General features: G+C 31.4%; 1 protein-coding gene and 1 long non-coding RNA gene across 2 annotated transcripts; both read left to right on the top strand.

The window, feature by feature from the left end:
- The first annotated feature begins 9,803 nt into the window (after positions 1-9,803).
- LOC123661147 lies at positions 9,804-10,841 on the top strand. Its single transcript, XR_006744310.1, has 2 exons — positions 9,804-9,959; positions 10,044-10,841. It is a non-coding gene; the product is annotated as an uncharacterized LOC123661147 (long non-coding RNA).
- Positions 10,842-58,725: 47,884 nt separating this feature from the next.
- LOC123660796 (mitochondrial genome maintenance exonuclease 1-like) lies at positions 58,726-69,822 on the top strand. The gene is made up of 5 exons (XM_045595833.1): positions 58,726-59,078; positions 59,436-59,900; positions 68,435-68,648; positions 68,997-69,342; positions 69,635-69,822. The coding sequence occupies exons 1-4, from the start codon at positions 58,886-58,888 to the stop codon at positions 69,331-69,333; spliced, it is 1,209 nt and encodes a 402-aa protein (XP_045451789.1). The 5' UTR covers positions 58,726-58,885; the 3' UTR covers positions 69,334-69,342; positions 69,635-69,822.
- The last annotated feature ends 2,267 nt before the right edge of the window (positions 69,823-72,089 follow it).

The raw sequence follows: 72,089 nt of genomic DNA, 5'->3' as shown, positions 1-72,089 counted from the left end.
ATCCCACTACTGGGCATAGGCCTCTTTCCCCATGTAGGAGAAGGATCAGAGCTTAATCCACCACGCTGCTCCAATGCGGGTTGGCGGATATATTTCCTACTACGAGTAACAATCGCTATCCAGTGTACATGATAACAACCGGGACCGACGGCTTAACGTGCTCTCCGAGGCACGGTGGGGAAACCCACAAGGACTGCACAAACACCCAGATCACGGCATATAATAATATATGATAAGCAATAGGAAATACGAAATTGAATATAAGCTATTTGCAATATAGGAATATGTGGAGAAAAATTAAGACATAGAAATAAACATTAAACATGTTTATGTCATAACGTTGTGTATATGTTATTTGAATATAAATGACGATGACAATATGTTAAAGCTGATATTTCATGGACAGTATTGCAAAAGATCGTTGAAATAAATCTAATTTGATTTATAATATTTGAATAGATATAAAACTGTTTAAAATATTTAAGACTTGAATTTAAAATGAACGTCGCAAAAATGTGCCTAAACTTGATTTCGCCCACTCTCGCTGACTAGTTCCCCTATCTCAAACAACGAGTTTCAAAGGAGGATCAAGAATAATTAATTCAAAGATAAAATAGATTTGATTTATCAAAAACCACAATTTATTATTTTTCCACTTTATTTAATTAAATGAATTATTTGGTTACCCTTTTTTTAAATATCAGGAATCCTACGAGCAATTTTGTTTGATTTGACTACAGACTGACAGTTCTTTAACCGATCAACCTATTTAAAAGTAAGTCATTTTGAAAACTTACCATTTTTTTTTTGTTTTCGTATACATTTTCACCAAATTTATCTCAAGTAGAAATTATATTATTATATCCGTTACAAGCACTCGATTTCGTCTCAATAGATAAATTCACAAAAGAAATTGCAGCTTGCTTTGCTGACATTTTCAGTATAGCAGCAACGGCGCTCATTTTAGTGTATTCCAAAATCGTTGAATTTGTTAAATAAGAATCCTATTCCACGGTAATAGAATTGACTATCATACAATTAACATGCATTTAGTAAATATATGAGCGCGCATTTTAGTTCTCAAAACGGCAGCGGGTTTTCAACTAACTTCAACTTGACACAAAATTTAGTAGCGGTTTTTATAACTTGAAATTTGTTCAAATTTTAGTTTGAATTTTATTTTTGCCTTTTCACCTTGTCCATCATCCAACCAGTCCAACCATCTACAATCCAAATTCATTTTAATATTATTCTAAAGAGTTTTTCGTAGGTAAACCAACTTTACTGCTTTTTTAGCGTTCTTTTAATACGTTTACAACAAATTCTTTACGTTCTCTTACAATTTTAAGTTACTTAAGTTACTTCATTTTTTATTGTAAAAGACTAGACGATTCGCGTCGTTTTTAATCATCATTATCATCATTACAGCCTATACAGTCCACTGCTGGACATAGGCCTCCACAAGCTTACGCCAAAAATAACGTGAACTCATGCTGTGCTTTGCCCATAGTCACCACGCTGGGCAGGCGGGTTGGTGACCGCAGTACTGGCTTTGTCAGATATCACAATCAGATCAGATAAATACAATTTTAAAATGTGGTCATAAATATAAATAACAATTTCTACGAATATTTTTATGGACACAAACCGTTCGAAAGTAATGTTTGTTATTTCTATTGAATAAATATAATTTAAAACTTAACAAATTAACAACCCACAAACGACATGTAAACAACTAAATTGTTGTGTTACCAGCGTAAACATTTAATTTACTCTTGAAGGAAATGGAGAACAACTTCATTACAGTTAACTAATGCTTTCTCCGTGGGAACGGGTAAAGTCGTGTGATAAAACAATTAAGGGTTGACATAGGATAATTAATACAGGGCAATATTAACATAGACGGACAGAGACCTATCCCATTAGGCAGGAAGATATTAACTATAGAAAACCCTTAGCGTTCAAATGTAGATCAAAATGATTCAGACATAGTCTAAGTATGAAATATGCCCAACTACGTAGAATTGAGTGAAGGCGTTTCCTTCAGTTAACACTTGAAGAACGGCAATAATTATAAAAATCAATTAACCTTTACTAACAGAAATAGTTATGCTAGATTTCGCATAGAATCTCTCTCCCTCTTTCTCTCTGGAAGTATACTCGTATACTAGATAGGTAGAGTAGGTAGTTTTTAAAATAATTTTTAAATTTTTTAATTGCTTACAGGTAGTGTGACTTTATCTGTGGTGTTTTATCATATCCTTTCTCAAAAAACAGGCTTCCTAAGAATAGAAATGGCCACGGAAACAATTTTTTTTTTCTAAACTATTGCGACATGTGTTCGATCTTAACAATGACGTGGAATAGATGAAACGGTGGTTCGGAATGCTTAGTAAGTGAATTTGACTAACACTCAGCTACTTTTTAGAGCCTGTAATGGAGACGGGGTTTTAACTCACTTCACTAGTACTCGAAATTTTGTAGAGGCTTTTATAATTGGAGATTTTCACGAACCACGAGTTTCAACTAGTGGACGCCCAGAGATCGAAATTCGACCATATCTAAAAATTTAAATTATAGAAAACCAAAAAACTATGAAAATAAAGAACCTTTTTTAAATATTTCAATTTGACTACAGACTTTGACAATCAACAAAAGAGAATAATATGCGTGTGTGTGTCAAATACATGGTAGTGTGTGTGATGCTTTTTTATTGATCTAATATGTTTTTATGCATAATTTAAAAAAAAATGCGGAATGCTCTCTTTCTCTATATAAAATATAAGTGTGCGAAATTTCATACTCCTATGTCCACGCAATTTTCGTAAAAAGGGGTACAAAGTTGTATAGATTTCATTCTTAGCCGTGTACCTTTTACTTTGGTATTCACTGTATGTATGGAATATTTACTAATAACTATTATTGAGTACACATTGATTCGACAAAATTATTCACACATACAAAATATTAGTTTAGTGTAGAGCAAACGACACCTTTTTTAAAAGTGATATTGGAGATGGCCTTGTGTAATTTAATTTAAATTATTCTTCAAGTTAATAATTACTTTTTATGAAAAAGTAATTTTGTATGGGATTAAAAAAATCTTAAACGGTAAAGTAAAGAATCTCATAAATTTTATAATATTAATAGTCTTTTTAATCTCACGTTGAGGCTTAACTGTTATACGTCAAGCTTAAAAATTTAATTAATATTAATTACAAATGAGGCACACCCTTTTGTTCAGATTGAGTTTTCAATTCAATCATAATAAATTACGCTTCAAGTCTTTAAGTCCTTCATTTCTACAATTTTTGAAATGAATAGATTATTTTCTAATTTTTTTTACCAAACTGACAAATAAACTGCATACTCTATTTCAATTTTTTTTTTCCATTTGAGATAAAATACAAAAAGACGTGGTTCATGGAAGAACCGTCTACTATATTAGTAAAAGCACTCTCAAGCCATTTTAAAATTCCCACGTCTTCTTTTTTCTTTAGCCGTGACACTAGAGTGACGTATGAGAATCCGATCTTGGTATTTTATATATTATTTCATAAAACTTCTAATTAAACAACAGCTGGTGAAGCTGTCTACGTAACGCACGTAAGCCTAAGGAAATTACTTGGTAAAGAGCTTCCTTTTTAAAACATATTTAAGCACCCTAAAACAACGCAGAAGGTTATAAATTCTTAATTTTTAAAAATAAAATCATCAGGTTTACGATGTAAAGTAGGCGTTGTATACAAAATTATCTTTCAGGTCAATGCCTCGTTCATACAGTAAACAATAAAACTTTAAAAGTATACAAAACGTCAATAAATCATGAAAAATTCGACTAGCATTTGTTTCATATTCGTCACACAGAGATATTTCTTTTGTATATCACACAAAACATCTGGATTTCGAAGGCGTTGAAAATTTAGCTTTACGTAACATTAAAGTCGCTTTATATGTTTGATTCATGTCATTAAATGTATTATTAAAATTTTAAATGATAATGGCCAATAAAGAACTTTTCTTTCTTCTTTTTTTCTTTCATGGAACGAACAAATGATAGATATTCGATGTAGGTTAATTGTATTTAGTTTAAGAAGATCAATAATTGGGTCGTAATCCTGATAATTCGCAAAAGGTGCGACATTATTAATCTACAGCGATATGCACAATATATATATAATAGCTAGGTGACTTCCATAGCGCCTCACAACGGTTCGGTCTTAAGATGAATAAAGACAAGACGAAGATTAAATCTAAAATGCCCACCCATACCTGTCGTTGTTGACGGCGCTACTCTCGAAATTTTCGACGAGTCATCTACCTGGGACAACCGATTTGTATGGGTAAGTCCAACATCGAGAAAGAGGTAACTCGTAGAATCTAACTTGGTTGAGCAGCCGACATAGCTCTCAAAAATTGCAAGCAAAAGTGGCAATGGGCAGGCCATATTGTTAAAGGAACCGACAACTGACGGGGAAGAAAGATTCTTTTATGGCGACCACGTCTCGGTAAAAGAAGCAGAGGCCGCACTCCAACCAGGTAGACTGACGACCTAAAGAACAGCGCGAAGCTGCTGGATTCTGATTACACAGGACCGGACGGAGTGGCGAACATTAGAAGAGGCCCACGTGCCTTAGCAGTGGACTTTTAAGGGCGGATGAATGAATGGATGGGACATATAATTTTACTACAATAGTCGCGACTTTTATTCTAAGTATAAAGTTTATTTTTCTCTAACACTAATGTGGCAAACAAACGTACGATTCGCTTGATTGTAACCATTTTTCTTAGTCTATAGACGCCTGCAACACCAGGAACATTATAAACTCCAACCTACACCCGCTATAAGGGCAGCACAATAACTTTGGGTACTTTACTCACCTTTACTCAGCACAATACTACATGAGAGCAATATTATTTCACTATAGTTTTCAGTAAGGTAAGCTGCAGTTCAGCTGCTACAGCTATTCTGCTGTGTACTATATACCTGGTTTTTTTTTTCGAAACAATACTTACTAGTGAGATTCGTTCGTAACAATAAGTACAGTAAAGGCCTTGTTTTTTCATATAAAATATATATTGAATACATAGTTTTTCTTTTTCGAAATTTAAATAATTCAAAATGTATCACCGTAAATGTAGAAGAAGAAACCCTTGTCTATGCCCAGCATTGGGATTACAGGCTGAATCGTGATACCGTAAATGAAAGCTACATATTTACAAGAACAAGTGCGCCAAGATGAGTAGACTATGTTATACGTGTTGACCTATGCTGCTCTGACTAAATCAATACTTTTGTCGCCTGTTCAGTTGTTTTTCTACCTGTCTGTTCGTAAATTTTTATGCTCATATGTTTACCTGTTTGCTTGTTTCTGACGCATATATTCCATAAAAGTATTTAACTGTCTAATCGATTCTGATAAAAGTCTGTATAGTAAAAAACCTTGCACCTAATATGATCATAAAGAATAGCTACTCGTATAAAAGTTATCCAAAACACACATGTATGAGTGTTCATAACCATCAGACTTACACATACATCTGTAAGGTCCATACAAACATTTATCAAGCGCGGGGTCACTTTCATTTCTATTGCGTCATTCCATTACAATACATTTTATTGTGATATAATACGAGGGATTAATTGAAAGTCAACACGGGTAAAATCACGAGAGTCAACTTTTTATAGGGCAATAAACTTTATTTTCATATCAATTACAAAAAATGAGTGAAATGCAAATACGTATACAAATTACTCAATTGCTTAATTGTATGTACATTAGTGATAGCAAATTTACTTTTCCCCAATTGACAATCGGCGATACGATTGGCATACAAAAGCTTTTTGTTCAGTTGAAATTATATTTATTCACATATATCTATATACTCGTAAATAAAAATAAATGTTGCTAAGCGCATAACACGAAAATGGCTCGACCAATTCGGTTAATATATTTTTAGTCTGTTCCTTAAAGCCCACAGAAGGTTTTCATACTTAAAAAAAATTTAAAAAAAAAAGTTTTTACTATTAACTTTATATATATTCTTTATTGCACTTAAAATTTTTGTACAGATATTAATATACAAATTTTGTTAGCAACGGTGGACTTATCTCTAAAAGAGATCTCTTCCAGCCAACCTGTGATAGTGAGAACTAATGTTATATAGCAGGCCAAGAAAGTGCAGTAATGTAGATATATACAGATTCTTAAAAATAAAAATAAAAAGCTAATTAAATAATATTCTAACAGCATACAATATATGTATATATATTATTTATATATACGCTACATTTACATACTATATACATATACACACTACTACTTATAAAGATCATACACATAAATATTACATATACATCTACATAAAATACACATATAATATACATATTATACAATACACAATAAAAGTAAACATTAATGAAAAGATATTTATGGATTCATTTGAGCGAGGAAGTATTGTTTTAGCTTCTTTTTGAAGGTATAGATAGAAGGACTAAGCTGGATATATTTAGGAAGTTTGTTCCAGAGCGATGCACCATATACCGAAAAAGAATGCAAGCGAAATTTTGTGTTGCTTTTCGGTATGTCGAGCATTGTAGTGATGCAAGACCGCCTAGAACGTGTGGGAGAAGGGAGAATTTGGAAACGAGAACGCAGGTATGCAGGAGAATTAGGATCGTGGAGTATTCTGTAGAGGAACGTCATGATGTGCATATCACGGCGAAGGCGGATTGGGAGCCATTTAAGTTGAGCACGAAAGTTAGATATGTGGTCATACTTACGTAAGCCAAAAATAAAGCGAATAGCAAGGTTTTGAAGACGCTCTAGTTTGTTCAGTTGCTCCGCAGTCGCATCTAAGTAGCACACGTCAGCGTAGTCAAGTATAGGGAGAAGAAGCGATTGCGCAAGCATAACTTTGGTTGAAAAGGGGAGAAAGAATTGAAGGCGTTTGAGAGAGTGGAAAGCGTGATGCATACGTTTGCTGACTTCATTGATATGAGCCACCCAGGTCATGTTACAATCCATTATTAGACCCAAATTTTTCACTTTATTAGTATAAGGGATTGTAACACTAGATAGCTGAACCTTAGGTATTGAATTCCAGTCAATTTTGCATGTCAGTCTGCTACTGCCAAAAATTATACATTGAGATTTGAGAGGATTGATGATAAGGCCGAAAGTATTAGCCCACGACTGAATTTCAACTAGGTCCGAATTTAGAGCACCAATAGCTTCATGCAACTCAGTCAGCTCAAAGTGTCGATATAACTGTAAATCATCCGCATACAGATGGTAGGGAGAAGAAATTACTTTGGATATATTATTAATGAAGATTGAGAAAAGTAGAGGGGAAAGTACGCCGCCTTGGGGTACACCAGCAGTGAGATCAATCCAATCCGATGATGTATCGTTGGTTTTCACGCACTGCTGGCGTCCGAAAAGGTAAGAATGAAACCAGTCTAAAACAGTAGGAGAAATGTTGACCGCTCGGAGAGTTCCAATTAGTATATCTGGGTCAACAGAGTTGAAAGCACTGCTAAAGTCAAGAAGGACCATTGCAGTGAGCTTGGTGTTATCCATTGCACCACGAATATCCTCCGCGACACTCAGCAGCGCTCCAACTGTGCTGTGTGAGGAACGGAAGCCAGACTGATAGGGGCATAGCAGATTATTACTAGTTAAATAGGAGTATAGTTGTTGGTGTACCAATGATTCTATGACTTTTGATAGTATAGGAAGGATCGATATAGGGCGATATTGGGAAAGACTATTAGGATTAGAGGTTTTTGGCAGTGGAATGACAAATGCTTTCTTCCATAACAACGGGAAGACACTGCTCCTAAGTGAGAAATTTATTATGTGAGTGATCACAGGAGCAATGTCATCCAGTATGGGAAGAAGCATGTCAAGACTGAGGTGATCACTCCCAATGGCTTTCGTGGAAATCGAGCGGACACATTTCTTTATATCATCTACAGCGACTGATTTGAAGACGAATGGAGGTAGGTTAGGGGTAGCAAGATTTAATAAGAATGAAAGAGTAGCAGATTTTATGTTAGAATCTAAAGTTATGGGTGGAGTGGTAAAATGAGAATTTAAAGCATTAAGATCCACAGAACTTTGACAAGCTTCTGTGGCCTTGCCCACACCCAGTAACCGGAGGAATCTCCAAACTTGCGTTTGATTGAGATCCTGAATCGAGGAGTGAATATAGCGACGTTTGGCATCCCTACACATTCTGTTGCAGACGTTACGTAATTTTTTATACGCATCAAGGTTTTTGGCCGTTGGTTCCCTTTTGTTCCTAGATTTGGCCTTATCCCGTTTGACCATGACCCTTTTGATCTCAGGTGAAAGCCATGGAGCGGGACCATGTTTCATGCGCACCGGCCTAGCGGGAGCGTGCTTGTCGTACAATCTAATCAGTTCAGCAGTTAAGGAGTTTACCATGCTATCGATGTTATTTAACATCAATATTGCTGTCCAATCGATGTTTTTAACATCTTCTCTCAAACGTTCCAGGTCCATATGCTTGAAATTGCGTTGAAGCAAGACCTTGCCTCTAACCTTTGGAGGACGCACTTTGTAAGCGAGGTAAATTAGGTCATGATACGAGAAGGGTGCAGTCATTTGACCATACGAAACAGAAAGAGCAGGTTGAGAGACAGAGATCAAGTCAATAAGAGAAGGCCGACTGTTAGGAAAGTAGTGAGTAGGTAATTGCATGGGAAGAATATGCATGTTCACTGAAGATGTCAAATTATTTAACGCTTGTGTTCTGGAGTCATTTTTTAATAGACATGTATTTAGGTCACCCATACAAATTATATCACTGTATTTAGGAGCCAGACTCATTAGAATATCTTCCAACTCCGAGAAATAATTGACTTTGTCGCTAGGGCAGTACAAAACCCCAAGAAGTACCCTTTTATGGCGTATAACTAATTCCAGAAAAAGGTATTCAAGGGTACCGGATGTAATTGAGTTGGAATAGGAGACAACACTGGCCTGAATGTTGCTGCGAAGGTAAATACCCACGCCACCTCCACCCTGACCAATGCGATCGTTACGAAAAAGTTGAAATCCGGGCAGTGAGCAGCTAGTCGAAGGGAGGGAAGGTTTAAGCCAGGTTTCAGATATAAGTATACAGTCGACCACGCCGGTGCCAAAAGATGCGAGAAAGTCTGAGTAATGAGCATGAATGCTCTGCGCGTTAATATGCACTACGCTGAGAAGGTTAGAATTTTTTGGAAAAACCTTAAAAAGTTTACCCTCAAGAGTATCTTGGTCCGAAAGTGAATAGTTTAAGCTATTACCAGTACTTTCAAAGTCATCCGAAGAGGAACAAGGAAAGTATTCATCATAATCCATAACACTATAATTATCTCAAATATATAATAATATAACCTATAAATAAATATATAATAATGAAATGTAACAATAAAATATAATAGCAAGATATAACAAAAAATAAATTATACTAAATCAATACTAAAATAATAATAATAAATAAAAATAACAGCAATAATAAGAAATTGCACTATTTAAACAAAAATATATACATCATTCCCATGCACAAATTGACTGCAAAAGAAAACCAGTTACATTTTTTAAAATACAAAGAAAAAAAGGATAAGAATTATTAAATCATTAAAAGAACACAGATTACCAGTTGATATGTACGCAGGGTAGTAAATAAAATAATGGTCTTAACATAGGTCAATAAGCAGAGTATAACATCGCTATATATGTTAAATATTTTATAAGCACAAGTTGAATCTGTGCATAGAAAGCATTGACATTACCTCAATGACAGTAGTAATCAAAACACTAACTTTTTGACAATTGACATTTGACACAATATTAAATTAAGTTTATGAAAAAAGAGAAACAACTGATTATAAGTACAGAATCAAATGAAAAAGTTATAATTTAGTTTGAAGCTACCCTGCAAACGTAATTATTATTCGATACGTATACACTATAAACCGATCAAATCAAAAAGATGTAAACAAAGATAAATATGATAGTTTTAATCAGTTTTAGCGAATTGTGTCATCAGCTGTTTGAGTTCCGACTGCGAAGTTACCTTAGCTCGGGACTTATTTGGGAGAAGAATGATCACGACACCGTCTGCAGACCAGCATTTCCTCATTCCAAAGTGACTACGAGCAGCAGTGAATAGATCTTGTCGGGACTTTGTCAAAAATTCCGTTATAGTTATTTTGGTGCCCTTTAAGAAAGTCTTTGCCCTCCACACCATGGAGCGTGCTTGCATATTCGTGAATCGCACAAGAATAGGCCTGGCAGATTCTCTCTTTACACCCAATCTGTGACAGGTCTCAATTGTGTCAGGATTTAAATCTGATAGCGTCATTTGTTTAGTTAAGACCTGTACAATCTTCTCGGAGATATTTTCATCCTTCTCCTCCTTGATGCCATGAAAGAGAAGAATCTTCCTACGGGAATAAGTCTCCAATCGGTCCACTCCACTCGCAACCAGCTCCAATTGAGACTTCAACAAACCAAGTGACTTCCAAATAAAAGTCTTGAATGTGTAGAACTCCGCAGCTAAAGCCTTTACAGTTGGATTAGGAGCACTTGAACTAGAAGGAAGGAGGTTTTTTTCAAACTCAGCCATTCTGGCATCAAACATAGAGGACATCTCTTCAAAGTTCTTCGCTAGTTGTTCAACTGAGGAATCCATAATGTGTTAAGAAAATATTGTTTGTGAGTAAGTACACAGTCAACTTAAGCACTGGATAAGTAAACCTTAGTACATCTGAGGCATAAATATTTTAAAATTTAATAAAAACCGAGGAGCTACTTAAACACGTCTGTACGCTTTTATGTCTACCCGCCGAAAAAAAACTTTTGACAGAACGAAGCCTGTCCGGGCAGCTAGTTACAAAATACAGATTACTCAGGTAAATAACAAACATCATATAACACACTATATAAAATAAGATCAACTTCAACGAAAAAAATAGCTTTTATAATTAATTTTATCTGGAATATTTTATTTGTTAAATTAAGTTACTAGCACAAATTGTTATTTATGTGACAAAAGCCACAAAAACAAACTTTTCTATAACGTGTAATTGTATAACTTTTTAGTGGTAATTTATCGTAAGCTGTAATACATGTACAATAAATTAAAAAGGATGCATAAGTGTTTTCAAAACGTTTTTGATTTTAAAAAAGAAATGAAATGTATCTGTAGACAAGAATATCCCGACTGACAAACTCAGCAAGGAAACGAAGCGACAGCAGATAAAATGAAAACAAAAGTATAAAAATATTCATCTTTTTACAGCGACTACCGATGTCACCTCTTAATTTACAATTGTAAACTAAAATTTATGCAACACTTCTATTAAAAATGGAAACAGCTGCATTTTTACTTACAATATATACGAATTGATGAAGGCGAGGCAAAATATTTCCGCCATAATTTCTATTACTGGGAGACGCGAATTTCCAATGCAAAATATTTTCTTTTTAAAGTGATATTAAAAAGTGAATTCCTATTTTCGATGATACTTTTTTAAATAATTTGACTGTATTTTACTGACTTTGACTATATTTTTCTATTCTAAAATACAACAAAAATAAAAAAATAAAAACAAATGTGCTTTAGATAAAAGGTGCTTTAGACCACACGACTGAAGTAAAACATACGAAACGCAACTCTCTCTTCTATTATCTTCACTAACTTATATTTACTTCTCATCTTCCGTTCACCTCGCCCGATCACACTTTCGTAACGCTCTCGTCACGCATTCACCAGCTTACTCCCCAAGTCAAGCGTGTTAATATTAACACAATAATATTTTATATATTAAACACATATGTGTAAAGTAGAAATATTCGTGTCTGAAACATTAAAAAATTTCATTTTACCTACTTCCATCCTTTGTATCTACTCGTAATATATTATTACGTAGATGTTGTCGTGAAAGCGTTTTCAAGCCCCGGCTTTATGAAAGTCCGAAATACAGAGAATTTATAGCCCACCGGCGACTCGGCAAAGCACTGGATATTAGGTAACCTAAGTCATAACATCTTACGTACAGCGAAAATTTATAAAATATGTTATGGAATAAGTTAATTCAAAATTTACTATCTAGATGCTTTATTATTTTATTATTGCATTGTATTCTTTAATATTAATAGAGATATTGGTTATAACAACATTAATATATTCGTATGGAAAATGTCACGTTTGTGGTTTTAATTGTACACAAATAAAAAAATGTCCGTTATTCTCGTCTTATAATAATTATGGTTTATGTCTTTATTATTAATATTTTTTGATTTCACTACATTTACTTCTATTGCTGTTTAATAATAAAAATCGATCGATTAATTTACCTTAATATTACGGCTTTAGATTTAAGACGAGTTTGATCTACTAATATGTACTTAAATGTTACTTAATGACAAACAACCAAAAAAAAATATCATCACATCAAAATTAGAACTTAATACAAATTGAACCTCAACTCCATAATCTTAAAGTCACCAACTAAACAATCCTGTTCGTATATTAATGCAAATATGAACATTTCATTTAGAATGAGTAATTGCTCAAGTCAATGGGTCCCCTAATATAATGGAAGTGTTTATTGACTGTTAAAATAATATACTATCAATTGACTCATATTAAAACGACACTCTCTTTATTACTTTTAATATAAACGGTTCGCTTAGTTCGATAACGAAACGTAAAAATTATTAATTAGATTTCTTTGTATGCTGATAGTTATCTAACAGTCTAAATCACACATTTAATTATCACATGCAACGAAATAAATTTTCTTAAAGGTAGAAAGTATTATATCTCAAAGGAAATTTCAAGACAGGAAATCTTTACAATTAGGTATGACGCAGTGATATTCTGAATGTTAGTGACAACAATGGTGAGATCCTCGTTTTATGATGTAATGATTGTAGTGTGTATATATAGGTATAAAAAATTATACTTATATTTTATATCATGATTTAGCCTGTAACACCCCACTACTGGGCTTAGGCCTCTTTCTCCATGTAGCAGACGGATTGGAGTTTAATCCACCACGCTGCTCCACTGCGGGTTAGCGGATATGATATTTAATTATGAAAAAAATATGTAACTATTTAATGTAAATAATACTTTAATGTACCTAATAAAACGATTCCTCCCTGCCTTAATAATTCGTGCCCCTGTGGGGTCTATAATTATCTTTTGTTTTTTTTTCATAAGTTGTGTGTGAATTATGGTTGTGAACTAAATAATTAATACGGACATTGATAATAATACATCATACCACGATGAATAAATTATAAGATTAAATGACCACTTATATAAACTACAATTGTATTAAACTATCATATGGCCCCTTTAAAATCAAAAAACCCCTACAAATAAATAAAATAAAGTAAATAGATAACATAATACTAATTATAACTTTTAAAATACGAAATTTGTTATTTTTACTTCGTTACGATTTATTTCTGTAAAAATAAATACTTAAAATGAAGTTATCAAAGACTTTTAGGACAAACACAAGTTAAAATAAAAACCATGAAATAAATTTTACTTAATCAAAACTCATAAATATCTTCAATAAACTCTCCAGTCATAATCATTTTTAGAACTGTATCACTTCAACAGAACCCCTAGTGGGGTCGACATCCTGCTGATAACGTTTCGACAGTCATATATTTATCTGAAGGGGTATTGTTTTATTTTAAAACATCGGAGCCTGGTCTTTGAGTATTATCTCAAACACACCGCGGGAAGTTCTCAATGCACTTACACAACAATCTTCTTATAGACATAGCTTTAAAGCTTTAAAAGGAACTGAAATTACGTTATAGAAAGAATACTTTGAGTTAATCTTAAGAGTTCCTACGCTTTAGAGTATTTATTTATTAAATTCGTTAATGTTCTGTTGAAATAATACCACTTTAGATAACATAAATTAATTTGTAACTAGCACTAAATTTACAAACTTACAATTTACACAGACGCAACAATTTTAATCCGTTTTAAATGGTAATTGAAACGTGCTTAGCTATAAATCTACTATGCAGATCTAGTGGTTGCTTTTGCACACCTACCCTCAAATTCGAAATGACTTTCTAATTACAGTTTATTAAACAGTGGCTTAATATTAACGTATGACCTTAATCCCATTTCATCTGAAACTACTTCCAAATAAAGGTGCAATACCGTTGGAGAATTTTGATTCTTACCGTTACGCGATAGTGTCTATATTTGGATGACCTGAAACTGTATATCGGTCCGCTGCATGTGTCATAAGTCATAAAATACGTGAATAATCCTATGGTCGTAGCGCAATGCGGCTTGATTTCTAATTTCGTGTCCCATGACATCATGGCTATTCAACCAGACTGTTGGACGCGGAGGAAATAATATTTGAGTCATCTCTATGTATCATTTCAATAAACATTCTGTAGGTCAAGAATTTGAAGAACCTAGTAAGGTATTCAGTACTTATTATTAAAACGTTAGAATTACATAAGCGCCGTCTTTTGTCTCTGTTGGCTTAAATACTGCAAGTCTAGTCCGTGACTCGGCTGTTCTCAACTAACACAATTCTGCATAAATTACCTAATTGTTTAAGACAAAGTGTCTGTAACATTTTTAATACAAACACTTCACACATTTTGATTTTCTAAAAACTTTTGCCTTTAAATATGACGTATTCAAGTGTACTTTAGATATACAAATGTACCAATGTAAATTTCTATGTTGCCAATTCGTTGACCATAAAAACTTAATAATATTTATGGAAAGACAGATGAGCATAGCAGATGGTGCTCCAATGCTTAGTGTTCTTTGTAAAATTTCAAACAAATTATATATTTATCTATTATAATGAAATGGTATAAAATTTAATCTTAGAAATAAATGAAAATTGTGTATTACAATATTTTTTTTCGTTATAATATCATAAAAATATAAATATATAGTTATGAAAAAAAAAACAATTGCAATGAGCTTTGTTATATATTCCACTGAATAAAGCAATGTTGCTTATCTTTATTTTTATTAAAAATAAGATGACGACAGTAAGAAAAAAAAATACGCAATTTCTTGTAGTACCATTAAACACATTTAAAAGAGCCACTTAGGCGAAGAAAAGCGTGCTTAAATGTTTTTACAAAGATCAGCAGTTATGTATCTTTGAAAATTTTATTTCCTTAAAGAACAGACAATTCTTATTTCATCATTTTAATTTAATTACGCTGCATTTATTTTATATCTGAATTTTATATGGCTGCAATATTTGAACGAATATATAATTGTAAAATCAAAACAATAACATGTTTAAACGATTGCAATTTATCAATGAACACAGAAAATAGAAGAATATACTGTTTATCTATTTACAGTGAATTGAACGATGCGTCAAAATTTTAATATTTTACGTAACACGAATTACGTATTATACAAATGCAGGTAATGTTGGCTTAGATCCAGTTATTGCATAAATGAAATAGTTTTGAATGGATGCACATATTGACGAGATAGTACAATTGGTATAGAACAAGATATATTCATCTCTTATTTAGTTCTTTTTTTCTATCATAAGTGCCTCTTCTGTATAAAGGGTTATAGCTTAATCTAGCGCTTTTGATAACTACCGAGATTGAGGGCTTTACCAGCTCTCTGAAAACTGGGGAGACCCACAAGGACATGCACATATACACGGAGCAAATATTTGTACCAATAAAAACTCAACAGCACCACGCAGTGAAAATCAAACACAATGATGATAACGAGATGTCTTTGTTGATTCGTTTAGTTTTAATTTTTCCAAAATACCACTGTTCGTCTAATGATACAAAAGATAACAATTACAGAATGTATACACATAATTAGCTGCATGTACTAAAAACGTTTAACAATATTTCACCCGAGTTGTAGACTTCTAAATTCGTCGCAATGAGATCACCAAAAACTTTAGTCGCGCCATCAATAAACGACAATAATGAGCGGTCTTTACGCTGAATCGGTAACAAATCTACTGAAAATTTTAGACTTAAATTCTCCCACGGTAATGATTTTATTGCTGGATTGCTTGTTCGCTAAGAAATGTGACTTTTATGATTATTCATTCTATTGTTCGATAAAATTTTATTCTTCTTATAAGCTTTATATCCCATAAAAATATCAAGAGGTTATAACCCTTTTATAATCGAATGCATAAGTACAACAGTGAACGCTTATAACTTACTAGTGAGGGTTTTATCAGAGCAACACGCAGTTGATTTAGGTACTTTAGTTTTAACGATGGCAATAATTACGTCGGCTGTTCTATTTTCTCATTTAGTACATAAAAGCTAAATGTTGTCTCGTCAACAAAACCTTCATTTTAAAACAGAGCGCTAGAACAGTTTCATTTATTACCGTAAAGCCAGTAAATCTCACTTGATTTTTTCCTTAAACGAAATTTTCAACGTCTACATTCAGCATTTCTGTTTAACAAAATCTTATTTGTAATATATGCAAGCTTACCTCTAAGCTTCATTTATTATCGTTTACGTTTTTAAGGTCAGAACAAAAACTACCCGACACAACTAAAAGAAACTTCTAACTTTATATTTGTATTATAATGAAACAACTTTTTTGCATTTTATCGCGGTTTATAGGTTTTTTTTTAGATGTCTGACGTTTTGGATACTTTACCGCAACCAAACGAGAGGATATTTGTAACAATAACATACCATTGTTACTCGATAATTGAATTAAATAGTATAACTAAATTCAAATTCAAAAGTTATTGGAGTTATTGTTTTTCTAACCGAAATAAATAGTTTTATGCACTTATTATTTTCGTTACATTGATTTGTAAGTGACTATAGAACCAGCGCGGTTTCAGCTGCACGTGTGGTGTCTATTCTTCTCGTATGACTTGTAATATTTTGTTTTATAAAGCACTATGTACGTAGAAAAGCTTACTAATAATGAAACAATTTTGAAAATCGATAAGTTAAATGTCACTATTACAAGAAATATAAATTATTAATTTTAATATACCTATTCCTAAATCTGTTAGTTATAATAGTTCTATATTAGTTATTACATTATATATTCAGTTTCCTATAAACTATCAATGTTGGTGGTCGATATCGCTTAGAATGACAAACGCGCAACTTGCTATGACAGCTCGCTTCTGCCTGTATTAATTGACATTTGCATTCCCGATACAAATCCAAACCGTGACATTATATGCATTTTATATCCGGGGATATACCAATAATGGATTTCATTTTGTTGTCATGAATATATCAAACAGAATAACATTAAATTATAATGAATAGCGTATACTTTAAATGTTTGTGTTATGTTAGTAGGCTAAGTTAGGATTGAACAAAATACGTACTATTTTTACGATCTTCAAAATATTATTGAGGTTGTAACATCAAAAGCGCCAATTAATCTCCTTCGTGTCCTCTGCACTTTAACAGACATTGGAAAATTATCTGTCCTATCTTGGCACTAGTGGAAGCTATTTTTCAAATTAATACTTACAATTATGTTTTTATTTTGAAGTGCTAAAGATTGTGTAGTTATAACATAAATATATATATATATATATATATATATATATATATATATATATATATATATAGTATAACTATAAAGTTGACTTTTATATCGAACATGAGACATACTCGTAAGTGAGTAATTTTACCTTAAAAAATGTTTGCTCCATTTTTCTTATGATTCTTAAAAGTTCAAGGTTAAGTACTATGAAACTCAGATAGACTAATTTTATGAGTTTATTTAGCATCCGAATAAACACCAAACATTATACATAATAATATGCTGATTTCGCAAGAGCACAAATAACGTTTTATCCTGAAATGTCTAAATTTTTCACTAAGCCCTCTTTTTCGTATTATAGGACTCGTGATGAAAGTAAATAAATATTTAATTAAAATTTCACCTTTCATCGTCTTTATTAAAATATTTCGCATCACCAATATGTTTAGCGACAAAATAATTTAAAATACAAAATTGAAGTTATTTACTATTATATCATATGAATTCAGTCACAGTTTACACATATAATATATTATATATGTACAGAGAAAAGTCTGAAGCAAAATTGACAAGCAAATTGTAGTAGAAATATAATATTAAGACATTTATGTTTGGTTTCCTTAAAAACGTTAGGTAAAGGAAGGCGTTAGATTTCTTAGAAGTGTTTATATAATCTTTAACAAAGGCAATTTTACCAATAAGCCGCTTAATATACTTATCTGGTCAAGGAACATTATCTACCAGTCACATGGTCAATATTACATCAGCCTTTATTTACTGACTCAAAGGACAAATGTTCGTTCATAATTATATTTACTTCAATTCGCTGTTTTGTTCTTGCGTTCAATTCATTTATTTTGCCATGAATCACCGGCAACTTGATGCATATTTATATTTATAACAGTTATTGTAATGCATTATGTCATAACGCTGAACGAATTATCTGAGACATGTGGTTGGCTTAAATGTAGTATTAGTTTTTTTGACCTATTTGTTCCTTTCGATCTCTTAATATTCAATACAGAACTCTCTTAGTAAATGCATATATATAGTATGTAAGTATGTACATAGAAATATACACTCATATAATGTACGAATGAACAATAAAAATTATTGTACGTGCCTTTAGCTATAGTTTTCAAATCTACATGTGTATTCGCAATCATTTTTGATTTAATACTATTTCGTATAACCTATACGTTTGTGTATCAAAATTTTAGTTGAAATGTTCCAGTCGAGTTTGAATTGAGCAATAGTTTGCTTTAGGAACATCTATAACGTATTGTTGGTATGGTTATCGTACATTTTTGACATCCAAATTTTTTTATGAATAGCTTTATCTTTTAATTTTTAAACTTTATTTATTTTATTTTTAAACAATCTGCTAAATAGCATCATCTTTATTATTACGAAGACAAAAATGATATCTGAGCAAAAATCTACCAACAATATTACGTTAAGGTAACTTGCAAAGCTTATCATAAAGTGTAAATTAACAAATATGAAACATATATTTAACTTACGATGGGAAATTATTAAAAGTACCTTTAAAAAGTTAAAGGGAACGTTTAGCCTAAATATTGCAATCAAGGTTTCATTGAAAAATACATTATTATTAATTAAAAATACTTTATTTCAATTCTATAGTATAAAAGTGTATGTGAAAAATAATAACATATCTGTTAATAGTACAATTATTATATGCGACGATATTAATAATTGACGAGTTAGTTCAGGAGGAATGACTGAATCATCTCCTGGACTAAGTTGGCTATCACGGCTGGCCATCGCGTCAATTGTCGTTAGTTTATGATGATATGATTAGTACAAAATCTAGTTTGTTTTGTATGTTTCAGTGCCTACACGGGATTTTATCTTACTAGGATCCATTGAATGTTGTTATAATAATTATTTATATATGCAAAACGCGTATTGCAGTACGTACTTCGCTAACAGTAACATATGTTTAGTTACTGGCAACAAAAGGAAGACATTAAAATAGCGTTTTGTAGGTCAGTTCAAAGCTATAGATATGAAATTGTATGCTATTTATCACGTAGTTGAGGTTACGATGAGTTCTCGAAACAGTTTATTTTCATATTTTATTATTCTCTTCCAGTATAATTTAGAGTAACGAAGCATCAGAAACGGTAATTTAATCATCTTTTTAAACTAAAGTTGTGTACAAAAGGAAAAGAATTTGATTATGCTATTAGGGATGCCACACGATGCAGAGAACTAAAAAATGTCGATGTTTCCGATTTCAGTAATTTTCACATATTTATACATATATATTATGACCTCAATCTATATGTGTAATATTATTATAAGTAGTATATTGATTAATTAACGAGTTATTAGTCATTTAACTATCGAGTAACCAGCAGGAACGCCTTACTGTAAGTGATAATATTAGGTATTTAAAAGTTATTTTAAAATAAACAAGATAGAAAATTGTTTACTTTTTGAAATGAGATTTTATACTTTTTTAGAAAAAATGCATTTAAATTTATAATTTTTTATTCTTCAAACTTATAACAAACAAAATATTTTAATATTGTTCGCCTTATTTTTCTTAAAAAATTAAAACGGTTTTGATAATGTCACAAAAATAAATTTATCGACAAATTTTTAGAATTTTTTAAGTATCACTGTTACTATTTGCGCTTCATCCTAATACCCGAAATCGTTTACCATCAGGTGAGCCTTACGCTTGTTTGCCGATACCGACCTAGTTGTACAAAAAAACTAACATTTTTATTGTGAGATCATCAAAAGGACTGTTGATTGTCAACAAAAATATATTCCATCCTCGTGTCAATAACGAACTCTTTCATACTACATTACAGAGCACTGTTACAGAATACATTGTTAAAAGCGGTGGATATCAAAGAAGGGATTAAAGAAATATGATACTGGTTTTTAAGTGAATGTAAACAAATAGTAAAAAAATAATACGTAACAATCCTATTCAATCAATAAAAACATATGATATTTTTACTAAATAGGAAAGAGGACCTTGACCAATATTTCTTTCATCTCTGCCTTTCAGATCGAAGAGAAGCTTTCATAATAAAAATACATCGACGAAAAATAATACAATTTATGTGATAGGATAAGAGTTGCGCTTTTCTTGCGCTTGAAACAACATCGCAGTTTATTATATGAATTTGCCATACTTCAGATTACTTTAAATAGATGTTTCTATTATTGTATCAAAGAAAAAAAAAATCAAAGGAGAGAAATGACAAACTCTTTAGATTTCTATTTTAAGGATGCCTAATATATTTTTTTCATACGACTAGGGTGAGAGCCCACCTGATTGCTCTACCCTTGACACGCCCCAGGAGCCACCTTACTCGTCACAGGAATACAATAGTACTTAAGAGCAGTAATGTTTAGTTATGATCTTCTGCAATGTTGAGGTACTTCCCTATTTTTGAAATTTGCTCCAAATTTTGAACAGATTATTATTTCCTGCTTTGCTCTTACTTAATGATTTTTTTTTATTTTTAAAGGTGAATCACACACGTACATATACGAGTGTATTTCAGACTACAATTGCACATATGAATAAGCTTGGTTAAGTTATTTTATTTACACAAAAATGCAACATTATCTTCTGTTGTTTTTTTATTGTTTAAACAACGTGTTGTGCACATTTAAAAATACGAAAATTCGCGGAATTGCGGAACTTGAGCAGCTTACATCATATATATATGTACACGGCGTACTTAAAATAAAAATGATCAACATTATTGAAATAATCCTTTTTAAACTGTATCACACGAAATTTTCTTCTTTGTATAGAACATACATATAATATTTACACGAGCTATCTTGTATTCTATAAAAGAATAAAATTCATTAATTCTTAGAAACTATTGCTGACATTCTGCAGGTGGATTTCTGACTCAAAACGACTTAACGCGTCCGTATTCGTGGATATGTTCTACGTAGAATTTAATTTAAAACTTTCCTATTTTTATACGAAGGATATCGGATAACTTGGGAATAACGTTGAGCATGTATGGGACGAATAAAATTACGCCCCGACTCTAGATTTTCGGAATGGAATCTCTTCGGGAATATTAGAGTTCACGAGGTTTGCACGAATTGAAATCTGTCGAGGCATTAGCGTATATTGACAGTTCGACTAATATTAACTAGCGAGTTATATTCAATTCACGCTTATAGAACTGACTGTGGAGATATTTGATATACAAACTACTTCCTTAAATATAAAAAAGTGCAATAAAGAAGTAAACAAAATAAATGAATTACTAAAATCTGTATACGCACATAGCGTCCGAACGACTACACAAAATTGGATCGTTCCTTTTTGTGTTCGTTATCGTCACAACAAGGTTTATACTATACCAAAGAAAAATTCTACAATTGTGTTTGCTAGCAAACGAAAAAAAACCGAGTTCAATTACATCGACACGTAATACAACGAAAGTAGACGAAAAAAATTAACAAAGCCACGAGTCGTCACTACGATTTTCGAGAGATCCTCTCGATTTCTCTAGGATCCCATCATCAGATCCTAGTTTCCTTATCATGGCACAACTCTTGGGATATCTCCTTTCCAACAAAAAAAAAATAATTATCAAAATTGGTTCATGAATGATGAAGTTATCCCCGAACATACATAAAAAAATATATTTATACGGTCGAATTCAGTAATCTCCTCCTTTTTTGAAGTCGGTAAAAATATCGATATATTAGCGAATTAAAATATTACGGTACGAAGTTTTCTTTCAATGGGTTTAAATATATATCTTTAAATTAACGAAAGCAAAAAGTGATTCATCGTTAGAAAGATGTGAAAAATACGTGGGCGGCTATGTGTACAGTGAAATCTAAACAGTTTTACGCTTTTAGCCACTATTACTCCGAGGTCAATAAATCTTTTGTGACGCATCTTTGTTTTTAAAAGTAGAATACTGACTTATCAACATAAACAGATTTGGATAGTTGAGAAGTGAGAACTTTAATATAGATAATTTATAGATGGCAGAAGGGAAAAGGCGTTTATTAGCCTGACACATTTTCTTTTGTCAGTTACTTGTCGACTTCTTTTCAATAAGAATTATTAAAAACACTTTTATTGGAACGAAGTTCCTTACGGCAGGCTTGACATTTAGCTGGGTGACCGAACTGAAAAAAAAGTGATATTAAAACCGTAAGAAAAATATATAACGGAAGCGACGTAATATCAGTCACACGACTGTATAATATGACGTTTGTAAAACTAAAATATTACTAGTAAACTTTTTTAAAATTATAATTTTATATTTATGTAATTTTATACTGTCGACAAAAATAAATAAAGACACATGTTTTTTTATTTCACTTAATAATTTGAATTATTATTATTATTATTATTTTGTTTGATTTATTTTATTTTACGGTATCTGTTATTTTCTATAATACTAAATTTCCTAAATTACTTTTTAAAACTGAATTAACAAAATAAAAAAAAAAAAAACAAGAACTAGAAAATATATATAAAATTCAATATTTTTTTTTTAATTGTATTGCTTCTATAATATCCGAAGGAACTTCGTTCCTACCTGGTGTCCGATGACACCACATCATTACATAATACCGGATTGTTTTTTTTTTTTATTTTTTTTTTAATTGGCTACCTACCGGCTTACCTACTTTTGTTGTTGTATACAACTTCAAACATCAGCTACTAAATTACAACTTTAGCATCAGTAAAAGTGAAACAAAAAGATAAACGTACAATTTTTCCTATAAAGTACCAAGTCATGATTCACACGCATTTATAAAATAATAGTTATTTCGTCATCACAGGGCACTTAAAGATTATTTTCAATTCCAAAAATAAAATATTGTATTGTAATATATAAAATATGTAATCACATGACTGAAATGTTAAAAGAACAATATTTCATTTATTACTCAACAGAGGCATTTTTTGCTAAATGAATTTTGTAAATCGTAAAATACACTTTTTACAAAAGGACAACTTTCCTTTAAAATACGTTCATTTTAATTTGTTAATTCTTGCTGATGAAATACATTTTTCTTTCTGTTTGCGGTAAAACATGTCCTTCGTTATTTAAATGACATCTACTGAATTGAAAAAAAAGGATTAATTGCATATGGAATAGTATTCTGGCCTTTCCAACATCTGGAGAGGCAAGGATGCTATACAGATTAGTATTAATAGGAATAGACGTCGATATTTGTAGATTACTTTATAAATTAATTGTATAGTAGCTCACATAGGGGTGACATGATCACTTCGTGATCAAACTCCTTAAAAAATAAAGATTAAAAAAAAGGATTAATTGTTTTACCAATTTATTGTACTTTCAAATTTACAACTACACAACCATGCGACATCGTTACGTAAGCTTTAAGTTGAAAGCCCTGACAGACAATCACACTTTCATGTGAATGAATTTTAAAACTTAAATGAAAAACTTGTGTTAACCGCTTTGTCCGTTACTGCAATGCTTTTAAGTCGCATTCCGCATTAAAAATACTTTCTACCGGCAAAACAAATTTAGCAATCGGACGACTAAATCTTAAATGTACCGCGTTTTTAAAAGAAAAATATTTTACAGTACATAAATTTTAACTTAGTTTTTACAAATCTCACAGTAGATTAGTAGCCTTTTCTCAGGGGCTAAGCCTTTAGCTTCATTTTGTTAAAACCCCGCACAGCGGAGAATATTTAATCATCGTGGACCTAAGCATTTCTTGACGGAACAGTCCTTTAGATCTAATTTTAGATACTGTCACTTTCAAATTTAATATACCCTATGTGTATTATGGATTCATACTTTTTTACTATTAATAATCAACTTAAAAATTCCCACAAAACTACAAGAAAATAATTTCGTAAAGGTAACGCGAAATAGTAGATAGAACTGTGATAAATATTAATGTAACGTATAAAGCATGTAGTGTGTTTAAATAAAAATGGATAGAGCATGTAGAATGAAAAAAAACCATAGTCGTTAATACTTATCTGTATCTATAGGTATATATGTATATCTTTCACGGTCAGTTTTGGACTCACTATCGAATTAGAGACAATAGGCTTTAGTTCGTAATTTGAAGCATGTAGTGTTGAAAATAATACGCCTCAACGTTTTCACAATAAAAATGTAAATAAAAAAGGCATGGGCACTTAAGAGCCCATGGATGTTCAAATATTAAAAAAAAAAAGTAGATAAAACTACTCATAGAGGATCTTAACAAAAAGATCAACGTTAATATAATAATGATTTTGCTGATTAAGGAATTTTCATTTCAAGATTTCATTACTACGGTAAGCTAAAACGTTCGATGGAACCGGTTGGAAAAATGTTTGTTTTTCGAGTAACTTCGAAGCTCTTGTGTTTCTGATAATATACAGTTAAGCAATGTATTATTAAATGCTACTTATTAGACTTTATATAATAGTACTGTTTATACAATTTACAAATACTCGGAGTGTAATAGAAGTCTTCAATTACTTAAATTTTTCAAGACTTAAATGTTACGCTTGAAAGTGCTTGAAAGTAAAAGAATTTCACAATATCAAATTTCTTTAGTCAAGTAGGCTCCGAAAGCTTTTGTATAATCATTTTGTAAAGAATACAATAGCATTGTTATTGTGAATCTACTACCGAGTCGAAATGTAGATTGTGCTGAAAAGAATCGGTCAAACCCAGACTAGCGATCATATTATTATAGATATCAGTCCTTTCAATACGATCCTAATTATAAATATAAATCAGCTTGTATATATTAATGTCAAGGACAGTTTCCTTAAAAACAATAAAACAAAAACAAAAAGCTTGTCGACATTTTAACGAATACAAAAAAACGACATTCGCAGCAACATCTGTTAAGCACTAAAGTTGCGCTTAAATTGATGGATGACCTACTTTATGTTCTTACTGAGAAATACAAAAATACGCAACTTAAAAGTTGAGAGTATAAAACATATGTACACAAAAAAGTATGTAAGAAATAAATCCTTATGGAATAATTGTTCAATTAAGGTATTTATTATACTACTTCTAATGATAGTTATTAATGATGAAACAGTCGTACATTTCATAAAATTATATATTTTTTATTAAATTTTGATAAAAGATAACCCGGAGAGTCGCATGATATTTACTTGACAGCAGGTACAGTAAAGACACAAAAAAATTTAAGTTAAATTATCAGTGAACCAGTTCGTTGATAAAGTTATTTTTTTCTCTTTATTTAAAGACTTTTAGTCCATAAGGACTACGCTACTCCATAGAAACATTACACATTTATATACAAGAAATTAATGAGGTCGTTGTCGCATACCGATGTTTATAATCTTTACCAATAGTTTAGCCGGTTATGAGAGAATACGCCAAAATTAAAATGCAACCTCCAAGCTCTTTAAAATTTTGAGTTATTTGCAGCATATCATTTCTAATATCTTCATTTCGGACACATTCCACCATGTATACAAAACAATTAACATATTAATAGATACACAACTAGAATAAAAGGTAAAAGTTATTTGTCAAAAATGTTTTCCTGGTATGAAAAATGGCGTCTCTTTTAACGAAACTAGCGTATATTAATTATTTGAATATGAAGATATCTTTTACGACAAATAAAGGGTTTTTGCGAGGATAAAACTGTTTTATCACATATAAAGGTACTCAGATACGTCTCACATGGCTAAAACAAATTTATTTGCGGAGTTTTGGGCATATCGAAAAATATCACAAAGATTTCGATTCTATTTATGTTATAAGTTTTATTCCTTTAATCTTTTAACTTTTTTAACCTATCTGAAAACTTTACTGGGATTTCCGGTAAAATAAAGTACAATATTTGATCTTTTTTAAATAAAATAAATATTAAATACTTAAAGAAACTTTAAATTTCCCTCATAGCATAAAATAGGGACTTCTTAGCACCCTAAGTTTTTCTGAAAACACTGAAACACTGTAACCTGTTTTTCAGTTGTGGATAAAGTTTATCCTGCAAATAAGTTACGATTAGACTTTAACAGCAAGAGGTAAAATAGGGCATTAGGAGCTGTATCTTTTCAATCAATAAACTACAAGTTTTAGGTTCATATTTACGAATAGTAATATCTCATAGTGAAATTTGATTATGAAAAAGAATAATACTTCAAAAACTGTTATCTATTGAATATTGTTATCCATCAAATAGCGTTATCCACCACTGGTGAAATAAGTCCTTTACATATATCCTAAAAATACTTTATTCTCCTAAAAGTGGAAAATGCAGTTAGGCTACGAAAAGGCCCTACTAACATTACGAATAACTTTACTACGAATTAATTTTTAAATACTCAAAAATAACTCAGTGAAGACATACTTCTTTAAATTACAAATTATGTTATATATCAAAGAACATTATTTTCAATTAACGAATATTATCCTTCCTCCACTAAACGTGGAGCGTCTGGTAAGTTTTAGCTGAAAACAGAAATGCGCTACCGAGCTATTGAGGTTTCAATTAGTGTAACGTAAACTTTTATACAGGAGCTTTCGCTATGAACCCAACAGTAGTTTTTAATTAATTTACATAAGCATAAAATATTATGTATATTGTTTTACGTTATAAAGTTAATGAATCACAATGATCTTAATTAATGGAATTATTTCGCTTCAGGCGTTGGGATAAGCGTATGAAACAACAAACAACGCAGAGTACGTACATAAATAAAGTCAAAACATGAACTAGTAAAAATATCTGTACATACACAGATGAATATATATCATGCGCAACCTGTTATTCTCGATGTGTTGTTATGTTGTTGTTTTTTTTTTTTAAGTTATGTAATAAAGTTTAAATAAATAAATAAAAATATACATCATCGACATCGTGCCTCGTAATTAAGACTTTTATAATTCGTTAACAAAACTAACAAACCTTTCCTACTAGCACTTGCTGGCGATTTCGTTTGCATGGGAATATGTCCCACGAGAATCGTAAATTTTCCGTGATAAAAAGTGGCATAAATGTAGGTTATGGTGTATTCCTAACTACAACTAAATTTGTGCCAAATTTTAGCCAAATCCATCCAAATGTTCAATTTATCGAAATTCAACAATGGTTATAAATGCAGTAGGGAGATTTACAATTTTAGTACGGTCACTCCCTTGTGATACCTTATATGTATATTGTGCACTAAATTTCTTCCAATCAAAGCGTACGTTTAGCCTTAGTTTCCGGACAAATTAACGTAACAATGCTATTTAATTGGGTTAGCTATTGAATATGTATTTTCTATTTGCACAATGCTGCGGTAATTTGGTACATCAGACTTACTGAGAGGATTCAAGAATAATGTATTTAGAATATTTAATCATAAAAGAGTAATATAATGGTAAAAAAAGAGAGGAGAAAGGCACGTTACTTCAAATCTACAGCGGATCCTTAAAGCATAAAATATCAAAGAAACCGCAACTCCATATCAAAAGATCTTTTCAACGATACCCCACTTGATCGAGTGAGTGAAAAAATGTACCCTAAATTTAAGAAGATATCAAATGAAATATTGTTTAAGTCCGATTCTTTGAACGAGGTCTATAGGTTTGAGATATAATACTCATCACGAAAACCTTTTTCCGGTTTTCTTTTTTTGTTGCGAATATACTTTTTTAGTATTACCTTTGATTTTTTTTATTCAACTAGGTCGGCAAAAAAACTTAAGGCTCACCTGATGGTAAGCGATTACTATAGCTTGTAGAGGCCTGCAACAACAGAAACTTCGCAAGCGCATTGCCGACCTTACCCCCAATCCCTCCAGCAGCTCTGGTCACCTCACTCACCACAGGAACACAACACCGCTTAAGAGCAGTATTATTTAACTGTGATATTCTGTAAGGTCGAGGTTAAAAATGTGATAAAGTTGCGTGAATGAAATAGAAATCTAACAAATTTATCAATTAATAATGAAACAGACAAAATCAAAAATACGAAATACGAAAATTCATTATATAGTGACTATTGTCGTTATGACGGTCGAACTCATAATAACAAACAGGGATCATATTACGACGACTAAGTCTCGTATTTAGCTGCGAATGCGTTGTAAAATAAAGTAAGTGTTGATAGTGGCGACTAATACATTTTGTAGACAGTGTCGTGAATAGTCTCAGTCTCTTTAAATTTCGACTCAATGCGTTAAACACTGATGACGTAACGTAAAAAAGTCATCAGCTCACATGTGTGTCAAGATAACCTTTGACCTGTAGTCCCGACTTGAAAACAAGACTTGATTGTTATGTCTCTGCCCAATTTAAACTCATGTTTTGATTAAGAACTTTCTTACGAACCAATTCTTCGCATTCATTTAATAAATAAGGCACATTATTGTTTTAAGATTTGGTTTCATTTTCATTCGTCAAATATTCAACACATCTGAAAGGGAGACCTATCTTAAAAATAATAAATTGTCTGTACTGTAAATTTATAAATATTGAAGATTGAGCTTAGAACAAGATTTAAGATTGCTTCATTTTTATTAAATATTTAATAAATTTTTTTTGTGTTGAATCTATCACGCTTTACAATATAAATAATAAATAAATAAATGGTAATATATAATTATCTACGCATAAAATGACAATCTATGTATGTATATAAAAACTCTTTGATATTAATATATTTTGTAAATTATCATTTTGCATTGTTTAAAGTCTGGACAATATTGTACCGGTAACGGAAATAAATATTTGGCAATGCATACAAACGTGATTATAACTCAATGAATACAAATTGTACCATTAAAAGTTCGACAGACGAATGTGTTATCTTTGATCGGTTATAATTTATATATTAATAAGTGAAGCAACAACCCCTCAACACGAAAATTGCGCGGACGGAGGAGTGTGAAATTTAACATACTTATAGTTTATATAGAGAAAGAGTGCAGAATGCTAATATTTTATTAAAATTATGCAAAAAAAATACATTAAATCAATAAAAGAACATTACACACACTACCGTGTATTTGAAACACATACACACACACACACGCACACGCATATATATGTATATTCTTTTGTTTATTGTTAAAGTCTGTGGATAAATTAATTATGGTCGAAATTTGACTACTGGACGACCGCTAGTTTTAGTAAATATTTGTTTCATATCACATAAATTAATTGAAAATATTTCTTTCATTTACCTCTAACTAAAAATGAATCACTGAAATGAAATTAATGTACGAGCAAAACTTCTGAACGACTGCACGATTGGATTTTTTTTTGTGTTCTTATCACGACAAGGTTTGTATAAAAGTACATAAATATACTTAGTAAAAATAGTTTGTATTCAAATTTTATCTATCTTCAGAAGTAGACGCTTTGATGAGACTTGACAGATTCAGATCAATGTAGTAGCATAGAATTATTAATTATAAGATTTTTTAACAAGATCAGATCAGATCAGAGATATAAAATAAATTTTATATACATGTGAGTACATACATTTTATTCTTCGCTTTCGTTATAAGAAAAAGATATTTATAAATTTTAAAGTATATATCTAAATACGCAATCCTATTCTGTCTTATCAATATAAGAAGTTTACAAGTAAAAGGTCAAGAAGAGATTTTCGGTTTTAAATTTATTTCGAGTCCATTAGTGCCTTTATTTCATAAGACCTCTTCTCACGAGTACTCTTGAAGCGTCGTCCATGTAACCGTAATGAGAGTTGGCGCCTGTGAAGCGTAAGAAAAGTTTTTACGGCCTAACTTCGGCGATATTCCAACGATTTACATTGCTGCAGACACTTAATATTCTAAATTCTATTTTTAAATAAGTTGCAATAAGTAGTTTAATTACTTCAGTATATTTGCCAGTTGAAAAATGGTTAAATATTAAATGTTTTTATATAAGGAAACGATAAGGGGACTTCAGTCGATAGATCCTATTTTTTTTTACTCTAAGAGTTGAAATTTTATTCACATCATTTATATGAAAGTAACAGACACGCACTATTAGTATGAGTTCATAACTCAAGTAGTCACATAGACTAGGTAATCAAAAAATTGGTTGTCTGTAAAGTCGGTTAACGGATGGTCGAATTACGTCATAAAAAAACATTGATGAAAAATGGCATACTTTTATATATTGAATTGAATTGTCTCTGAATTATAATTATTTTGTATAATACAAAGAAGGAGTTCATAGAAAATCACAATTGTTTCTATAAATTAACATTTATTTATTTGAATTCCAGCAGTTCTTGACGTCACACAAATAAAGAAATAGATGTGTCACAAGCCAACACTTGGGCTGATCGTGCCTCTCTTTCGCTTGTTCCGCGCTCTTTTTTTTTATTCAAACTGAAGTAATATCTTATGTTCAGTCATACAGTCACTAACATAAAACGAATTTTTTTTTTTTTTTTGTAATTTAATTTGTTAATAGTTTTGCAATTTTTAGGGTGCTAGAAAATCCTTCCAACCCATTTTACTAGTAGTCATTCCGAATCGAATCAGCTATGGCCCATATTATTAGTAGCTTTATCTCTATTTAGCACGTTTTTGAACTTTTTGTTTAGTCTATTAGACATAAAATATCTTTGCAATTGAACTTACACTACTCCTACTATTTGATTGATCTTTGAATATGGCTTGGATTAGATTACTCTCGATATGAAATAAAAACGTATTCATCTATCAAAAGTTATGTAAATAAATTGTTGATTAAGAAAACATCTTCATGTATGTAACATATTTTTACAGTTGTGTAACGAATTCAAATTGATTTTAGAATTTAAAAAAATAAACAAGTCTTTTACAGCCTAGTAACTTGACTCACTTATATATTGAAACTCAGTTAGTCATACTTATTTACTTTATTAAGACTACTGTAAATAAAGTTGAAAATAAGACCCGATACACTAACTAAAAATCATATTTTGAACAAATATTTTCTGAGACTTGAGATAGTTGTATATATTATGTAAATTAATAAAGGAACGAATATATAATAGGTAATATAACATCATACTCTGACTCACATCAGTAAGAATAAAATTTAAAACAGTCGAAACAACAAAACAAATACGAAAATGTAAATTTTAATGAATAAAATCGGCCTACATAAGTAATAAGTGATATATTCTAAACCGTATTAGGAGAATATTACGACAGACCAATGATAACTCGAAAGTGATAGGTCAATTTGAGATGACAACATCGAGTGCGACGAAGTGGACACCTACGAACTATACATTTTAGATATTTAAAAAAAAATATTATTATTGTACTATAAGTGATTCAACCGTAGCATAACTTTATTTAGTACGATACTAAATAAATCTATGTTATAGTCAATTTTAAAACGCAAAATTTTCGAAACTAGTATATCATGTAGATACATATATAAACAAAGGTAAAAGCTTAAAAACCCTGTTCAACTGTGTAAAATAACTCAGAATTGTACAAGGAAATCATATAAATATAGATATGTTTTAATTGATTCAAATAAATAGTTTTTTTTTAATAAACGTTTAGTCTATGTAACGCAAGAGAAACGATGGTATTTGTCTGTAAATATGTTATTTTATTAAAATAACAGCTATTTTTAAAAAGTGTTTGAGAAAATACATAAACAAATTCATTTGTATGATTGAAAAATTAAGATAAAAAAATAACATTAACACTATACTAATATTTACTACTATTTATTAAATTAAAAAATTGCATTTACATTGCGAAAATAGAACAGATGATATTGCCAATATCTCGTAGGGAAAACACGAAAAAAAAAAACTATTTAGAAAATGCGGTGACTAATTATTGATGCAATACAGAACGTTGTCCCGCTGTATTCGAAGCCTCGTCCACTAATAAACACGTACGCAATCGTAAAACATGACTGACGTTATTTAGGGTTTACTAGTGACCAAAACAGGTCACTGGGAGAGCTGTAAAGTGTTTCCAGCTATGAAATCATTAAAGTTAGAAATAGTTAAAAGTTTATAGCACATACTAAATGATCAATTTAGCAACACACTAGAATTGACACCGAAAACAATTTACTGTAACCTCATCTAAATTAGATTAGGAAGAGAGCACAGCTGTAGCCCATAAAATTATCACGGACTCGCAACTGAGCTCAGCGAAGGAAATATTCTTTAAGAAGCTTAACTAGAGTGCTCCAATTCTGGTTGACTAGAACACATGTCGTAAAACTTTTCAGTAAAATGTAGGTTTCAAAACAATATACTCCTTAACCAGAGAATATATTGTGCGGTTTACTTGTAAAGATTTTATGCTGGACAAGAAAAAACAAACAAGTATACTATGTGCTAACACGAGACTGGCGGAGACGTTACTTGTCAAAACAAGATATACATTTTTTCTCTTTTTGAAACATAAATTGCTTACATTAAATACTGTATAACTTTTATAACTTGGCTTTAGGTGCGGAAACTTTTAAATTTTTTTTTTTTAGAGATGGCATAAAAGTAAAGTTGGCACACATTTTTATTACATATAATAATAATAATAATAATACACTTTATTGTACACCAAAAACAGAAATAATACATATCAAAGAAAGAAAGAAAATATTGACAATATATTCATTAGGTACAAAGGGCGGCCTTATCGCTAAAAAGCGATCTCTTCCAGGCAACCTTAGGGCAAAGGAAATGGTCTAGCGTCAGCATAGGTGTACAAGTTACAACAAATTTATTATAAATATTCAAATAATTAAACATATACATACATACATACCTACATAGATACATACCTACATACATACTGACATATATACGTATATACCCACGTACATGCATATATGTATACATTACATATATTATGCACCGTTTAATGTACTGCAAGTCGTTTGAAACCAAGAAAAAGAGTACAAAATGAGAATTTTTGGAGACTGATTATGATGTTGTTTGCAATATAAATAAAGCATCTTAACTTTCTGTCTTCTAATTTAATTATTCTTACCATTTGTATTTTAATTATATTTATTGTATTAATTATAATTTTTAGTAAAAGAACCTAAGCAAAATTTAGAAGTAGATTTGAAAATAGCTAAAATTCATTGCTGGATTTTGCCTTCCATTTCAAAATAACAAAACTTCACTTAAATATTTTTTCATATATATGTGTCTGAAACGCAATACGACTGGAATAAACTCGGAACACACATTTCCATTCCAATACTCAGCATCGTTATTCACAATAGTCCTGCATAAAATGTGCCGGAAGTATTCTAACACCAGATAACATCGATCCTCAATCGCAGCTCGGTCGGATATAATTCAACTTCGCAACTGAAAATTGATGAAGGCGATTAACTGTTTCCTATAAGGTAGTATTGCTGATAGATTCAATGCAATGGAATCAATAGATAAGTTATTAGTTAAAGCTTAATAGTTCTGTTATAAATCCAATCATTCCCACACTCCTGAACGTTGTAAAACCTCTTTAGGGAGTCTTTTTTACAAAGTTAACTAAAGGGTTTTGTTAATTTAAATGTGTGGACTCTGAATAGTTAATAGGAAATGCGTGGTAATCCCAGACCATTAACATAGATTTTTAGTCAAGAACATCATCATCATTATCATCAGTGATAATTTAATCATCATCAACGCTATGAGTCATACACATCAAGTCATTTTCATTTAAAATTAACTCGATGTTACGATTTCTACGAATCGCATTGTATCCGTAGTTTCACAGACGGTAAACGCACAGTTTTAACATGTTGTGTACATCATGCTCGTATTTATTTATTTTCCAATATTGTTTATATCTTCGCTTGTGTGAGCAAAGCTGTCGAAATCGCTTCAAAAATATCCAAAATTCATAACGAGATAACCTTTGATGTTGTAATACATTTTAACCGCAATTTATTTATTTTTATTTGAAAAACGTGCATTTTTTTTAAATCTTTGATTTGCACAGCTTTTTTGTATACATAAAGTTCAATGATTATTTATTTATTGAAAATACTATAAATCCAAATTTTATATAATAATTAATATAAGAGAGTTCTTAATAGTTTAAGATCTAATTTTAGTATAATTGTATTAGATAAAATATTTTGTAAGTGAAGCCGCGGGAATGGTTAAATCTAATATATAAAATTCTCGTGTCGCGGTGTTTGTAGTTAAACTCCTCCGAAACGGCTCGACCAATTCTCATGAAATTTCGTGTGCATATTGGGTAGGTCTGAGATTCGAACAACATCTTCATCAATCATTTTTCATCCTCCTAAATGTTAAGGGTAGTCCAACCCTATTTTTTTTATTTTATGATAAATTATTTATTTTTATTTTATTCTGATTTGGCGTTGAAAAATACATACAACCCTAAATTTTCATCCTTCTACCACCAACCCCTATTTTTATATAGCGTTTAGCGGCAAGACAACGTTTGCCGCGTCAGCTGGTTATTTTATAATATTGACAGATTTCTAAGAAATGACAAGCACTATCATCAAAGTTTAGTATTTCTATTATTTATAACATTCAAAATATCTCACCGAACATCTCCATTATTACTATAAGTTCCAATTGTACAGAGACTAATATTCGCATATAAACAAAACAATATAGTACGAGGGTACAATATACGCTTCAAGTTACATAAAGTTACTTCAGGAGTTTAGACGAAGTTTAAGGCTTATGTTGAAACTTAGGCGACTTTTAAGTGGTTTCGCGTCATATATTATTTCATAAATGGACAAATACTCTGATAATAATAATACTCTCATAATGGACGACCAAACGTACAGGTCACATTAACAACATTGTTTTAATTAAATTAGTTACTAATTTTTTAACAACCCAGCGGGTCCGATGACTTACCGGAAAGTCAAACAGGAACCGTTACACTTACATAATTTTAGCTAAATCAATCATATCTATGTTCAGTGGCTTCAGTGGCATGTATTTTAGAAAAATTACTTTTAAAATATTCTTATATAACTTTTAAGACAAACCTCTTCGAAGGAACTATTTTTTTTTCTAATAAAATGGACAAATACTGGAAAATTTGTTTTATGCAAATAAAATATTTTCATTTAATATACACATCATATTAAAAGGGATGTTTCGAAATGTCTCTACGAAATATAAGAGTCCCAACCCCAAGATATTTATGATCTATAAAAACGTCCATTCGACAGCGTTTATTGCCGAAAGGGTATCGCCCGAGCTACCTTACAAGCAGTTTGTTCGAATTAATAGTACAATATCAGTAAATTTTGTCAGAAGAGCCCAAACAAATTTTCTACGGTATGGAAAGTCGAAAACTTATGAAATATTATTCGTATTGACACGTAATATATTTTATCGTACATTTTCTCTTTATAGACAATGACGTCATCAAGTACGTTTAATTTAAAAAAATATAAATCGATTTTATGTTGTATGTCACATGGTCTTTGTTGATCAATTGTGTATTGTTGTATTAATGTTATTGCTTTGATTTTTATTTATTTATCAAATAAACAATTTTTTTTTTAATTATGTGATATATCCACAGGCTTATTATGCCCGTGCTTTTGTTATTCCATATATTATTATTATTATTTTTTAACATGCATCGGTACTTCACCGCAACTTTAGAACCTAGAAGCCTTAATAACTAGTCTTAAAATTTCAAATTTCTAAAAGTCGACGCGAGTCCACTGACCAAGACTATTCTACATACACGACATATATATATATATATATATATATATATATATATATATATATATATATATATATATATATATATATATATTTTTTTTATTTTTTTTTTATACATTAATGTAATGTAATGTAAATAAACAATAATGTAACTTATTTATTATAAACAGCATTAAAAACCACGCAGATTTATGACAATGCTATTTAGTACCCAATGATACAATATTTTATTTATTTATTCTTAATGTACACCGAAATACAGACACATATAAAGAAAGATTCAATATAAGATATATATAAAATAATCACACATTTACCCACCCTCCTATTAGAAGCAAGCTGGGACTGAACTAATCAAACAAAAACATGCACACAATCAAATATATCAGAACTATCAAGTCACAATGGTATCATGGAGGTGATTTTTAAGTTTACTTTTTTAAATTAATTGGCGTAATACTTTCAATCAATTGGGACGGTAGATCATTTATTAGTCGAAGCACTATATAAGCAGTAGATTGAAGTAACTAAGATGAAAAACAAGAAAAACAGAAAACACCGAGTGAAATACTACACGTTAAGAGCAAATCGCATACATTTAATGATCTCAAGACTTATTTCATCATCTATTTCATTCAAAATCAATTGAAATGAAGTCAAAAAATATTTATATGTATCAAATATTCCTTTAAGCTTTATTTGTCAAGAATACTTTTTAAACAGGAATATGAAGTTCAGCATCCAAAAGGTCTATTAAAAAGATTAACACGCTAACCAAACATTTGTCTCATCAAGTCTTCGTCAAATTGTTTTGACACAATTCTTTGTAATAATGGCCAATCTTGATAAATGACAAATTTTAATGATAGATTTAATTGAATTAAGTTTTTAATTAATATTTAAAGCAAATATTTATATGGATTTGTTGCACCTATCGCTGAAATTTTTTTTAATAAACATTGCTCTCTTCCCACAAACATAATAGGTACATAAATTATCTAAAAAACAGTTAATTCATATATTGTACTTTTATAAAGAAATAGAATTGTCTCACTTTGGAACAGACGGCCGCATGTTTATGATAAACGTATTACATCTACCCTCCATCTCTAAGTGTCGAAACATATAAAGCAGAACTTTTTTCCTATATTTTGATTTGATCCACAATAAAATATTTCTCCAAAACCAAATTACAACATTTCATCCAAGCTTGATTTTTCATTCCAAAAAAAATTTAAATCAAATATGTAATGACTGCCTTATAGTAAGCTGTTTCCATGTTGAAACCCTTTAAATAACAATTTCATTATCAATAATATAAAATAATGTACGTTTATATTTCTAAAGGTATTATATTACTTAACAGTCAGTCATTATTAAAAATAACTTTAAATTATTTGAAACCTCATTTTCTCAGTTCGGACGAAGGAGTTTAAGTGGATTAATAAAATTGAGATATGGCTTTAATTAAATCTCCTTATCGTAAACCAGGGGTTCCCAAACTTATTTTGTCTAGAGCCCACTTTGAGAATAAATTGTTTTATACTGCCCCCCCATTTTTTTACCAACTTAAAAACCACTATAACTTCAAATTAAATTAATTATTGTGAGCCATATTAACGGAAATTAAATATTATTTATCTAAACGAGACTTTTACTATACCCCTCAAGAGTTAACTTGAGACCTGAGCGCAGTAGATAGTATACAGCGCAACGGCACTCAGGTCTCAAGTTAACTCTTATGGGCTACACCTGCCAATGAGAAAGATTATTGAAACGCAACTTTAATTATGTATTTAGACAGAGTATATTTTATTCAAAATAAAACAAACATAATCGATTCTAATATAAAAACTAATGTGACGGATGATTTAAATCGCCCCCAAGCCTCAACACAACGCCACCATTTTTTTCTGGGTGTCTAACCACCCCTTTATGCCTGCAGTGTCCACAAGGAGGCGTTATCGCCCACTTTGGGAAAGGCTGTCGTAAGCTAACTCACAATATTTTTACTTTACGGGACTCATTATATGAAGCGAACATTTAGTATATAGTTCTAAAATGCAACGATGATATAAAAATCAATTTATATCATTTTTTTTCATAAAATACAAATATCTTGTTATTTATAAATCATTTTATAATCAATGACAAAAATTATAAATAAAACAGGAATAAAATATGTAATCTATAGTTTTTGGGTTCTGTACCAAAACTTAATAATTTATATTAAACCTTATATGATCAATTGTCTGCAACGACCATAAGGATTGTACGGTCGGTTATCATGTGTTTCTAAATATGTTTGAATTCTAAATAAATTTAAATTGAATATTAGATAACATTTTTGAAATAAATTAGTTTTATTCAGATATATACAAAAAAAATTACTACAAGAAATTCCTCTTGTTCACTTAACCTAGTTTCTTTATGCTCAACTACCTACTAAAACAATACTACATTAGACTACATCTCCCAAATACACAACAATGCTAAATCTGTCTTCTGCACCTTACTGCTACTCTGTTAATTACTTCCTACACTTTCTTTACCACGTGATTAATACGGCTGCTGAGATGTCAAGTGTATTTTGTCGACATGAGAATCAATATTGGCAGAGCATTTGTAGTAGATATATATATAATATTAAAAAATAAAATATTTGTCATATTATTGATTTCATTTAAGAGCTGATTTTGCAAAGCTTAGTATCCATCCCTTAGACGGTCTCTTGCTGTCAGTTCCCGACGTTGCTAATGCATTCATGCTTTGATATATTGTTTCCACCATTTCATATTTTCTATCGTAAAGGTTGTCACGAAGAAAGTATTTCAGAAAAAAGGGTGTGTGTTTGTGCAATTCAGACACGGCAGAAGTGCAACACCTGAAAACTAGCCTAAGAGAGATTTTGTTTTACCGAGAATATAAAATATTACGTAATGTATTCTATCTCATACCCTTGTTACACATTTATGTGTTTGTTTATTTATCAAGACGCGTTTTAGTTTCATTGAATTTCAAATCACAATGATTTTAAAGAAGTTTCACTTCAAAAATGTTTTTACAATCCTATTTTCTATTATATTGTACCTTTATATGTAATTTGCGTATGTCGCCAGAGAGTTTTTATATAGGAATGTCAGATTCGTATGTGGTAAAAATTTAGTATTATGGTATAGAACTTTGCCTCTATCTACATGCTGTACAAGTTCCTCTTCTGGCTATAGATTCATACTAATTACGCTATTATTTTGTTAGCTTACCTTATTAATAAATAAAGATACTTTACAAGCTGAATTTGAAATGGATTAAAACTACACTAAAAAACTTGCGGTACTAGTCAATACTAAAATCTTAATTCCAATTTTAAACAAAATACATACATGTATCATATTAAATATTAAATGGTGGTTCAAAATCTTATGATTAGAGTTCAACTCGCACTTAACTATTTTTATTTACCTTTAAATAAATTAAAATTTCATATACAACTTCAGTCGCAATTAACACACATCATTTCACTTTGGTTAAGTAAAGTGCACTTATATTTTACAATCTCTAATAAGCAATTAATTAAAAAAAGAACGAGCGTCAACTTAACCTAAAATAATGTTTATTTTTAGATTTCTGTACCTACATCTAATTGTAACACGACAGTGATATCACGAAGTATCTCGTTAAATGTGAGATCGCGACAAAAGCAAAAATGTTGACCTAAAAATGCAGAAACACCTACAGTGTACTTTAAGCTTAATTGAATGCGAAAAAATTATCAATCTGTCGACAGATTTATGACAGAAACTGTCACTGGTTTCTGTACTGACGTCCTCGAATTCGATATCTGCTTAAAGAAACAATTGTGTAGGTGTACGATTAGTCTATTTGCTTATGTACTTCATTTGTTAAAGGTAATATTATTATATATATTATAAAATGTATTATTATTATATACGTTTTTTTTTTGTCTATGGACTGCATACCTTAGCGCTCTGAATGCATCAATTATCACGACTTAAAATTTTTCAACAACCAGCACGCGTTCAGCATAAACATTATTTTAGAAATATAGATTTTACTACCAAAACAATAAGGATGGAATCGGATCCAGAAATACCAAACTCACACCTGGACAACAAGGCGTAAAATTAAACACATGATAAAACCGAGCACACGGAAGATATTGAACGTTCCAATTTCCTGTATTGAAATTCTTTCCTCTATTTGCGTGATGTTAGTAAAAATATTTCTAACAGACGGAAGGGTCCATAAACTGGGGCGTTGCATGTAGGTCAGTAAATCATATGCAGCTCAAATTATACATATACCTCAGCATTAAACCAAAGTCGATAAGTTATGTGGGAAGTAGAGTCCTATTTCGAACCTGTGTTTTAGTAGCTTATTGTTGGAGTTTGGTATAAGCATTACGTCAGAAAGCAATGTAATGTACTCAAACATATTTCAATAAACAAAACATAAGCATTAAAAAATTGTAAATACAGCTATTTTTCGAAAAATGTTCTGAAAGAATCGAGAATTCATCCACAACACATAAACCATAAAATCGACTTCGTAAAACGTACACGAAACGATCAAGTAAATTTTTTGAAGGGAAACCTTCTTTTGGCGCACTGCTTACAGATTTTTTCGTAGGTAGTAAGTTAGACTGATCCGTTACGCTCTGAGGTGAAAGGCTCGATCGGGTGAACTCAGGACCACCGAGTGTACCCGAGCGAGAAAGATACAGACAGCTGCTCTTCGCTCGCGTTTCTTTACTATATTTAATTAATACGTAATAATTGTTATTATTAATTTAAATTGATTACGATTGCTAATGAAGTTTTCACTTCTACCGTGCGGTCTTAAGCACACACTATTTTTTTTACTAATTCTATTTCATCATTAGATCTTCAAAAACATAAACCGTAACTATATATTATTCACCAATCGGTCACCAACCAGCCTGCCCAGCGTGGTGACTATGGGCAAAACACATGAGTTCACGCCGTTTTTGGCACGAATTTGTGGAGGCCTATGTCCAACAGTGGACTATATTAGGCTGAAGTGATAATGGCGATGATGATGATATATTATTACTGTAAGTTTAAATTTGCATCTTTATGAAACTAAATACTTAAATATCGAGCTTTGTTGGAAGTTTCGTTACCAATTTTTATGTCACGAATCATATACCCGTATTTAGTAAATTCAACCGAAGACCACGGAAAAACTATTGTTTATCTAAAATGAGATGGTTTCTGCGAATTTGTTACATAACACAAACCGCTCTAACTAGAATTGATGCATCACTATGTTCCGCTGTATTGTTTGTTTTAAACTCGAGTAATTTTCATCAAAAGCTTATGTTTACTGCTGGCATACATAACAAACGAAAAATTGAAGCCGCAGTTTGGCAGTTGCAGTTTAATTAATTTTACAATTTCATTTCATTTACATATACACATATACGATTTTAATTTAATTTACGTTAAAACAATTTCTTTAGGATATTTGTTATACCATGTCTTCATTTCTACTTATTAAAAATATTTGATTAGAAACTGAGTAGGAAGCAATCATCTTCTAAAACAAGACTGAAGCAAAATGTAAGAAATAAACTGGAGAGGAAAATATTAGCAAAATGATTTTGATTTACATTATTATCAACCGCCAACCAAATCATATAAAAAATGAAGGAGGCTCTAAATTCCACTGTATATTTTTATGTGTCACCTCATAACGTTTTCCTGGGTGTACCGATATAGATGATTCTTCACTTTGTTCGAAAGCTGGTGTTTGTCGTAAGATTTAAATTTAAGCCATATCTGATGAATAGGTATTTTTTAAGTTAAATACTTCATAATGCGTATTCATCTCGTAATTGTAATCTTCAACAATTAAAATATAAAGATATTGTAAAGATTTGTTCTTATTGGGAAATATTTATGAAAGTTTTATTTTCTTCTGTGAAAAACGTTGAAAATAACACAACATTCTTCATTTAAATTTTCCAATAATATTATAAGATTCTAACTAAACGATGTCACATCATTTCAGTCCATGAGAAACGTGACTTGAACAAATGAGATCCCAAAACCGTGCCACTTGATGTCTCAAGCATTCAGAGGGTCACACGGGTATGAACTATTAACCAAATAGTCGATTAAAGTCATAAATTTTACTCCAAACTCCTGTGATAATAATCTCCTGAATTATTAGCATCTGAAAATCTGGTTTGCTCTTGAGTCAAGACAATTGTAAATTAAATATTTTGAAATCGTATTTATTATTAGATATATAGTTTTCGTACTATGCCTCAATTATTAATTTAATTAATTAATTTACTTAATCGATATTAAACTACCTAACCCTCTTTAGATTTCTCGTATAATAAAGCTCAGCTTAGTGAATGTATCACTAAGAGGATATTGCGTCCATTATAACTACCAAGTATCGTCGCTGAAACTTCAAACCGAAGTAATTATCAACTATCTCTGGCGACTTTGTAAAGTTCTAGGCTACCTAAAAGTTTATCCATTTTTTAAAACAAGTCTAGACATTTTTTTATGTGAAAGGAAAAAGATAAATGGAACCTGTCATTAATCATTCAATTAGAACAAAATTTTTACGAAGTTATACCAAAAGAAACTTTAACTATTATGAGTTTGATATCGTTAACTGCATACAGTTATTTTATAATAAAGATTATAACTATATTTGCTATTAATGAATAAGTTAAAAGTAACAATTTATAACCAATAATAAGAACATAACATCTTTATTGAAAAAAAAGTGGAAAATCATGACAACAATATTTGATAAGATAAAATCAATTCCACAATTCTACCTAGACATTATTCTTAGCAAGCAACTGCTAAAGATTGTGATATAGAAAACGGATTTTCGCAAAACAATCTTACAAAAAAGCCTGGGTTCAATTGAATTTTCAGATGTGAATTCAAGTATTATCCGATACAGTGTGACTAATCCAAATCGAATAAAACAATCGGAGGCAAATACGACGAACATCTAATCTAGTTATTTAAGGCACGTCTTGAAAAGCAGACAAATATCTCTTTTGCAAAATAGGGTTTTGCAAAATACATTCGTCAATTTAACAACACTAAGATTCTGGCATTCTGTAGATGATATAAATTGATTTCCCCTTTGTGACCGTAGCAAATGGAATTTAGCTGAATATTACTGAAATATAAGTATAAATAATATAGGGCGTAATGCGTTATCGGTGCTATTACTATTAGACGTATTCCATCGGTTGCCGATAAAGTTACTGATAGATTATCAAAGGCTATCGCAGAAGGTAAATCATTCTTTATGGCCTTTGACCTATTGGACCTCAATCAATAAACTATAAGTTTTGGTTGCAGATTGCGATGAGAATACGAAAAAGAAAAATAAACTATTGCTTTTTGTATGTTAAATTCCGTTATATGTCAAATAACTTTATCAACAACCTTTGGAAGAGGACCCTAATGTTTTATTTTTCATTTCTGCGCGTCTGACATGGTCAATAAATTTTAAAATAAACAAAATCTTCCAACGGTGGGTCTTCAATTGGGTTTACTAATAAACATCCAATTCAGATTATATTATCACAATGATTTTTAAGCCGCCGGTCCCAATTGTTATCATGTACACCTGATAGCGATCGTTACTCATAGTAGGGAATATATCCGCCAACCCGCATTAAAGCAGCGTGGTGGTGGATTAAGCTCTGATCCTTCTCCTACATGGGGAAAGAGGCCTATGCCCAGTAGTGGAATATTACAGGCTGAAGCGTATTTATTTGATAACATGGCTTTTTAACAGCTCGGTCACACTAATTCATGAACGAATGCATGATAAATTCAAGCTCGTTCCATAACGGACACTTTTAATTAAAACTCTGTTGCGGTGAAATGGATGAACGTATTTAATTGCGTAATTCTTTTTTATTTATTCTTATCGCGGTGGCACACTCATTCGCGCCTATTAAATTTATATGCTCATATTGCTGCACTTAAAATTCAGCAGGTCATTTATTAAAAATAGTTAACCTTATTTTAAGTATAGTAAATAAAAGGCTTTTTATCTGTTGTAAATTTTTAATTATGCTGTAATTATAATAAAATAGTGCTTAAATGCTTGTCGCGTGATATGACCAGGTGATGTAATGAGGCGTATTTTTTCTGCCATGATAAAACGCTAGATATTAAATCAAAGTAAAAATCTATTTTGATTCAGCCTGTAATATACCACTGCTAGGAACCTTTCTCCGTGTAGGAGAAGTTTCGGAGTTTAATCCACCATCCTGCTCCACTGTGGGTAGGCGGATATATTCCTTACTATGAAATATATCGCTAACAGGCGTCTATGATAACAGCTAGAACCGACAGATCAATGTGTTGGCGTCGTTTGGAGATTTTTTCGTTTAAATAAAAATACAAATAACCGTCCCTAGCGGTTATCGAACCCACAGCTACAGAAGTTTAGGCACACGGTACACGAACCACTATACCAGAATAATATCAAAACGTATAATTACATCCAATAAAAAAACATAATAAAATTAAAAGCAGACGCCAGTTGTTGGCCAGTAACATGTAAGGTTTTTTAATATAAAACTACAAATATAGATAAATAAAAATGTATTAAGAAATATTTAAAATGTGACGTGATACATATACAAAGTCGCTGTGAACCTAAAAATCTTTAAGGTCAATGATCTTGAACTTCAATAAGCTCGACCCTTTAAAACCCTTTTAGGTATATTCCAAACTACTAATAACATACTACATATCACTCTGACTATGTACATACTGTAGAAGTGTTGAGTTTATGATAAATTATAGACGATTAGTTGTGTAGACAATTTATGATGTAAAATATCCTTTGACGGTCAAACCGACCTCATCAGCAACCTACACCTTACTAACGGATATATTACGAACGATAGTCACACAAAACCGAGGTCATTGTATACAAAAGGATTTAATATATTTACATAAAACATCTGTTTCTTCGTACGTTTTTGAAATTTATAATAAATGGATGTTGTTTGTAACTAGTTGATCGAGATTCGTCTGTGCCTAGTTAATAGGAAGCGAATCAACGTTCTCCAGTTCAAATCCAGGTTAGTTAGATTAAGCCCATTTATTTTTAAATATATCTGGTAACTTGTTAAGAGAAACTTCGTTTAAATATATTGCGTTTGTTTACAAATACTTTTTAAATGAAATATTTAAGGAGTTCTTTCTTTTTACATTTATTCAAAACGATGTTGTTCTGAGTTGGTATGTTTATAAAACCATCTTCTAAGAATACTTTTTCATCAAAGAATTTTTAAATAGAGCGTATAATTTCCATTTCTCGTTCTAGGTATGCAATGTTTATAAAAAAATTCATGGTCTAGAACTCTAGATAGTCAACCGATCCAACTCCTTATAAATTAAAATACGATTATATTTTTGTTTATATTTTTTGAGAATATTATAATAGTAAATGTATAATGGTTCAACCTTCATCATTCAATAAGTTAATGTCAAAATTTGACAACAATATTTATACTACTTCATGACTTAAAATATTAGTAACATTAAAAATCACTTTCGAATACGTAGTTGATTAAACTTTAGAAAACTATTGTATTCGAGTATGTGCAGCTATAGCCGATTCTGAATGTAGATTCTATAAAGTAGAATTGGCAAAAATCTTCGTTGATACTTTTTGAAAAAAAAAAATTATCTATTATTATAAATTTAGTCACAGTCCACAGATTACAAAATAAGTCATGTGTTGCATTAAATATAGCACTACTAAAAAATAATTTAATGATTCATAAAATAATTCCAATAAAATATAAAATAAGTTATGTACATTTAATAAATCATAATCATAGTTAATGTCAAATTAAAACAAACCGTACATAAATTTACACTCAAATACCAATTAACCACAGCCACGTAAACAATAGTTCAACACTAAGTGATAATTTGGTGTACCAAGATCCGAATCAACATTTGAATAGGGCGTAAGTATCAAGTTTTTAATCAGGTTACACAAACAACGTTTAAAGTAACAACAGTGTTTGTTTACGTACCCTTTCTAAATTGATGGTTACACGCTAATTATATCAGCATTTGCGCCTACGAAATGACAAATTGATGACGTCACAGTTTACATATTTAACTGACTAGTGAATATATCAATTTCGTTCTTGTTCCGTTATGTATAGTATCAGTCATTAAAAATGCTTCGATTCTTCCTCGCACGGGACAAAGTTGTGTAAATCTATTTAATAGGTATATTGAATGACTTTAACTAGAGATAGCATAGATGACCTTTTTGAAGTAATACTTCTTGACGCACGTTTCACTTGGGAAGTAAGCTGGTGAACTCGTGACGAGAGCGTTATATCAAGTGTGATCAGGCAAGGTGAACGGAAATCGATAGGGAGATATAAGTTAAATGGAGCTAGAGAAGTTTTACTTCAGTCTAGAAAAGTCTAAAAAAGTCTCTAGCTAGCTAACTCACGGCAAAAACACTGTTGTTTTGTAAGAATGAAATTCCTGTGAAATGAAACAGATTCGCTTCAGTTAAGGCTCCAGATTAAAAAAAAATATTTTTACCATTTTCAGTCGAAATCACAATTTTACATAAAATGAAAAGACAAGTTTTGTATGATGTTACATAGTAATTTGAGATGTGCAGCATATCCAACTTTTACCAACCAAAAGTTAAGGCACCGGCTTTTGATTGATTCATGTGGTCACGATAAATAGGCATGATCGCAGTCTGGTGATGGATTTGTATTAATAGAAAGTGATATTTAGTTGATGATCAGTTTTAATCAACGTCACTCGCAAAATCAATACAAAATTTTGATAGACATATTAGGAATAGAATGTGTATGGTGATCAATTCAAGAAATAAGTAACTAGAGATAAGAGAATGAACTAAATAAATAGTTTTATATCGATTGAGATTTTATAGATTTGTGAAGTTAAGCTTCTTTAAAATTATTATGATTTGAAATTCGATGAAACAAGAAATGCATTACGATAAAGAACACATAAACGGAGAGAGAATGGAATAGAATAGAATACATTACTACTCAAAACATGTAACCGAAGCGTTTACATGGCGCTTGGGAACTTTTTCACGAGACCGTGATGATACAATAAATCACAACGGCCTACACCTACCCTTACTACAAGTTTTCAAAAGTTTCGTTTTGTGGTTTTATACAATTAATTTAATCGGTTTTTACTTTACTTATTATTCAGGTTAACGGAATTTGAAATCGATTATCTAGTATTGTAAAATTTTGTGATTGACGAATAACTATTTGAGCAAACTTTTTGTCGATTTCATAAAAGTACAACAAAGATACGTGAAACGCCTGAATACACACAATTAAATAAAATAAATAAAATATCTTTCTTTTTTTTAACAAGACGAACCGTGCCGCATTTTTCGATGTAACATTTATAATTACTCCTCTACCTCTATCGATCAAAACCTGATGCTAGACAGTCTATAACAATAAATAAAGCAAGTATTTCTAGGGCGGCATGCCTTGTGATCAACACATTCAAACACACTATTTAGATAAAAGTATTAGCGTATACAATTATACCTTGGATTATAATAGTTATATTCAGCCACCACCTACGTTTGTTCACACATTCTCAATAATCCGAAGGTTCTTTAGGTGTTCTCGCCTATTTTTTTATTTTTTTATCACTATGCTAAAAATATATGATTGTTTATAAGGCTTTTTAGTTCCACATTTATTTACAAGATTTCGTATGCAAAGTGGCGAAAGTTTAAGGCTTAAACTTAAATAGACTTGTGTTTTATGGGTCGGGTAAAATATATTCAGTTATGTGTCTTCAGTTTTATTATTGTATAACTATGTGGCTCGCGTCACGCGTTGTCACTTTTGTAATATTCCAGTTACATTACGGTTCTCCTTATTCTAGTTTCCCACGCACACAGTCATAATATACGTTATAGCTGCTGAAGGTATATTGCTAAGGTCATTGAGCATTGTATTGCGGTCTCCCTAGAGTCTAACAAAGATGAGTTCCTACGCTGTTACCGTCCTTGTATGAGTTATAAAGGTGATTACAACTGTAAACAGCTTCCTGCAGATTGCGTTATTCTGTCATACACCACACAAAGACCAAATTGAGGTAGAACACAGCAGGAAATATCTTGCTCCTAATTTCGTAGCTGCCTGACTACGGAAGTACCTCAAGCTTACAGAAGATCACATTCAAAGAATATAACTCTCAAGTTGTCTTGTGTTCCTGTAATGGGTAAGGTAAAGCTTCTGAAAAAGGTCGAGGGTAAGGTCGCCAACGTACGCTTGTTTGCCACCCTAGTAGTATAAAAGTAACGCGTGTAAGTCTTATATCTCATGGTCATATATTATTTGATCTCTTACCCTGTATTAAGATTGACATGGTATCACTTATAAATAAACTCTTAAAACTACAAGCACTATAAGCTCATCAAAAATTGTATGTACTAATAGTTGATATAAAAATTATGTAATACGCTCACTAGTTTCCGATATTTCGTAGAATTTACAGTTTTTTATAAATGGAATGACTAAAACTAAGCAATAAGTACCGACTACTTTAAATGTTGCTTGCAGTAAGTACACTAATTAATCTAATACTATTAAACGAGCAATTCTTGTGTATATATATAATCTGAATCTCGGAAACGGCTCCAACGATTTTCATGAAATTTTAGTATGCAGGGGATTTTGGGGGCGATAAATCAATGTAGCTAGGATTCATTTCTAGGAAATATCGTTTTATCCCTGTTTTTAGGTAATGATAAAAAAGGTACAATATCGTTAGAATACGAAGGTAAATTTCGCAATTGTCAATAAAGTTATAATTAGCTCAGGTGGGAAATCGGCCGGTCGGGATCGACCGAGATCACGGTTTAAATCCCGTGTCTCAATCGATTATTTTTTTTATTTTTCCTAATTACACTTATGATGTTTTATTTAAATAACCAGTTCATATTTTTTTATTATTATGTCGGTAAAATCGGAAAATATTATTCATATTTTATCAATATATAATTCGTATTTAAATATAATTTCCAAAAAACACGATTCACTAAAAATATCGAGCCAATAAATAAAAGGCTTTAATTTGCTTGCTATGTATACAAGAAACGTGAAAATTTGTCCGCGCCAAACTCTTCTGCAGTCGCTGAGATTTCCACCATGTATATTGGCAACAGTTCAAGAGGCAAAAGCCCCTTTTAATTATTTGTTCATTATTTTTGTATCAAGAATGCAACAACAGGCCTCAGTTATTGAACTAGTTAAACTTTTTTAAATATTTGTAGCAAACTGGAATGTGATACGAAATTCGTGTCACATCTATTGTGGGGAAATAGCAATAAAAAATATATCCGTAATTTGTGTCAAGCTTTAACAATTGGTATTACGGCTTATGTTTCTAACTTTTATACGTTTTTTTTTCAATATAGCTTAGTATCGGTGCCTAGTATATTATATAAAATGAATCCGATAGGTATAGAGAAAAAACAAGTAATTATGAGTTCAGTCTGCTATTGCTTTTTTTTTTTTGCTGTAAGAACTTTCCGTGCTATGTTGTCAGTTCATTTTATGTTGTGATTTACATTCACATTACAAAGTTATCTACTACGAAATGTTATTTATACCTATATACATAAAAATGTAAGACATTATATTATAAAACTTTTACATTGTACGAATATTACGAATAAATAAAAAGACGTTATTTTAAATTTTAAGAGATTCATAACCCTAAAAGTTTCAGGTTCAGGCATTCCTATAAAGTTATAAAGTTACTTAGAAAGTAAAATTTCTAAGTTAGAATTTATAATATTGTTGAACGTAAACACTAATACAGTTGTATTTATCTATCTTTGATTGCTTATCTAGACATAATTTTAATATGTTTACATTTAATGAAAAGAATATTGCAAAGAAATAAAAATATTGTGGACGTTGCTTTCATTCTCTAATATTATATGTTTGTCTATCTATTGATTAAAGACAAAATATAATCTATAACAATGTTTTATAATAAGTACACATAAGGACGTACAAAGCGTATATGTACGTACGTATTTACGTAAATATTTAACATTTATCTTCATACTAAAATTACTTGATTAAAACATAAAACTAAACTAAATCCAAGTACAATACTATCATAACAGATGGGGTTGTATTACGAAAACTGAAACTCTACCCCTAACAGAAAGGTAATATTAACAGATGGCGCTGAATATACGACATTCATTTTCCATTGCGGTTGCAAGATTTGCAGGTACTAAAGAAGATTGTATGAATTTCGTAACATCGTGTTTGCTCGGGTCTACCTAATAATGTAATGTGTTCGATACATGATATTTGCAGTATTGTTTTTATTTAAATTATCAATGTTTTATTTTAAGTTTGTTTTTAATATGCTGTCCAAATAAGTGTTGATATTTGTTAAAACTTATAAATTAAAAACTTATATGTAATTCTATAGTTCTAAGTCAAAATCGACTCGTTTGGATTTAATTAAATCTGGACACTACTAAATTATTACAAATCTACTTTGTAGCAAAATAAAATATCGTAATAGAAATTGTATGCCTCGGGAGAAATTATGAGACATTTAAATAGGTAATATAATTCCAATATTTCTCGTTTCTAGGTGAAGATGCCTATACCCTGTAGTAGGGTGTATATAGGTTTTATATTATAAGTACTTTCATAGTGCACGCAAAAGTAGTAAAAAAATCATAGACTACTTACTGGAAAAAATTATCGGGATTGGTAGGAAAGCCTTAAACATCGTAAATTTTTTTATAAGCTTGAACGAGTGATCGTAATTTATTTTAGGTACACTACCTTTCTATACAGACATTATAAAATCTATGAAATATTCCGGATTGGAATGATGGAGTGAGGGAGAGTTATAGGCTTTGAAAGGGTGGTTCATGGAAAACCTAATACTGATCTCACGCTATCTTACAAAATGAGACGAAAAACAATTTTAAAAAGCAATTTAAAAGATGTATTAGCGAGGCGGACAGAATATGTGCACAGAAGAAAATTGCTCTTAGCGTGTACAACAACTATTTTAAGCAGTTTTGAAGGGAGACGGCTAAATCAATGAAGATCAATAATAATGACTTATCCTTTAAAGCTGATGGACATATGGATGTTATAGAAGTTGCGAATTTGTTTGCAAATCACTTTGGATACCATCACTCATCACTTTATGACTTCAGCCTATCGCAGTCTACTGCTGGACATAGGCTTCCACAAGTTCGCACAAAAATGGCGTGACCTCATGTATTTTGTCCATAGTCACCACGCTGGGCTGACGGGTTGGTGACCGCAGGGCTGGCTCTGTCGCACCGAGGACGCTGCTGCCCCTCTTCGGGTTATGTATTTCAAAGCCAGCAGTTGGATGGCAATCCCGCCATTGATCGGCTTTTTAAGTTTTAAGGTGGTAGTGCAACTGTGTCATCCCTTGGTCGCCTCCTACTGTCTTACTGCCGTAACCACACAGCAATACCAACCTACCTCTAACCCAATCCCGTCTCGAGCGGCAAATAGTTCCTTAATAGTTATCAATGATAATAAGATAGAAAAGGCAATAAACAGTTAAAATACTAAATATTACAAAATGAGGCCACTATGGATTAAGCGCTGAACATTTCAAATTCTTTAACCCATATTTGCTCAGATTATGCAGTGCACTATTTAACGCTACGCTTTAACGCAGTTACTGCCTACAAAATATAATAAGGAAGACATAACAAGATCATCCAACTATCATTCTATATCCCTAATAACGATAACTCCAAAAAATATTTGAGAGTGTTGTGTGAAAGATAAAGTGCCATATAAAAACACGTGACAACCAAATGGGTTTTAAGGTCAATACGGGAACTGATATGGCTATTTTTACATTAAAGGAAACGGTCTTCCTACTACAAACAAAGAATAACGACTGTATACGGCTGTTTTCTGGACCTGAGTAAGACGTTTGATAGAGTGTCACGTGTCAAGCTCAGGAGTAGGTATGTTGGATCAAGTGCAAGTAGGTACCAGAAACTGTTATAAGTATACTTCGGATTTTGTATGGGCCTCAGCAGAACTCAGATCAGCTTAGGTGAGGAAACCATACATCGGAATCATTCTCCGATAACGACGATATCGACAGACAGAGAAGAGCTATTACCGTGAGAGCTAACATGATCTCGAGCAGATTTCACAATAGCGAAGAAAGGCTAGAAAAATCTTTTTACGCACTTTCTTTATGAGCATGTACATAAACGAGCTGTAGTGTAATTACACACATACAGCTATAAATGCGATTAGAGTGCACTACAACAATACCTACACTGCGAATCATATTCGGGCTTGATAGATATTCCAGTGCCTCTGAAATGTTTGCGGTGCACCGTCTGTACGGTTTTTGGGCGATGAAGAGACATAACATGGCTAACACATTTCTTCGATACTTGTTAAATGAGAGTAAATTGGTTAAAGCCATGGTGGAGATGAATGTCGGATATTTTTGAAGTAACAGGTAGTGTGTAGTAATTTTAATTATAATTTGATAACAGTCATCTAATTGTTTGTTTGTATTTAGTTATTTTATTTTTTCAATGTATTATTATATGAAACAAATAAGTACTTTATTTTAATTTCAATGTAATTAATTTCAATAATTTATTACGGTTTTTCTTTTGTTATAATTTTTCAAATTATCATTTTATTGTAATCTTTTATTTAATTGTATGGAATGCATGTTCTGGAATAAAGAGTTATTATTATTATTATTATTAACCATCACACTAGGTGCTTTACAGTACCTAACTCATAAAAATAGAATCAGTTTAAAGTCATTGCAATTTTCAAACTATCTCGTATACATATCAGATTTCACGAAACCTTAACTCTGTGACCGTAGAGGGAAATGTTCGTCTGTGTTTGACTATTCGACCATGCGAACAAACCATATAACAAGTTACAGTTTATCTCTAAAACCGCTTAAAGGAAATTGACTCGCATGTGAAAGCGGTTTAAATTCAATTCGGATTGTCGTCTTATTTGCATGGAATACATTACCGCTACGGGTAACAGCACGAAAAGCTGGAAATGAATTTATTACGTTGGCACCGAAGTAAAACAAGCCTTAAAGTTATGAGAAGTTAAAGCCTACTGCAAAAACATTCAATAATTACGAGATAAGTGGAATTAACTACGTACTTTACAACATTATATTTATACTATGTAGTTTTATGCAGTTGAAGGATATGTTTTTTGTTCAAGTACATACTTAATTCGCTTTTATATGTTTATTATATACTATTAACTATAATTAAAGTTTAATGATTAAGACTGTTACTTTTTTTAAATATAATAATCAAATAATTCATAACCTAACAAACCCATATAATATCACTCACATTTATATCAATGTACTTGTCGAACCCAGTTTGTTCTGAATATACTAGACAAATACTGTACTTGAAATTAAGGAAACATAAGATTCTAAAACCTGCATTTTAAGAACGTGCAACATTATTAAATATATTTTATATATGGACCACACTTTTGAAGGTCAATTCATATTCACTAGTACAAAATACAACTGTTTCATGAAAGTCATATCGAATAAAAACGCTTATTGTGTGGGTAGTAACTTCTTAATGTAGACTACTGTAAAAATTAAACTAGACGATTGTGTTCTTGAATTAAATATTTAATAAATGTATAGGAAAATTAGTTAAAGAAAATTTAATTGCGTAGATTGGCGTTGTCTATTCTCTCGGCCAAATGAAAAAATATAGTTCTTTAAGGGACAGGACGCCAACGCGTTAGGTGCCTAAATTCCGACAGAGCCATCTGCTCCAATATCTGTATTCATTCAATCGAAATAGCAGATATTTGAAGTTTAACACCTTGTCGTAATGGAATCGTGGAACAAAAATATCTTAAAATAAAGAAATTTTATTATTTAATTCCATAAAACTTTAAAATGTATAATCTTATAAGAGAAAAATAAATAGATCAAATTCTCATTAGTATGTTTAATAACTGTGTTTGCTCTCAAACGAAAAAAAAACGTCTTCAATTACTTCAATTACAAGTAATAAACGTAAGTAGCCGAAAAAAATTAACAAACGCACTAGTCGTCAAGGTTTCTCTGGGATTCTATCATCAGATCCTGGTTTCCTTATCATGTTACCACCCTTTTGATATCTCCTTCCCAACAAAAAAAAAGAATTATCAAATTCGGTTCATAAACGACGAAGTTATCCCCGAACATACAAATATATATATATATATATATACGATCGAATTGAGTAAGCTCCTCCTTTTTTTAAGTCGGTTAAAAAAATTCATACCAAAATTCAAAACAGTTATTTTGGGAAAAGGGTTGAAAGTCAAAATTAGTAATCGCAAACGAAATTGCAGAGAAGACTATACTAGTTAAACAAATAGAAAAGTTAATCCATAAAAATAAAACATCCACTTCATTATTAGATATTCAATTTCATATAAAATCTACAAAAACCAAGAAAATCCAGTATACTTAAATCCGATGATAATTATTTAATAACTTACTTTAAACCTATTAACACTTTGTATAGCAATCAAGCATTTAGGAATGAGGGAAATGGAAAATATAAAGTTTTAACCATCGTATTCATAGGCATTTAATCACCGAGCAACAGCTCGTAATTACTGCGCGATATTCAATCATGTTTTAAGCGTAAGCCATGCCAAGGTATTATCGTAATTGGATAATAAAATGTTCAATAAGAATCATAATTTCATGCATACTTAAAGCCTGCTTAATCAGTTGCCGTTAAAGCTATCTGACTTATGACGGTATTCAACAGATATAAGCTTATGACGTATTTTTCTTTTATGCATTTTCGCAAATGCGAGCCTAAATTTTTCAGTTTGTCAATTGAGTTGAAATAGGCCCATAATAATGAACTGGTGGAAGGACGACTTGGAGTCCCCAGCGGCGGGGTCAGTGACGGTGGACGCTATACATCTCCATCTTAGTCGCTGAGTCAAAAGGCGGCACGGGGTGCTGACCTTTCTTTCGGCTGACGCTGGTACTTACCAAACAAGGATACTTCGGTAAGTATCTGCATTAAATCGCAAGGAGAGAAACTACCCCTGCTTGCCATGCGTGTGACGCTCCGATAGATTATGGCGCGCTACACTCAAGAGGAATGCACCGCTTAGGGACTTCAGCATCAGGCCCTGGTGGCCATTGTACCTCTCATTGTCGAGCGTCGTCTACTTTCGGCAGTGAGAGGTGCTGGTCAGCCATGGCCTCTTTCTTCGAAAAGGTCATGGCGCTGAAGGAGGCTGCGGAGCGTGAGCGCGAAGCGGGCGCTCACGCTGATGCGCTATGCAGGAGGCGACCGGTAGGAAGGAGATGCTGCAATACCCTCCTTCACCTTCTGGAACAGAGCTGATGAGGGCATTTTTGTCCCTCTTCCTTTCTTTTACAAGGACGACAAAGCGCTCTTGGTGCCCGTGAGCGCTCTATAAGCGAAGGCGGCCTGCACGGGAGGGCCTGCCGTCGAGGCATCACGGTTGCATGCGTTAGCGATCCCGTGGGGCCCCACAATAACGTTGAGGAGACCGCTAAGTTTTAGTGGGTAGTCCGTGCACGATTTGTCTGCGCCGGGAGCTCCACACTGCCGTCGGCTCCGGCCGGCGGGACTAGTGCATAAATGCATTTCCCAGAGTTTAAAAAGGCCCTAATGACTTGACGGAGATATTTAAAAAAAAAAACATCAAATTATTTCAGAGAATAAAAAAATCATAAATTATTTCTTTTAAAATTTTTATGGATCTATTATTGTTCCCGCATCATACAATATCAGCTGCACACACTTGGATGCGGTTTCCACCGTTGCAATGAAAGATCAACTGAAAATCTTGTGAAGGTTTTTTTTGATAAAACGTCTAGATCTAGAGATATTACCGTATCGACAATAAATGTAACATAATTGTGTTTGCTAGCAAACGAAAAAAAATCGACTTCAATTACATCGACAAGTAATACAACGTAGATAGGCGAAAAAATAGTCAAGTAAATACGCATTATCAAAGATTACTCCAAAAGTTGTAATCAGATCACGATGAAATTTAAATTATAAATCATCAAAATCAGTACACCCAGTAAAAAGTTATGCGGATTTTCGAGGATTTTCGTCGATTTCTCTGGAATCCCATCATCAAATCCTGGTTTCCTTATCATGGTACACCACATAAGATATCTCCTTTCCAACAAAAAAAAAGAATTATTAAAATCGGTTTATAATCGACGAAGTTATCCCCGAATATACATTATATAGATATATAAAAAAATATATAGTTATTTCACTTAAATATTTTTTACTTATTAATGATATAAATTAATTTTTTTATTATTAATTATTTTCGTTAAATACTCTTACTACGATCATCTAAAAAAGTATAAGGAAATATTTACAAATATATTTTATACATACTTTTAGTCTGCCTTAGGTCAAAACATTCTCAAGATTTTATAAGTATAAAAAAAAAAAACAATTTTACGATACTATTTTATTTTTACAATTATTTTGTAAATTATAAAAATGAATTTTAAATTTTTAATTTTTTAATTTAAGGATTTTTAATAATGTATTTATTTACCAACAAATATTTTAAAATAATAATAACATAAGCTTTGACGCATCTTATTTTTCCTTTTAAAATAATTCTATTATAACTTCTTTCTTCTCACAAAAGTAATTTTAAAATAAAAAATTGAACACAAAAAAGTTTTTGAAACAAAATTTGCGCTAATTATTTCACTTTTTATCATTACTCGGCTCAATTTACTATATTATGTATAACAAAAAAAAAAAAAACTACCATCCGGACTGATCTACCCTTATATAGAAATAATATCTTAAATATTAAAGAAAACTTCGCGCTTACCTTTAAAGTGTTTATCTACTGAATATTCGATTTTCAGTTCTTTCACTTCACTTTTCACAATACATATTACTCGTATTATTTTTATATGGTCTAAAGATTCCGATATATTTTTACGTACACTTCTTCAATGAATAAACTTTATCATTCATTTCAGAGACTACCACACAGCTGACAGCCGGCTTTTTCAAATGTCCATAGTACTTTACCGGCTTCGCGCCTGCGTCTTTTTAACAAGCGCTATTCTATCTATATTTCCCGCCAATTTGACACAGATAACCCTAACCTATTTCAAAACTGTATTATTATCACAGTATTGTACTAAATAAGAACTTTTAAAGTTACATACATGATAATTTCTATTGTTTAAAAATAAATTGTGCTTTGTATTAGAATAATAAAAAAATATTGAAAAATAATAAAGCGGGTAATGATAGAATTATTAAAATGGATTTTAGGACAAGGCTTCAGCGCCATCTAGTAACATATCTCAACACTTAACGAAACTAGTTATAGGCTACAAAACAGTTTGGAAACGTATCAATAGATGGCAGCAAAAAGGAAAATGAAAAGGACTGTATTTTTGTATTCAGTGTAATTCACTTTTTATTATAAATTATAATTATAAAATTAGAAGTTAAATCACGTGGCCAATAAAGAAATATGTGGCTAGACTTTTTAATTTCCAATTAAAAAGTATTTGAGAAAGCTGAACTCCATCAGGAGTAGCTGTCTCAGAAACTCCCCTTTTCTTCCATTGATGATTAGTTTTTTAGGCCATAGCCTACTTTGGTAGGTATGGTCCTAGCCCATTGGGCAAAAACTTAGGATCCCGAGGGCGAAGTCTCTCAGTGATGACAGCCCGGGAAGAGAGGCTCTTCCTAAAAGCCAGTACCCGGACTGACTTAGGTCAGTCTGGAGATGCTCACACACATGAATGTGACAGGAATGCTACCTCAGGCTACATGTGGGGAGTGAGGGGTTTAAGAAGGGTTAAAATATGACAACGTGTTTTATGGATGCTCCCTTAGGTGAAATGATAGAAAGGACGTTGCATACAAACGTCGCTTATTGGATCGCACCCTATGTGTTACCAAAAATGTTTATCACTCTTTGATGTATAACAGAAAGTTGATTTTACTAATATATAATAAGTCTTTAAAATCAACACAAAACTCATGTTTATTACTATGATAATAATTTACAGTCATTGAAAACATACTTGATTATGATTGAGACAGTACAAGTAGTCAAGTATCAAAATGTTAATTTCAAGTATAGTTGTGATTTATGGCTACAACACCAAAAATATTTCAATTTCCCGCACTTTTTCAACTTTAAAGGAAAATTTAAAATTTGAAAATATTTAAATATTATCAGAAAAAAAAATTATAACATAAAAATTTGAATTACCTAGTGTATTTATCAACAATTAGGTTCTTTTTTTTTTAATGGTAAAACAAAGGTATAACAATTTATTTCTGAGATTATTGGTCGAATTTGATCCTTTCAATTTGTAATTTTCTAATCTAGGATCTATCTAAGTTCAAACTGCAAATAAAGATTAACACAGAATAGTTTGTATATCTAAAAAATAACAATTGTAATTTTTTCACTACTATGCATCGACCGCTTGTTAGGCTGGTTAAAAAACTCTTTCTAGAAAAACAAGCCTTCAGAAATAAAGTTGTTAAGCCCGCTTCATTCCTGAAACCGGCAGATAAAATAAAGCAATATAATAAAGAAAATAAAGAACTGTTTGGACCACTATTGGAGACGAATAAGCAAAAAAAAAGTAGATTGAAGAAGGAAGGTTAGTTTAGTATGACAATTCTTATTAATAGCACTTTTAAATATACAATTAGTAACCTTGTAAAATTTGTATTTCAACTTTCTACATTGCATATCGTCTGTCAATGCCACCTTCGCAGTTAAATCTCGTATTTCGTACCTTTACATACTCTTTGGTATTTCGTCTCGACTTTTAAATTCTAAACCGTGTTGGGAATAATTGCGTTCTAATGTTTTTGTATATTTACTTTTGTAAATATACTACGTGCGTCTCAAGTCCTAAGTGCGTGTGAACAAATCTAGTATTCAATCATATGACTCTTGGCGCCTTGTGATTTACTCGTGTACATTTTTGCGTATATAAAATTATCTGTTTTAGCTAAAAATAGACCACATCAAAACAACGGAGAGACAGCATCGAATGAAAGTACGCAAAAGTTTATCGATGTTACAAGCCACAATGCTGCAGTGAGTCGAAGCCTACACGATAATAAGCTTAACAGTGTAATAAGGAGTGTTAAAATATTAGAACACAACATGTGGCAAAAAACGAGAACTTGTTATAATCTAGTGGCAGTTTTGTTCAACGGTACACCAGTCCGGGGTATAAGAACAGCTGCAATCAATAATGCAACGAGCAGTTCTGCAGCCCAGCCAGGGTATGCGAGTGAGGACAAAATACTTCAAATAAAACAACACCAAAATGATTACACACAGCAGTATCCGTCTGTTACATTAATATTAAACAAAACTATGACAGAAGAGTCTAGGAAGTTATTAGAAAAGTGGAAGAAGGAAAGAATAGAGGAAATGGGCTTGGAGGAATTTAACAGGTTTTACCAAGGTATGCCAGAAATGGTTTATTTTTTTATCTTCTATGTGCATAAAAATCTGGAATAGCAATGTTTGTCCGGGCTAATCTCCGAAACTACCTGACTGATTTTAACGAAAATATAATATATAATTATATAAAGTGATACAAAGTTCGCCAGCTTAGATAGTTATAATTTTATGTTTGCACATACGTTATGGAAATCCACTGCATTTTATAATTCTAGATCCATATTTACATTGTAGGCTTTCTAATTATCAAAATCAATCAATGTCAAAAATTTATGTTATTCGTTGATCTTATAAAAAATAATAACAAAAAGTCATTATTGACTGCTGAATGTTTCTAAATATGTTATTTATTATAACAATTAAACTCTATTGACATTTATTATAAACATTATGAATGCTAGTAACACAAACAAATCAATTATTAGCATTTAATTGTATTGTGACATTGGTGAAATTATCTTTTAATTTTTGGTACTCTAGAAAACCGTTAAAGTAGAATTTAATTAATTTTTTCTCCTGTTATTATTGTGTTTATATCATTTTTTAAAAAATCGTTGAAACAAGTTTCCTTATATATGTTTATGTTGTTTAGATGTACATAATATTTAAACAAGCACAAACAAATCACTTCCTCCTTGCTTTCATTAGTTGCCGAACTTGTGTTTATTATTTAAAACTATATAGTGTCATTACACCAGTCTGTTAAAAGTCAATACATATTTTAATACCAATCTAAGGCAGAACTTTACACTGTTAGTAACTTGGCAAGAAGACACTGATTGTGAGTCACATGTCTTCGACAAATATACATAAGCTTAAAATAGTATAAATGTATGTGAATTTTTTTATATGTAGTCTTATTATAACTTTTAAAATAATTAATGCGATCCTCACATAATTAGCTAGCTCAATTAAATCTTGCCACTATTTATTAGAAAAATTATGACATACATATCATTGGTGCTTTGATGATCCGCATTCTGATATGCATTAGAAGTGAAAAGCAACTAAGTACCCAATTTTATTAGAAAATGCACAAAAAAATGTTAGACATGTAAAAACTTCCTCAAATTACAGAGCATGTCTGTTAACATAAAATTAACTAAAATAATAGATTATAAACTAAACAGTTTTAATAAGTAAATCTCTCTGATTATTATACTGTTTGCTTCATTTTGTTTTAAATTGTATTGAAGACGTGTAAGTGTTTATTTTAATTAATATTTTTGTTACTATGTTGCCAAATTGGACACAGATAGTAAACATTAAATAAAGCTTGCCAATTAAGTTATTTCAGTTGTTATCAAAATGATACCTACTAGAAATAAATACCCAGCCAACTTTGACCATTTTACACTGTATTTAAGGGAAAGACACTATGTGTAATGCTATGTTCCTACTACTCATCATCATCATCATCATTTCAGCCTATCACAGTCCACTGCTGGACATAGGCCTCTGGCTTTTTAATTTCCAAGGTGGTAGTGGAACTGTGTTATCACTTAGTCGCCTCTTACGACACCCCCGGGGAGAGAGGTGGCTATATTCTCCATTGCCGTAACCACACAGCATACGTCACACACACAGCATACGTCACACACACAGCATTCCTACTACTATAAACTATTTAATCCTGTAAATTTAAATAAAATTACTGCACACAGAATTCCTACTACTATATATAAACTACTAAATCGTGTAAATTTAAATGAAAATACTTTAGTTCTTATGTTTTCCTATAATATAGAGTTATTATAGTATTCCATTGTATCTATACTCTTCTTTAATCATATAAAATTGACAGGTATCAAACCCTAATAAATTTATAACCGAATTCAAAAAAGGAGGGGTCACTCATTCGACCGCATATATATATATATACACTACCGTCCAAAAGTTTGGAAGCACACCTGATTTCAAACAAAACAAAAGATTGCCGACTCCCTGCGGTAAATAATAGCAATAAAATAAAGTTTTATGACCTTTTGTGATTTTTTAACACAAAACAAAAGGACTACTAGTGCATATTCCTTGAGTTTTAACAAATTCCTGGATTTTGACGAAACACGTGTTTTATTACTTCATCCGCCGGGGACTTTCTTTCATGCATTGATGCGGTTTTATTGAAAATATTTTGTAGTTTATATCTTTTTTGGACCTTATTTAGTCACACTTGAGCATTAGAACGCGAAGGTTGTGATATTAACATCGTCTGTATTCAAAAGATTTCGACTACTTCCTTGACCGTCTTTTTTTTTTATTGAAAATGGCAAAACGCAAGCAAATCACACTTGAACAGCGAAGCGCTATTTGTACTCTGCGTGAGGAAGGCTACAGTGAACGCCAAATCGCAAAAAAACTCGGAATTTCTTGTAAAGGTGTCCACTACACCCTCGCTAGAAAAAAAGAAACTGGCAAAAATGAAGATAGAAAAAGGTCTGGTAGGCCCAAATCCACTACAAGTCAAGAGGATAACTTCATCAGAGTTCTTTCTAAACGGAATCGTCGCTTAACTGCACCACAAATTACCGCATCTCTGAATGAAACGCGAGGAACACCCGTGTCAATAACAACAGTTAAAAGACGACTACTGTCTGCGGGGCTAAGAGGTTGTGTTGCAGTTAAAAAACCAAAACTAACAATTCGGCATAAGAAAAACAGACTAGAATGGGCAAAGGAACATAAAAACTGGACAATAAACCAATGGAAAAAAGTTCTTTGGAGTGACGAATCGAAGTTTCAGATTTTCGGGTCCAATAGACGTGTTTTTGTGCGCCGATCTAAAGGAGAGAGAGCTTCAGAAGCTTGTACAGTGCCTACTATCAAACATGGTGGTGGTAATGTCATGGTTTGGGGGTGTTTCGGCAACAATAAACCCGGAAGTCTTGTGAGGATAACCGAAAAACTAAACAAGGAACGCTATTTGAAAATTCTTAAGGATTTCGCCATACCCGGTGGACTGAATCTTATTGGTCCTGGGTTCGTTTTTCAGCAAGATAACGACCCGAAACATTCGTCCAAACTGTGCCAGAACTTTTTAAGGAAGAAAAAAGATGTGAAAATCATGCAGTGGCCGTCTCAATCACCTGACCTTTCTCCCATTGAACTTGTTTGGGATGAACTAGATAGAAGGGTGAAAAATCAATCTCCTACGAGCTCAGAACATTTGTGGCAACTATTACAGAGCGAATGGAAGAAGTTAGATGAACAGTATTTTATGAAATTAATTAGTAGGATGCCTAGAATATGCGAGAAGGTAATTAAAGAGAGGGGTGGACACTTCGATGAAGCTAAAATTTAATTTAATTTTTATATTACTTATTTAATTTCATTGTTGTAGAAGTGTGTTTTGTCTATTTTTTTAATTCTGTATCAATAAAAAAAATTTAAGATGGCTTACTTTTATTTTATTTGATTTTATCTTGTTGCTTCCAAACTTTTGGACGGTAGTGTATATATGGGTGTGTGTGTGTGAAAGAAGATATCCCAAGAGTCATACCGTGATAAGAAAACCAGGATCTAATGAAGGCATCCCAGAGAAATCGAGTGGAACTTTCGAAAATTGTAGTGGCGACTAGTCAAAATCAGAATCAAAATCAAAAATAGTTTTATTCAAATAGGCTCCAAGAGCACTTTCGAATCGTCATTTTACAAATTAAAACTTTAAAAATAAATTATTATTTTTGTAAAAGTGAAGCTACCACCGATTCGGAATGTATATTCTGCAGAGAAGAATAGGCAAGAAACTCTTTTGAAAATAATATATAAACTGTGTTTTAGTACAAAATTAGAAACATGTTGTATGAAATACAGCATCACTAAGTCCACACATCTTTATCAACTATGTAATCCTGCACCGAGTAATAAGCTTTATCTATTAAATTTTTTTTAATAAAAACTTTAAATTTATGTTGAGACAATTCCAAAATCGTTTGTGGTATTTTTAACCGACTTCCAAAAAGGAGGACTTTTTTTTATGTATGTACATCAGAACTTTTGACCGTGTGGACCGATTTCGACTATTTTTTTTTTAATCGAAAGGTGGTGTGTGTCAAATGGTCCCATTTAAGTTTATTTGAGATCTAACAACTGCTTTTCGAGTTATATCTAATAATGCGTTTTTACTTGACGCTTTTTTCGTCGACCTACGTACGTTGTATTATACCGCATAACTATCTACTGGATGTACCGATTTTGATATTATTTTTTTTTGTTGGAAAGCCAATATCCCTAGTTTAGTACCATGATAAGGAAACCAGGATCTGATGATAGGATCCCAGAGAAATCGAGGGAAACTCTTGAAAATCCGCAATAACATTTTACTGGGTATACCGATTTTAATAATTTTTAATTTAATCGAAAGCTGATGTTTATCGTGTGGTCACATATAAATTTTATTGAGATCTGATAACTACTTTTGAGTAATCTTTGATAACGCGTAGTTACTTGTCTATTTTTTCGTCGATCTACGTTGTATTACTCGTCGATGTAATTGAAGTCGGTTTTTTTTCGTTTGCGAGCAAACACAATTATATTACACATGCGAATACCATGACCCAGAAAGGAAACGTTTACTTTGCTCAGTCGGAAACTTGGAGTTACAATTTTGTTATTCCTTCTCGTGTTTACAATGCGATTATTACTATTTATTTCAAAACAATGAATATTTTGGTGGTTATATATAATATTGTTATAAATATACTGCGACGCGATCGTTAATATGTCCACCTTTTGGAAAACATCCCGTAGGGAGACTCGAGCTCCAAGATCGTAAATGCCGCGAATAGCCCTTTTTTGCAAGATAAATATAGTCTCAATATCTGCAGCATTACTCCACAGTAACAGGCCGTAAGACATAACACTATGGAAATAGCTAAAATATATTAAGCGTGCAGTTGCATCGTCGGTCAGTTGTCGTACTTTTCTAACTGTAAATGCCGCGGAGCTGAGTCTACCATTCAAGGATTACAAATGGGAATTCCACTGAAGTTTTGAGTCCAAATGTATCCCTAAGAAAACTCTAGTATCATTGACAATAAGCCTCTCGTTATTGATTTTAAAATTATAGTTTGAATGCTTAACATTAGGTAACGAAAACACAACGCACTTGGTTTTTTGGCGTTCAAAACCAAGTTGTTTATTTTAAACCAATCTCGAATTCGCGACAAAGAAGCGTTCACGTCATCATAATTTATTTTTTTCCTATCAACTTTAAATATTAGAGAAGTCCATCTGCAAATAGCACTATATCACAAATATATTTAACATAAAATGGCAGATCCTTTATATATATTAAAAAAAGAAATGGACCCAGAATCGACCCCTGTGGAACGCCCATTTTTAGCACAGATCCAGAAGACTTCGTTCCGTTTATTGCTACGTGTTGAATTCTATTAGATAGATACGATAGATATGAAGCAATTAGATTAAGAGTTTTACCATTAACGCCGTAATACTCAAGTTTACTTAATAAGATCCCGTGGTCACAAAATATACCAATAGCATTTTGTGATCTTTCCCAGGCGTCATATAGGTATATGTTTGAGAAGTGCCACACCAGCATCTGTCGTAGATCGACCTTTAGTGAAACCACATTGTTCACTGTAGTGCGTTTGTTATTTTAGTATTTTGTTATTTATATTATTTTTTTTTCGTCTAATTTACGTTGTATTGCTTGGCGATTGTATTGTATTGTTGTGGGCTCGGTTTTCCGCATTTATACACAAAGGTGGCCCGTTATGAGTGAAAAGAGGGCTGACTAATTCAGCCAAAGCGAGCAAACACAATTATATGTTTATGTCTATTACATAAAGATGTTAAAATGCTATTAAAAGACATTAAAAAAATATATTAACCTCCTTAGCGCTCTGTCAATGTACGTAAAGATAAAATAATATTCCATTAATGATTATATCATTATTAATATCATATAACTTACACAAACAAACTAGACAAACAAAATACGAACAGGGCATTATTTTATAACCTGCATTGAGTTTTAATATCTGAAGGATTTATTGTCAATCTTGTTTTCTATTATATTCTCATAAATTCCAGTGATATTAAAAATTGAAACAAATAAATGAATGCTAGAGAAGGCTTTGTCTACTGCAAAAAGAGTTGCAAGAGTTGTAATTATTTTTTATATTGATCGATTTAGTCGATCGATCGATTTAGTAGAGTTAGATATGTAAGAGAAATGTTTTATATATTGCTACTAAAATATATAAAACATTTCTCTTACATATTACAGACTAAATCTTTTTCCGTTTAATTATGGTTCCTACAGTGACTGATTTAAGTTTAATTATATTTCCTGTCAAGCAGTACTGTTTATGTGTTTAAAACTCTTTGTTTTCACTTTGAAAGTTATTATTTAACATATCTTTTATCGTGATCATTTATTGTTCTACTTTGATATTTCAGAGGTGCTCACATTTTCTTTGCTATTGGTATAGGTTTTATTGCTAAGCTCTAATTAAATTATTTATTTGTCTAATAATACACCAACTGTTGTTTGACGTAACACAATTTCGAGCATATTTTGCAATCTTAAAATACAAAGAGACACTCACAGGTGTGATATATCATATGGGTATGAAATATCAATATTAAGAATTGGATAAATATAAAAATACTTTAATATTAGTGAAGTAGGTACCTGTGTCTAATAATATACTTGTTACGTTGTAAAACTTTTCTGATGTTTAGTTTTCCATCAGATAAAGGGTAAATGTGCTTTTTTACAATTAATACAAAGTGAAGGTTTTTTCTAAACTTCTACTGTGTTATTTTTTGACGTGACAACCTCTAATAAATCGATGAACGCTGGCTGCATGCACAAAAAAAGGATGACTCATTTTCCCGTTACGCTCATTGTAAGCTTATGCCGCATCTATCTCTCTTCCACTCGATTGGCCTATGCGTCCTAAGAGATGTTTTGTTATGACGTTGTCACGTTATACTATCGTTCGTAGACCAACTTTACAGACAACCAAGTTTTTTTTTGACGTGACAACGTCTAATAAATCGATGAACACCAGCGGTATGCACGAAAAAAAATGACTCATTGCGTTACAATCATTGTCCCGTTACGCTCAGTGACAGTCGCTCAAGGATAGCCTGTTTTCATTGGTATTCTACGTGGTCGTATATGTTTGTATAATGGGCCAGTAGAGTAAAGAAAAACTTCTGGGAGTTTTCTATTACTTTAAACTTTTTGTATGATGAAAAGGTAAAGTGTTTGTATAAAAGAAAATTAAAAAAAAACATATTCACAAAAAAATTGTTGTACCAAATTCTTCCGGATAAGCTAGTTTTATTTAGAAAAATAAAACGACAGTAATAAGGATCAGTAATATTGTATTGTATATTACATTTTGAAAATAATATCAAGTGATAGGCAAATTTTTTATCATGGTCATTTGTCATTCAAAACACAGTCTAGGTCATATTAGAGCTATAATGATAATTATTTATGATTGTATGCAGTAGATGTAATTTAAGAATTTTGGCCCATTGTTGTAGCCTTGTGACTGTAGTAAACAAAACACTGATTATTGATTAATTTATTTATTTGTATTTGGGTAGTAAGTAAACATACTATTTACACATTACCTACTGTATAAACAGTACTGTGTAAATAGTATGTTACTTTTGATATTTAAACGTGAGCACGGAAATATATCGACATCAATAAATTTTTCAATGAATATACGACTTTATTAGTCGTTCATGTAAAATGATTAATAAAGTCATTATGTATACCAAAAATTAATATCTTTTAATCTATACAAATAAATAAAATTGGAGTGTCCGTTTGTAATATTAAAATAACCCCTTTTTCCTATATGCATATGGATTTATGCATAGTAGATACACTGAAATTACATTTTTCACAAGTAAATATTTTATGTTTCAAATGACTAATTTAGATAATATATTATTGTGTCAACAACATTTACCAATTTCCAAATGCCTGTTATACTCTGTTATTATTAATACTGAAGTAAAGGTTATGGTACTAACTACTTTCACTGTCTTACTGATACTATCCACTTTCCTCTTTGATTCATTTTCCATTTCGCAATTGGAAATTTATAAAATTATTTATAAATTTACACTCACGTACACAGTATTTATACATAAAATGATCTTTTTGCTAGACACCAATTGTAGTATTATACTAAAATTGGTATTTTGTAACAACCCACAGCTGGACATAGGCCTCTTTCTCCATGCAGGAGAAGCATTGGAGCTTAACCCACCACGCTGCTCCACTGCGGGTTGGTCCACTATGAGTAACCATCGCTATCAGGTCACTTATGATAACAACCGGGACCGACAGCTTAATGTGTTTCCCGAGGCACGGTGAAGAGACTCACAAGGACAGACATCCAGACTGGAAAGAAATATTTGTACAAATGAAATATCGATCCCGAGCAGAAATCGAACCCACAAACCGTCGGTGTTTTAGGCGACTACTAGCATCACTACACCAGAGCGGTTGTTGATTAATTTATGTTTATGTTGCAGCTCAACTAGCCGCCGGTACTAAGTTCCACAATACCCTCAAAACATACTTCACTCAACCAAGATCACAGCTACGTATAGAGAAAGACGTTGAAGGGGTCTGGACGTCCGTCGCGGAGGTATTGAAAAGTATATCTTCGCCGAAGGCAATTGAATCAAATGTAATACACCCAGTCCTGAAGTACAGGGGGATATTTGATGCTATCGCTGATTATGAGTAAGTATATTTTTTTAGTAACGATGCTTTCACGGCGCTGATTGTTACAGATTTGATTTCCGCTTTATGACAACCATTTGTTTCAAAACAGATGTATTTTGTCCTCTAGGCGTTTTACTTTGCTTGGGGCTGTTGAGTGTGCAGTGGCGTAGCGAGCTTAACTCGCGCCCGGGGCACAATACCTTTTTACCCACCCCCCCCCATTCAAAAACCATATAATATTTCCAGCATTTTTCGTTTTGCGAACCTTTGTGAGTAGCGCCCGGGGCACGACGCCCCCACCGTCACTACCCCACTATGAGTGTAAGACCCAATTGTTAATTATTTATAATGTGTTTTATATTACAGAGAAAAACCAACTTTAATCGAATGGAAGAAATCGGATAAGCCACGCAAGTCTATAACAATGACATACGACAATCCTGTCCAACTGGCCGCTTACTTCGGAGCAGTAAGCAATGACCTTAACTACAAACATTTTAATGTGCGCGATGCTTTACTGGTCATAGCTTACACTGATGGCTCCAAAGCAGAGGTATTCCACTTACCAACAGACAAACTCAGAGAACATTGGGCCCAATGGTTAATTAGGCTTGAAGAATATATGGATAAATTCAACAATGCTTCGGAGAAGAAATTAGAAGGTGGTAAACGGTTATTCGAGGAGGAAATCGGGAATCTCTAATAAATTCAGGTATTTCTAAAAAATTCCATAATTAATTTGAAATTAATATATTTATGTCAAGACTTTATTTTCTTATTTTTTCTATGCTAGGGGTAAGAGCTGTTGTATACTTTCATACCATAATCATCATCATACCAATATAGTAATTGTTAAACCAAATTTTTATTCCAAGAATAATGTCACTCTAAACAAATATTATAGAATAAAAATCGTAATAACAAAGCGTAGGTACTTATTATTTATCAGTAAAAATCACCTTGATAAATAACCTTGACACTTCTATTATGTTAACATTTTTCAGAGACAGTTCATCATGGATCTTATCTACATTATAATCGTTCAAATACCTTGCAATCGGAGTCTCGTTGGATTGAAAAATAATTTGGAAATGTCAGACAGGTGTTGCAATATAAAAACAGCGCAACCGTATGGAAACACTTAAAAAAAAAGATGGTTGATGATTTCAGAATAAAATAAAGTTTAATAACACGAGAGCCTTTAATTTGTGCATTGTTTAGGTTTAGTTGTGAGTAATTAAAAAAAATAAAACATTATTTCACCACCATTAACTTGGCTAGTGTGATAGCATTTATTAATGTTTTTTCTTATTTATATATTGCATTCAGTCTCGAGACAATTCGCATTCAGCCAGTTACATCCCACAGTTGGGTATAGGCGTTTTACTCCATGTAGGGAAAGGAAATAATTAGAACTGTTTAAACTTTATTTTGCTATTTATTGAATTTAAAAAGGGTTAATCTCATATGTTTTGTTTTTGTATTATTTGGATGAATGTGAAAAAAAAAATCGAGAATATCAAAAACATTTTTATTCCCAGTTGAAAATTGATTTTTAATAATAGTAGAAATAATATATTGATAAATAAACTTGCGTCAAAATCGTATTGCTTTACAGGACCACGAGAGATAATAATTTATTTAAAACAACCATTTGTTTTTAAAATTGGATATTTTGTCGAGGATGTTTTAAAATGTTAAAATGAGACTTGTGAAGACTGCCTGTTGTTAATATCGTTATGTAGTATATACTTGAATGTTAGAAGGATGAATAAGATAAATATTTAACATGTGATTTCTTCTCCTTCAGGAATAGAAAGACAACTATGATTTGCTTTTAACAAATACTCTTACGAAGTTTTTATTTTTGTATAGCTTTTTTTTAAATATTGGCTGTTTTATCTACGCTTCAGCCTGTAATATCCCACTGCTATGCATAGGCCTCTTTCCGTATAAAGGAGAAGGATCAGAGCAGTTTGATCTAAGAAATGTAATTTTTTTATTAATCATTATCGTTCTTTATTCTATTAGGCCATCATTTTTCTACTAAGCATGTTTGTGTATTTTGTACCTTATTATATTGACAAAAGGGGGATCTGACCATAAATTCAAATTACAATGGAAATTATTACTCAATTGTAAATTTGTAAATTAATGAAAAATTAATTTGAATAATTGATTTAAAAATGAATATGTATAATATCTTTTTCGACGTTTTCAAGAATTTACTTTCGTAAACTTTAAAGTATTCATATTAATAGTGGTTATTGTTAAAAAAAGCTGCTTAAAATTTGTTATAAAAATTACTATTATTTTTAATTTTTTAGGTAACGACTTTCAATTTAAAAAAAAAACCTTGCAACACAAACTTCCACTATTTCTCGAATTCTGAATTTAAAATTATTATTAGTTATATGCCAAATAAGTAGTAATCATGTAATGAACTAGTCATTTTTTTTAATATCTCTACAATGTAATAATTTTTCACACAGATAAAATTCTTCTCAGTGTTAGGTACCTAATGTATATTTTGCAGAAGTTATGATTATTTTAGAATATATTTCGCTTGTTAGTAAAAAAACTGCACGAGTTTTTCACTTACAATGTGTGAAAATTCGTGTAATTTCTTATAAAGATAAAAAAGAATAATACCCAATTATGTGTTAAAATATTTTTTATGGTTGTCTTCTTTTTGTCTATTAGAATATCCTACTTATATTTTGCTTACTTTTATTTCGTAATATGTGTTCGTTTCAAACTCCTTTTAGAATTTAATTAAACTGTGTTATAAATTTATCTATTATTAAAGTATTAAAATATCCGTTTTGTTTTATTTCACGTAATATTGTATGTTTAAATATTATTTAATTAAAAAGACGTAAGATTCTTGGTTTGCCAATAAGTGGTGCAGTTTGCAATAGTAAAACATGTTGTTTATGACTGGAGTTTCTACACACAGAGTAATTTCAGACCTTCAAATCGACAAAGTACGATAGATGCTCCATGGTGGTTTTTTGGACTCGTTTTTGGACTTATAGTAAAAGATTATTATTAAAATGTAAAATCTAATTTTTAAAATAGCCGAACCAATTGTTGTTTCGTGCAAATAGCGATGCAATAGTTTTTTATTTTCTTACCTACTAAATATAGGCCAGTTTCATTTTTAACCGACTTCAAAAAAAGGAGGAGTGTTTAATTTACAAACATGGATGACAAATTTTGACCTATGTAAAATAATACAACCAACCATAGAACAAATTAAAAAACCAAAAAAATATATGACTTTGAAATATTAAGAACTATTTGTAATGATTCAATACAGCAAAACTTTCCAAATCACTATTATTTGTTTACTGATGGATCTAAAAACCAAAGCGATGTTGGAGCAGCAGTGTTTGATCCACAAAACGCATCCTCCGTTAAATTTAAAATAGATTGTAATATTTCCATTATGCATGT

Source organism: Melitaea cinxia, chromosome 16 (assembly GCF_905220565.1).
Source record: "Melitaea cinxia chromosome 16, ilMelCinx1.1, whole genome shotgun sequence".
In the NCBI taxonomy this organism is placed as follows: Eukaryota; Metazoa; Arthropoda; class Insecta; order Lepidoptera; family Nymphalidae; genus Melitaea; species Melitaea cinxia.
This window is presented reverse-complemented; position numbering and strand designations above follow the sequence as displayed.

Coding starts and splice junctions, on each gene's coding strand:
- LOC123660796 (XM_045595833.1), top strand. CDS start 58,886: ATGCATCGACCGCTTGTTAGGCTGGTTAAAAAACTCTTTCTAGAAAAA. Junction 59,901..68,434: donor ATTTAACAGGTTTTACCAAG/GTATGCCAGAAA, acceptor TTTATGTTGCAG/CTCAACTAGCCGCCGGTACT. Junction 68,649..68,996: donor GATGCTATCGCTGATTATGA/GTAAGTATATTT, acceptor TTTATATTACAG/AGAAAAACCAACTTTAATCG.